Here is a 60948-nt window from a genome sequence, read left to right as displayed (position 1 = left end):
TGAATGTTGATTTAGCTGTTGAAGCTTTGACCAATGCTGTACATAGTGGTTCTATTTCATGCGGATTACTTTCTAGGGCTAGATAATCAAAACTTGCATCTGGATAAAAAATGCAAGTTTAGAGTTATTGGTGATAAGGAGATTCTTTCTAAATATTCAACATAATCGCATTGACAAAGAAGACAAGTTGTGGTCCTCTTTCCACCCAGATTTGCCAAGAAGATTGGTTTGATTATATTAAGACTGAATATTTTAAACCATACTGATATACTTGTAGACTCGGATATCATTGAGCAGATAGATTAGGTTATAAATAACCATAATGAACAATTGTGTGATTTCTGTACTGATGATGATGTAAATAATATTCTTAATGATGATATTACACAGGAAGAGATCGAATCATTCATAAGAGATCTGAAGCAGGGTAAAGCTGCAGGACCAGATAGTATTACGGCTGACATGATCCAATGCTGCAGAACTGTTTTAATTCCATATTTGTTAGTTATGTATAATAATATTTTGTCAACGGGTAATTTTCCATCAGAATGGTCTGAGAGTGTTATTGTACCACTCCATAAAAAAGGAAGCTTTGACTGTGTTAATAATTATAGAGGCATATCTTTGATGGATATTTTTGGGAAGTTATTCTGCTCTATTCTAAATGGGCGTCTTAAACGTTTTTCCGATCACTTTAACAGTATACCTGTGGCCCAGGCAGGAGTTAGGAAAGGCTATTGCACAACGGATAATAGTTTCACTTTGCAATGTCGTGTACAAAATATTTATCTAAAATTTGGGGACGTTTTTACTTTATTTATGTAAACTTCAAGAAAGCATTTGATTCTTTTAATAGGAAATTACTGTGGTATTCAATAATTAATAAAGGTATTCATCGTAAATTATTCTCTGTACTGAGAAATATGTATTCGAATATAAACTCAATTGCAAGAGTATCCAACACTTCTATTACTGATTATTTTGATAGTTTAAGTGGAGTCAGATAAGTTTGTGTTATCAGCCCGTTTTTATTTGCAATGTTGATTTCAGAATTTCAATCCATGATGGAAAATGCAGATGTAAGAGGTATATACATAGGTGTAGATTATTTGGAACTCCTGTTATTATTGTATGCTGATGATTTCTGTATTTTTGATTACAGTGTTATTGGTTTGCAAAGAAAGATTGATATTTTATGTAAATATAGTAAATCATGGGGCTTACAGATAAATATGGATAAGACAGAAATATTAGTTTTTTTTTCTAAATGGTGGTTATTTACGACATTATGAGAAGTGGTATTTTGATGGAGAGCTACTAAAGACATCAACCTATTATATTTTTTTAGGTATTATGTTTTCTACTAGGTTGACAATATGTACAAATACTCTTGTTTCAAAAGCCACTAAAGCTCAATTACAGCATAAATACCCAAATATTCCTGGAAATATGTTATTTAAGTTGTTTGATTGTAAGATAAAACCTTTTTTTGTTATAAGGGGCGGAGGTGTGGGGCTGTTAGATTGTTGTTATACACGTATGGTTTCGGATATGGATGGGTTAGTCAAGATATTTGAGATATTTCATAATTTCTGTCGATGTTCAGACAGAGATTAGAAGATTGTGGAAAACAAAACATTTTTAGTATTATCAATGATTCAAAACGACTTGCACATTATACGAATATTAAGTCATTGCTGACTGTTGAATATTATGTTACAAACATAAATGTTAGGGAATTAAGAAGATATATCTGCTTGTTGAGATTGCATGAACTGCCGTTGCGCTGTAATATCAGATGTAAAGAAGCTATAGCTGTTAACCGAATTTGTAGGATGTGTAATACTAAAAGCATTGAAGATGAACTCCATTTCATATTTGATTGCGATGCATATGTATTGTTGAGAAATTCATCAAACATCTGTCTGTCTGTCTGTCTGTCTCTCTGTCTGTCTCTCTGTCTGTCTATGGATATTGTTGTATCAACTGTGTACATGGGCTGATGGCCTTCGAAGCAGAAAATAAACTTACTTTCTGCTCAAGCCAAGAAATCACTCATCAACATCTTTAATTATCAAAAGAAATTCGGATATTTATCACATAAAGACAACTTGAAAACGTTTGACGGCATGATAGTTCCAATATTGTGTTATGGTGCTGAAATCTGGGGAACTTCATATAACAAGTAAATGGAAAGTACATAGACTGTATTCGGCAAACGATTTCCTAGATTTAATAATATTACTCTTAATAACATGTTTTTTGGAGAGTGTGGCAGACTGGCAGAGAATGTATTTACATGACAATAGATATAAAATACTGGACTATATTAATTCACCTCTACAATAATAGACTACCATATCAGATTTACATTATACTTATATCTATTGATAATGCTGGAAGACACACATGGGTTACTTCAATTATGAATATTATATTTCATCTAGGATTTGGTATAGTCTGGATTCAGCAGAACATGGGAGATGCTGAAATCTTTAAAACTAATTTAAACAAGGATCTTCAACAAATTGGCACTCATCCTTGGAAAGTTCATCAAAGTGCAAGTACTATAAACAATATACGTCACTTCACAATACTGAATCATATCTAACAATAAACATACCTCAATATATTAATTGGCATTTAGCAAAATTTAGATGAAATATTTTTGGATTATGTGTACATGTTCAGATTGGAAGACACAATAATATTCCTCATGATGAAAGATATTGCGAGTTCTGTTTGAAGAAAAATAAGAGGAGTGTAGAAGATGAATACCGTGTGATGATGATATGTGAACGCTACTCCCAGTTCAGAAAGCAATATATACAACAATATTATACAGATAATCCAGGAACTGAAACATTATCCATCTTATGAATTCTTCAGAGAGAGAGGAGCGGTGGGGTAGCCTAGTGGTTAAAGTGTTCGCTCGTCACATCGAAGACACGGGCTCCATTCCCTACATGGATACAATGTGTGAAGCTCATTTCTGGTGTCCCACGCCTTGATATTGCTGGAAAATTGTCAAAAGCGGCGAAAAAAGATACTACCTCACTCACTCTTCAGAGATAACATTTGTCTATTTTCTTAACTTAAGGTTTTACAATGAGAAATGGGAAAACAAATATTTAATATCAACAACTGTGTATGCAGGATATTGAAGCATTCGTATTATTGTATCGTATTATTGTATGTATATGAATATATATACTTTTAAAAGATACATTTAGAACACTGAACGTGCTATAGAGGAATACAGATGCACATGTAGGTTGCTCTAAACAGCAATGATTGTATTAATATTTGGCACATGAGAGCGGATAGATCGGGCATGGTTCTTACATATTTGGACAACCATGTTTGCCGAATACACAAAATCAGATTATCCCGTAATCCGCTGTCGCTGATGATAATCCGTGATAAGTTACAGTCTTGTTTTTACCACAAATCCGGGATTATATAAATGAATGGTGTTGATCTGGGCGTGTCCTCATCAATTGTAATTGTTCTAAGAGTGGTATCATTACAATGAGACAGTTGGTAATCCGCTTCTCATCACGAGTTGTTCTTGACAAGCTTTGCAGACAAGTACTGGGAGACAAATGCATTGAAATGGTCACTACGTTTTGTGTCTGGAGGATTTTCTAGTCCCTCAATGTAATGAAATAATACATATAGGATCAACATTTTAAACTAATTGTCAATCATTGATATTGCTAATAGGAACTGACAATTACATGTAATCGCAAATTTTCCACTTATTCATAAACACGAAGTCCAGTCGTACATTTTATGTGGTACATACATATCTCAATTATAATTCTAGAAAGTTTGTACTACTACTACTACTATTACTACTACTACTACTACTACTACTACTACTACTACTACTACTACTACTACTACTACTACTACTACTACTACTACTACTACTACCACTACTACTACTACTAATACTACTACTACAACTTAATAAAAATGAATTCGGAAGAGATGGTGTACTGAATATATGTTCTCAAAGTACATTTGTTTAGCGATTACAATAGCAAAACCGAATACAAAAACGTGAGTAACCTTAAAGCGAATACACTGATAAGGTTTTTGTGATGTTCAAGCTAACAGAACTACATATCTCAAGGGAAGGGTCATGTGACATATCTTATGGAGAAGTTCATAGAGATTTTGGGAGACATGAATTATTTTATTTGTATTTTCAGTCAAAAAACAAGAAACTTACATTTTCTCCCGTTTCAGTTATTATTAATATGTTACTATTATATATAATCTCAACAATGCCCTCTGATAATACCCCCTGGTGAGAAACAGTTACCAACTGCCTCGTTATTGATGTTTATACACCACACCAAGAACAATGGCGGCGATGACGCTGCTCCGGGATAATCAGCCTGCCTCCGCATAATCCAAGATGTTTAGCTCCCCCATGTAGATATGTCGGATAATACCCAGCAGGGGAGTGTGAATTCTAGGGTAATCTGTGTTGATTTAATCCAGGAATATGAGTATAAATACAAGGTCCCATCTTTGGTGTATCAGACATTCCCACTTTGTACTGGACAGAAGCAGAAACGATGAAAGTTGTGTTGTTTGTTTGTATGTTGACCGTGGTCACTGCTGGAGAGGCGGACACAGAGGTAGGTTGTGTTTTGTTTCTTCTTTTATCTTTTCTTCTCATTATCAGTATTGGTATTTATCTGGCTAGTCATGAATGTCTGTAGAAAATCAGTATATATAAGAAATGTCATGTAATTACTTACTCTGGGTTTATTGTTCTGAAACTTCTTTCTCTCATCATGTTCAAAGTAACGGGTGGCATACGGTGTTTGAGATTATCACATCTGTTTTACCCTAGACCGATTATTTAACCTATGTTTACTCATTCCCTTATAGGTTAACCACATAGATTCCGTCATTGAGCAACGTGAGTATAGTGTTTTAAAAATTATGAACCAAATCTTGACAAGCTATAGTGAAGGATTGAATAATACTATTTTAGTTTCATCTGCTTGGGCGTTACTCACGCAACTGGCATCATGTAATATGCTGAAATAATGAGATATCTGTGTTAAAGATGCCAAATTTCTACTTACTATTATGCTTAGTCCTTCAATGTAGAGACGGACCTTTGATGAAATCAATGTCACTAAATATAGTTTGAATGTTTTAATGTACGGATATTATATTTTGTGATACCAGTTGTTTGACTAAAAACTACCTTACCTTCAGTCAAGGCAATACAATCAGATCTGGTTGGAATGGATCATCAGATGAACACGAAATTCCTTGACGATGTCACTGATGAGTCATCAACGAACAGTAAGTTCACACCGGTTACATTGTTACACTTCGGGGTACACATTTGAAGAAGGGATTGTTGGAGATAATGATGTTCTCTTGAATTCTAAGATTGAGAGATAAGATGAATAAATATGTGTTTGGGTATACCCTGAAAGATGCACGTGAAATGACTTGTGTTGATATTTCCGGACATATTCAAAGACCCCGTTTAACGCCACTAAATAGAACAAAATATGGGGTGGCAAAGTATGAAAGTTTTTGTGATTGCATTCATAATCTGTAACAACCCTATTTCTCTATACTCTGAACTTATTTACCTATTAGAGGGTGCGACAAAAACTTCACCAACGACTTGGGGTGACCACCAAGGAACAGTTGATGGACAAACGCTGGACAGAGAAAACAGAATTGACATCTTGTTCAGACTCCTGCATGGTAAGAAGTCTAATTATTCAACATTAACGGCATCACTATCCATGATTTGTCTATTGGGTTAACTGACAAATCTGATCATACATATGTTTCAGAGGATTTATTGCATATGGGACATACAGATGACAAATTCCGATTATTTAAAACAAATATTTTGCTGATACGCGTTCTCAAACATCATTATCCACTATAGAACATCATCCAGTTCAGATGGTGCGACCTTTGATCAGACTTTCGAAGTTAAAGTACTCTGAAATTGTCCCATGATAGTAAGCAGTGTATTAATGCCTTTACTTTGACGTAGGTGATGACGAAGACAAGTATGTTGTTTGTACACTGGCTGACGCCGCCGAGACGTCTCAGATTTCCATAGAAGACATCAGCACATCCAAGTATCAAGACAAACACACCATCAGGTCAGTTTCGTACTAACTCTCATCTATGGACACTTCGTTTGTGGTTGAGAGTTTAATATAGTTGATACCTACACCAATTATCATTAGACTTGATAACACCATTCACTTTTACAGACGGCGCTCTATCGACTGCAGACAAGACGCCCGCTACCGGACAATGGACGGAAGTTGCAACAATGCTCGCTGGCCAACCTGGGGATCAACCAACCAACCATTCAAGAGATTTATTGATCCTGCATATGATGATGGTAAAGAACTGACTTTCTTCACATTGATATTAGAACTTAAAAATCATTATTTCATGCTTATGACCAGGGCGATTTTCATAAATAAATCAGACCGTTTGGAAGCAAGTCTTGTAAGTATTCCAATGGGGACATTTAGTTATGCCCCATCAATATTACAACTAACCATACTTTAGTGAACTTTAAAAGCAAAGGTTTGACTTTTCAGGCAAGTTCGTTCCCCGAATGAGAGGCGTTGATGGTTATCCCCTTCCCAGTCCACGCGCCATCAGTGTGGCCGTCCATCCGGGAGTTGACAGTCCTTCTGATGACCACACGGTGATGGTGATGCAGTGGGGTCAGTTTGTTGACCACGATCTCACCGGAACTCCTCTCCATGCAGGTAGGTGCCAAATGGCCAATACCCTCTGACCATCAAAGTGACCAGACGTGTGATGATGAAATCAGACAAACTGTGATATATTTGTTTTTGTGATCCATATTTTTCGAACCTATTTCAATAGTTACGATATGCATCTAAATCTTTGTATTAACTTAACAAATCCTCATATTCCTCAGGTGATGTTCAATCAAAATGTTGCGATGGTCACACACCTGGAGAGATGCATTCTGATGTACGAGCTGGGTAAGCAATTAACATTCTATATTTTCCACACTTAATCATTCTGTTTGTGTTAATGGAAATAACTGGTCGAGATATTTGAAATAAATGAATCAGAAATAATAAACTTTAAAATTACGTGACATTGTATACATGTTTAGAATTAGGATGAAAGGGATACAACCTTTTCCATGATTATAAAAGTCTACTGTACGATTCCGACTACATCATAAGCATGTGTTTGTGTATCATAACATATCATAAACATTATCATAACAATGGTTGTATTTCACTGTTCCAGTGGTCCTTGTTTCCCAATCACCATGCCAGTAAATGAAGGACATTTCCAAAAGAACTGCATGGAGTTCAAAAGATCAGCCCCAGCACCTGGAAGGAGTGAGTATATGAATACAAGGCTGTGTAGGTTACCTCATTTCAATGAAGGATTGTTCTGTCATTATTTTTATGCTCATCTTATTAAGTAACGAAAGCCATAAACAACACTGTATGATAACATCCATATTTAATTTAAAACCATGTGACTTCCAGATACTCGAGAACAGTTGAACCTACTGACGTCCTTTGTGGACGCCTCTAACGTGTACGGACTCAGTCAGGATCAGATCAATCACCTCAGGAATGGACGTAAGTCAGGCAATATTTTGTTTTAAATTATAATTCATGATCAAACAAATATTTTAAAATGTGGCAAATACCGTGGAGAGAAATTGGTATATACAAATAAATGTCGTCATTCAACTTTTCAGCCTACATGAAAACCAAGGGCGATAACCTGTTGCCAGAATCCAACCAAGGCAACTGTCGAACAAGCAATACCAACGAATGGTGTTTTGAAGCTGGTAAATACAACTTAATTATTAATGTATCCGTAGTACTATTTTCAGAATCTTTTTATATTGTACTTCACACATGACTATTTGGTACATTTCGAATGATAATTCACAACACTTTCACACCTTCTTTATAACTAACTCCATCATCAGGTGACGACCGTGTGAACGTGTTCCCTGGTCTGGCCGTGCTACACACCATGTTTGTCCGCGAACACAATCGTCTTGTCAAAGAACTTGCTGATGTCATGCCATCGACCACTCCTGATGATGTCTTGTTTGAGGAGGCCAGAAAGATCGTGTCAGCCATCATCCAACAAGTCACCTACCGCGAATGGCTGCCCATTATTGTTGGGCCCTTGGCCATGAGGAAGTACAGACTGACCCCTGGCTTCAGCTTCAGGTACAACTTCACCCAAAACCCCACCATCTACAACGTTTTCGCCACCGCCGCCTTCAGATACGGCCACTCCACCATTCCACGTTTCCTGACCCTCGGAGATCGACATGTACCCATAGAACAGCTCTTTTTCAGACCTTCTGAGGTCATCAAAGATTTGGACACCGTGCTGAAGGCTATCCTCAAGGACAGACATCAGGAGGTTAACCGATTCATCAACAGTGGGATGACTGAGCATTTGTTTGAGACGTCGGGCAATAATGGCTTTGACATCGTGTCCTTGAACATTCAGAGAGGTCGTGACCACGGCCTGCCATCATACAACAGCTTCCGCAAGGCATGTCAGCTATCGGAAGTGACTTCATTTGATGACAGTATATTTGGTAAAGCAGGAGCTGCTTTGAAAAGTGTATACAGGTTTGTCTAATTTAATTTACTCTTATATGTGTACAGAGTTATTGTAACAAATTTATTAAATAAAGATACTTTAACCCTTATTTGACATTTCTCAAGATCTCCTTACGTTTATGTATTCTTGCTTCAGATCCCCTGATGACATCGACGTCTTCACCGGTGCAGTGGCTGAACAGCACGTGCATGGCGGTGCAGTGGGCCCTCTCCTCGCTTGTCTGATTGGTCAACAGTTCCATGACCTGAAATATGGCGACTCATTCTGGTTCGAAACATCCCATCCAAGAAAGGGCTTTACATTAGGTACCGTCCAGTCTGTTCCTGTGTGCTTGTATGTTTTGTTAAACTATTTTGTTGATGTCAAACTATGTACTTATGAGATAACTTAATATGCCTTTAAGATGAGAATGTTATATCATAATATGAATTTTATTGCATTTCTAATTCAAGATGTCAAAATGTTTTAGTGTTTCACTGACAATAGTTTGGAAAAAAGATACTCTCTTGCTGTCAGAAGTAATTGTATATATAAATATTTATTGCGTTTTCTATTTAAGGACAACTGTCTGAGATCCGACGAATGCGCTTTGCCAAAATTCTTTGTAGGAATTCAGGAGTGAAGTCCATCCAAAGAGATCCTTTTACAGTGTTCTCAAAAGAAAGGTAGGCAATGAAGACATTCATCTCCTTTGTTCGTCAGTAATTAATTATCTCGCACAGACAGACCTCATATTAACATGCGACAGGGTATGTCTGGCGTACTTCATTTAGTGAACATTAATTAGAATTGTATCCTGGATCCATTTACACCTCGTGACACACTTTGAATGTAACATATTCAAGCTCATTCAGTTATATAGGATACGAATATCAAACCAGATCATATGAAATATGCTGACGGAAATGTTAATATTTTAACTGGGTGACACATTTTTGTATTTCACAGCAATCCTTTGATACCCTGCAACGATCTTCCAACAATCGATTTAACCAAATGGCGGAGATGAGAGGTTGCTTGGCCTACCCTTAAGTTCAACAAATAAACCCCGAAGATTTGAAACATAGCATTTTGGTGTTCCACCATGTATAGCCCACACTACTAGTCCTGGTTTGTAAGATGCCTAAATCACAGAATACATTACATTTTTGACATTTGTGTTCAACTGTCTTCATACTAAATATGTAATGCCAAGTACATTTAGGTATGGCATTTCACTAATAATGCTGGAATTATTAACGGAAATGTCAGTTAACATTATACCTGATTATAATGCCTACACTTTATGAGAACAAAACGAATTGGTAACCAATTAAGTTAGTAAATCCATCAGTTACACCATCAAAGCGTTTAATCAAAGCATACAAGTAGCATTATTATTGGCAGTATATGTTTATGGCATTGTATAATTTATTCGTCAAGGACATAAACATATTCTATATGTATGACTTGCACTATTTCATAGATCTATAAAGGAGGTGTTTCTTATTTTTTGTCATTGTATGATATTGTATAATATATTGTTGATGTGGTGCTTAAAGCAACTATCAATATATGTGTGATCATGTGTGAAGATTCGTATATCATCTTAGAAACAATATTGAACAATACTTGTGTTATATCATATATAACAATCAATTGTATTTGTTAATTTTTCAACCGTTTTGAAATAAACACGTTCTCTTTTGAATTTCTGATTCATTGTCTCTTAATTTGTTGGTTTGGTGTTATTCATCTACCGTTTGGTAGGCTGATTGGTACATTGATACGTTTCACATTTGTGTTAATGTTTGGTATGATGACAAAGTATCCAGGGCCTAGATACATATTGTTTCTAACAATACATGTTCCATACAATCTCATTGTTCCGAGCAGTGCTTTCACTAAGTGTATAGCTCACATTATGCCAGACAGTACTTCCCATACACGTATATCACTTCCCATTTTCGCTGCAAGTACTTCCTACACACGCAAATAGTTTACATTATTCCAGAAAGCGCTTCCTATTCATATATATACTTCCCATTGTCGCTGTCAGTGCTTTCTACAAACGCAGTGCTTGCTATTCGTGTATATAGTTATCACAGAGTGTGCCCCCTATTCCCGCATATAGTTCGCATCGTCCCAGGCAGAGTTTCCTAATATGTATATATATGTTTATTTATAATTACATATGTATAATAACCCCCATTGTCCTTAGCGTACATATAGTTCACATTATTGATTGTACGGCACCCCGTGTACAAAGCACAGGTCACAAATCAGGCGACGTTAAGCAACGTTGCTCGTGGAAAGTTGATGGAAGGGTGGCCGTGTTTGGCAGCATGGCTTGTGCGAGTTTCTAGGGCTTTGGTCAGCAGCATGGTATCGCATGGACGATGCGAACTATATGCGGGTATAGGAGGCACCCTCTGTGATAATGTGAACTATATATATGTATAGGAAGCACTGCTTTGGACCATGTGAACTCTATCCTTATACAGGAAGCAATATCAAGGACGAACAGCACTATATGCATGTATATCCACTGTGGAGGATAATGTGTACTATGAGGTACCGCGACAAAACTAGCATATGTGTAAGCGGTCAAATGAATAATCGCATGACCCTTTACAAAGTGCGAGTAGCTAGGGAAGTGAATGTGACGTTAACCCTCATTTCACTTCATCTGACCTCTCAACGAGCATATAGACATGTGCATGAATCAACAAACATTGATGTATGTAGCTTGTTTTATATTACAGATAATTACAGGGGCATATCTCTTATTTACTCACTGTGCAAAGTTCTGACATATATTCTGGATAAAATATTACAATCCTGGTGTGACATTAATAATATTATACACGAATATTAAGCCCTTAAGCTGGATTTAGATCCGGATATTTTTCTATTGATCACTTTTTGGCATTACAGGCATTTGCACAAATATCTCTCCAAAAACTAATGGTAGATTTTATAGCATCTTCGTTGATTTTTCAAAGGCATTTGATAGAATAAATCATGAAGTTTTATTGAAGTTTATTTCCACTGATCACAGTATCTTTGGTCTTCTAGAGATGCACTGCACAAAGGAAAGCATAGAGACTTTGTTCCCCGAGTACCGTGTCTACACGAACTGCAGAGGGTAAACTACCGAGAGGGCGTGTCTGTGTGTGTTCACACTTCACTATCACATGGTCTGCGCCGTGTTATTATTGACTACACAGACATGATATTTCTGTTACTTGATAAGAGTATATATAATCTCACACGTAATTTACTTGTTGGTTTTGTGCATCCTGTTAATATAGTCAACAACAAAAGTTCCTGTGACACCAATATTTTAGTGTATTTTTCAAACAAGTATTGTTTAGCATCGTGCTGACAACAACCACTCAGAAAAGCAACAAAATTACGTAACTATTCAACATTACGAAGAACAACGCCTGTCCGAAAATGAGCGTCTGCGAGTCATTGGTATGCTTGAAGCAGGATCGAGTCAACGTGATGTTGCAAGACAATTTAATGTCCACAGGACAGGTGTTTATGGCAACGTTGGCAACAGACGAATGCAGTCAGAGACCATCCTCGGAGTGGCAGGCCACGTGTAACCAATAATCGACAAGACAACTTGATTCGAACAACACACCTACGAAGTCGATTCTTGCCAGCTACAGTGACTGCAAGAAGCATCCCTGGCCTCCAAGCACGTCTACAGTGGTGCAGACAGCGTCACGCTGGACGGTCATGCACTGAGAACAAGTTCTATTCACTGACGAGTCTCGTTTTCACCTCAGCCACAGCGATGGAGGCATTCGAGTGTACCGACGTCGAGGTGAACGTTACGTCAATCATTGTGTCATGGAAGAAGATCGGTTCGGGGGCGGCAGCGTTATGGTATGGGGTGGGATTACAGCATGACAGAGGACCTGTTTGATAGTGGTAGAGATAAATCTCAATGGACAGCACTACCCCGATGAGATCATCGGCCCTGTTGTTCTACCGTTTTTGCGTCGTCATGGCCCAGGCATTACCTTTCAACATGACAACGCCCGGCCTCAAATTGCTCGACTTGTTCAGGGTTCTCTTCAACAAAACAACGTGAATGTCATTCCCTGGCCGGCTCGCTCCCCTGATCTCTCACCAATCGAGCACATGTGGGATGAGATGGAGAGACAACCTTCGACGTGTTCCACAGACACTGCAGGAACTTCGAAACATGCTCCAGCAGATATGGACAGATATCCCACAGGACTTTGTGCGACGCCTGGTCCTTTCCATGAAACGAAGATGTGTTGCTTGCCAGAGGTGGACACACACGCTACTGATTATGTTTATTTATTGATTATGTCAATTATGTAATTCGATTGGTTTGATTATTTTTGATGAAATCACGCATTTTCTGAAGTCTGTATGGGAAATTAAACCATTTGAACACTTACAGGAGTCTTTTATCCATAGCAAACCGAAATTGTTTCAGATTTGGTAAAAAGCATAACTTTGCATTAAATCTTATTCAATGTCACAGGAACTTTTGTTGTTAAGTATACATTTGTACTTAGTAATGACAGACAATAGAGTCCCTAAGGGTCTAGAGTACTTAGATAAAAGCTTGTCTGCTGTGTTATATGAACATCCAGATTGGGAAATTATTCTTCCTGGTGACTATAATGTACGCTGTGGTAATTTGATTGGTTGGTTGATTGGTTTGTCGTTTAACGCCGCACTCAGCAATATTCCAGCTAAATGACGGCGGTCTGTAAATAATACAGTCTGGACCAGACAATCCAGTGAATAATATCATGAGCATCGATCCACGCAATTGGGATCGATGACATGCATCAACCAAGTCAGCGAGCCTGACCACCCAATCCCATTAGTCGCATTTTACGACAAACTTAGTCACCTTTTACGACAAGCATTGGTTGCTGAAGACCTACATGTATTCTACCCCGGAATCTTCACGGGTCTGGTAATTTGAAAGATTTTATTATCGACGACAACAACAGATTTATTACATGTTTATAAGACATGGAGTATGTATCGGATGCATTTGACGTGCCCCGCAGTACCAGAGATGATGTGTGTAATGATTACGGGAGGGATCTGGTAGACTTCTGTAGTACGTTTTTTCTGTCCATATTGTAAATGGACGATTTGCTGGGGATCATTTACTTGTTTTAAGGAAGGTGGCGCTAGTTTGGTTGATTATGTTCTATGCTCAACTATTTTTTTTGACAAGCTATGAATCAGGTCACTTTCCTTTCCTACTTACCCTCCATGGATGTGATAGACAGGTCAATAATGTTAATGCAATGCATGTGAATAATATTCCCAGATAAACATGGAGAAATGAAATATGTGATGCCTTCAAACATACTGTTTTTGAGTCATTGTCTGCACTTCACATGGATGAGTTTATGCATTTATTGTCTTTGAATGTTGATTTAGCTGTTGAAGCTTTGACCAATGCTGTACATAGTGGTTCTATTTCATGCGGATTACTTTCTAGGGCTAGATAATCAAAACTTACATCTGGATAAAAAATGCTACGATAAAGACTGTGAGGATATGAAGACTAAAAAGTTTAATGTATTAGACAAGTTTAGAGTTATTGGTGATAAGGAGATTCTTTCTAAATATTCAACATAATCGCATTGACAAAGAAGACAAGTTGTGGTCCTCTTTCCACCCAGATTTGCCAAGAAGATTGGTTTGATTATATTAAGACTGAATATTTTAAACCATACTGATATACTTGTGGACTCGGATATCATTGAGCAGATATATTAGGTTATAAATAACTATAATGAACAATTGTGTGATTTCTGTACTGATGATGATGTAATAATATTCTTAATGATGATATTACACAGGAAGAGATCGAATCATTCATAAGAGATCTGAAGCAGGGTAAAGCTGCAGGACCAGATGGTATTACGGCTGACATGATCCAATGCTGCAGAACTGTTTTAATTCCATATTTGTTAGTTATGTATAATACTATTTTGTCAAAGGGTAATTTCCCATCAGAATGGGCTGAGAGTGTTATTGTACCACTCCATAAAAAAAGGAAGCTTCGACTGTGTTAATAATTAGAGACATATCTTTGATGGATATTTTTGGGAAGTTATTCTGCTCTATTCTAAATGGGCGTCTTAAACGTTTTTCCGATCACTTGAACAGTATACCTGAGGCCCAGGCAGGAGTTAGGAAAGGCTATTGCACAACGGATAATAGTTTCACTTTGCAATCTAAAATTTGGGGACGTTTTTACTTTATTTATGTAAACTTCAAGAAAGCATTTGATTCTTTTAATAGGAAATTACTGTGGTATTCAATAATTAATAAAGGTATTCATGGTAAATTATTCTCTGTACTGATAAATATGTATTCGAATATAAAAGCAGCTTTAAGAGTATCCAACACTACTATTACTGATTATTTTGATAGTTTAAGTGGAGTCAGACAAGTTTGTGTTATCAGCCCGTTTTTATTTGCAATGTTGATTTCAGAATTTCAATCCATGATGGAAAATGCAGATGTAAGAGGTATATACATAGGTGTAGATTATTTGGAACTCCTGTTATTATTGTATGCTGATGATTTCTGTATTTTTGATTACAGTGTTATTGGTTTGCAAAGAAAGATTGATATTTTATGTAAATATAGTAAATCATGGGGCCTACAGATAAATATGGATAAGACAGAAATATTAGTTTTTTTTTCTAAATTGTGGTTATTTACGACATTATGAGAAGTGGTATTTTGATGGAGAGCTACTAAAGACATCAACCAATTATAATTTTTTAGGTATTATGTTTTCTACTAGGTTGACAGTATGTACAAATACTCTTGTTTCAAAAGCCACTAAAGCTCAATTACAGCATAAATACCCAAATATTCCTGGAAATATGTTATTTAAGTTGTTTGATTGTAAGATAAAACCTTTTTTGTTATCATCCTTGGAAAGTTCATCAAAGTGCAACTACTATAAACAATATACATCACTTCACAATACTGAATACTATCTAACAATAAACATAACTAAATATATTAATTGGCATTAAGCAAAATTTAGATGTAATATTTTTGGATTATGTGTTCAGATTGGAAGACACAATAATATTCCTCATGATGAAAGATATTGCGAATTATGTTTGAAGAAAAATAAGAGGAGTGTAGAAGATGAATACCGTGTGATAAGGATATGTGAACGCTACTCCCAGCTCAAAAAGCAATATATACAACAATATTATACAGATAATCCAGGAACTGAAACATTATCGCCCTTATGAATTCTTCAGAGAGAGGATCGGTGTGGTAACCTAGTGGTTAAATTGTTCGCTCGTCACACCGAAGACACGGGCTCGATTCCCCACATGGATACAATGTGTGAAGCTCATTTCTGGTGTCCCACGCCTTGATATTGCTCGAAAATTGTCAAAAGCGGCGTAAAAAGATACTCCCTCACTCACCCTTCAGAGATAACATTTGTCTATTTTCTTAACTGAAGGTTTTACATTGAGAAATGGGAAAACAAGTATTTAATATTAACACCTGTGTATACAGGATATTAAAATATTCGTATTATTGTATCGTATTATTGTATGTATATGAATATATATACTTTTAAAAGATACATTAAAAGCACTGAACGTGCTATAGAGGAATGCAGATGCACATGTAGGTTGCTCTAAAAAGCAATGATTGTATTGATATTTGGCATATGAGAGCGGATAGATCGGGCATTGTTCTTACATATTTCGACAACCATGTTTGCCGAATACACAAAAACAGATTATCCCGTAATCTGCTGTCGCTGATGATAATCCATGATAAGTTTCCATCTTGTTAATCCGGGATTATATTAATGAATGGTGTTGATCTGGGCATGTCCTCATCAACTGTGATTGTTCTAAGAGTGGTATAATAACAATGAGACAGTTGGTAATCCGCTTCTCATCACGAGTTGTTCTTGACAAGCTTTGTAGACAAGTACTGGGAGACAAATGCATTGAAGTGGTCACTACGTTTTGTGTCTGGAGGATTTTCTAGTCCCTCAATGTAATGAAATAATACATATAGGATCAACATTTTAAACTAATTGTCAATCATTGATATTGCTAATAGGAACTAATTTTCCACTTATTCATAAACACGAAGTCAAGTCGTACATTTTATGTGGTACATACATATCTCAATTATAATTCTAGAAAGTTAGTACTGGTTGTCAACGTTGATATATGCAACAGTCAGTATGTATGTTTCATCGAGTATGGAAATGAGAAACTTTTGCAGATGACATGAGCACGTGACACTTGCGACACACATTCCATACCACTACTGCAACAGTGTTACTTAAACAACAAACTACTGCTACTACTACTACTACTACTACTACTACTACTACTACTACTACTACTACTACTACTACTACTACTACTACTACTACTACTACTACTACTTCTACTACTACTACTACTTGCCCGTGAAGATTCCGGGGTAGAACTGGTCTTCAGCAACCCATACTTGTCGTAAAAGGCGACTATGCTTGTAAAATGCGACTAACGGGATCGGGTGGTCCGGCTCACTGACTTGGTTGATACATGTCATCGATCCTAATACTGCTACTACTACTACTACTACTACAACAACTACTACTACTACTACTACTCCTTCTACTACTACTACTACTACTACTACTACTACTACTACAACTTAACTGCGAATGAAAATGAATTCGGGAGAGATGGTGTACTGAATATATGTTCTCAAAGTACATTAGTAGAGCGATTACAACAGCAAGACCGAATACACAAACAAAAGTAACCCTAAAGCGAATACACTGATAAGGTCCTTGTGATGTTCAAGCTAAAAGAACTACATATCTCAAGGGAACGGTCACGTGACATATCTTATGGAGAAGTTCATAGTGATTGTGGGAGACATGAATTATTTTATTACTATTTTTAGTCAATTAACAAGAAACTTACATTTTCTCCGGTTTCAGTTATTATTAATATGTTACTATTATATATAATCTCAAAAATGCACTCTGTTAATACCCCCTGGTGAGAAACAGTTACCAACTGCCTCGTTATTGATGTTTATACACCACACCAAGAACAATGACGGTGATGACCCTGCTCCGGGATAATCAGCCTGCCTCCGCATAATCCAAGATGTTTAGCTCCCCCATGTAGATATGTCGGATAATACCCAGCAGGGGAGTGTGAATTCTGGGGTAATCTGTGTTGATTTAATCCAGGAATATGAGTATAAATACAAGGTCCCATCTTTGGTGTATCAGACATTCCCACTTTGTACTGGACAGAAGCAGAAACGATGAAAGTTGTGTTGTTTGTTTGTATGTTGACCGTGGTCACTGCTGGAGAGGCGGACACAGAGGTAGGTTGTGTTTTGTTTCTTCTCTTATCTTTTCTTCTCATTATCAGTATTGGTATTTATCTGGCTAGTCATGAATGTCTGTAGAAAATCAGTATATATAAGAAATGTCATGTAATTACTTACTCTGGGTTTATTGTTCTGAAACTTCTTTCTCTCATCATGTTCAAAGTAACGGGTGGCATACGGTGTTTGAGATTATCACATCTGTTTTACCCTAGACCGATTATTTAACCTATGTTTACTCATTCCCTTATAGGTTAACCACATAGATTCCGTCATTGAGCAACGTGAGTATAGTGTTTTAAAAATTATGAACCAAATCTTGACAAGCTATAGTGAAGGATTGAATAATACTATTTTAGTTTCATCTGCTTGGGCGTTACTCACGCAACTGGCATCATGTAATATGCAAGAGATAAGATGAATAAATATGTGTTTGGGTATACCCTGAACGATGCACATGCAATGACTTGTGTTGATATTTCCAGACGGATTCAAAAACCCGGTTTAACGCCACTCGATAGAACAAAATATGGGGTGGCGAAGTATGAAAGTTTTTGTGATTGCATTCATAATCTGTGACAGCCCTATTTCTCTATACTCTGTACTTATTTACCTATTAGATGTTGCTGGTGCGTTACAAACTTCACCAACGACTTCGGGTGACCACCAAGGAATAGTTGATGGACAAACGCTGGACAGAGAAAACAGAATAATGGACATCTTGTTCAGACTCCTGCATGGTAAGAAGTCTCATTATTCCACATTAACGGCATCACTATCCATGATTTGTCTATTGGGTTAACTGACAAATCTGATCATACTTAAACTTATATGTTTCAGGGGATTTATTGCATATGGGACATACAGATGACAAATTCCGATTATTTAAAACAAATATTATGCTGATACGCGTTCTCAAACATCATTTTCAATAGAGACCATCATCCAGTTCAGATGGTGCGACCTTTGATCAGACTTTCGAAGTTAAAGTACTCTGAAATTGTCCCATGATAGCAGGCAGTGTATTAATGCCTTTACTTTGAAGTAGGTGATGAGGAAGACAAGTATGTTGTTTGTACACTGGCTGACGCCGCCGAGACGTCTCAGATCTCCTTAGAAGACATCAGCACATCCAAGTATCAAGACAAACACACCATCAGGTCAGTTTCGTACTAATTCTCATATATGGACACTTCGTTTGTGGTTGAGAGTTTAATGTAGTTGATACCTACACCAATTATCATTGGACTTGATAACACCATTCACTTTTACAGACGGCGCTCTATCGACTGCAGACAAGACGCCCGCTACCGGACAATGGACGGAAGTTGCAACAATGTTCGCTTGTCAACCTGGGGTTCAACCAACCAACCATTCAAGAGATTTATTGATCCTGCATATGATGATGGTAAAGAACAGATTTTCTTCACATTGATATTAGAACTTAAAAATCATTATTTCATGCTTATAACCAAGGCGATTTTCATAAATAAATCAGACCGTTTGGAAGCAAGTCTTGTAAGTATTCCAATGGGGACATTTAGTTATGCCCCATCAATATCACAACTAACCATACTTTAGTGAACTTTAAAAGCAAAGGTTTGACTTTTCAGGCAAGTTCGTTCCCCGAATGAGAGGCGTTGATGGTTATCCCCTTCCCAGTCCACGCGCCATCAGTGTGGCCGTCCATCCGGGAGTTGACAGTCCTTCTGACGACCACACGGTGATGGTGATGCAGTGGGGGCAATTTGTGGACCACGATCTCACCGGAACTCCTCTTCATGAAGGTACGTGCCAAATGGCCAATACCCTCTGACCATCAAAGTGACCAGACGTGTGATGATGAAATCAGACAAACTGTGATATATTTGTTTCTTGTGATCCATATTTTTCGAACCTATTTCAATAATTACGATATGCATCTAAATCTTTGTATTAACTTAACAAATCCTTATATTCCTTCAAGGTGATGTTCAATCTAAATGTTGCGATGGTCACACACCTGGAGAGATGCATTCTGATGTACGAGCTGGGTAAGCAATTAACATTCTATATTTTCCACACTTAATCATTCTGTTTGTGTTAATGGACATAACTAGTCGTGATATTTTAAATGAATGAATCAGAAATAATATACTTTAAAATTACGTGATATTGTATACATGATTATAATAAGGATGAAAGGGAGACTACCTTTTCCATGATTATAAAAGTCTACTATAAGATTCCGACTACATCATAAGCATGTGTTTGTGTATCATAACATATCATAAACATTATGATAACAATGGTTGATTTGAAATAGGAAACGTGTTAATTCTTTTGGTATTTCACTGTTCCAGCGGTCCTTGTTTCCCAATCACCATGCCAGTAAATGAAGGACATTTCCAAAAGAACTGCATGGAGTTCAAAAGATCAGCCCCAGCACCTGGAAGGAGTGAGTATATGAATACAAGGCTGTGAAGGTAGCCTCATCTCAACGTAGGATTGTTCTGTCATTATTTTTATGCTCATCTTATTAAGTAACGAAAGCCATAAACAACACTGTATGATAACATCCATATTTAATTAAAAACCATGTGACTTCCAGATACTCGAGAACAGTTGAACCTACTGACGTCCTTTGTGGACGCCTCTAACGTGTACGGACTCAGTCAGGATCAGATCAATCACCTCAGGAATGGACGTAAGTCAGGCAATATTTTGTTTTAAATTATAATTCATGATCAAACAAATATTTTAAAATTTGACAAAATACCCCAGAGAGTAATTGGTATATACAAATTAATGTCGTCATTCAACTTTTCAGCCTACATGAAAATCAAGGGAGATAACCTGTTGCCAGAATCCAACCAAGGAAACTGTCGAACAAGCAATACCAACGAATGGTGTTTTAAAGCTGGTAAATACAACTTATTAATGTATCCGTAGTACTTTTTTCAGAATCTGTTCATATTGTACTTCACACATGACCATTTGGTAATTTTCGAATGATATGGTTAATTTACAACACTGTCACAACTTCTTTATAACTAACTCCATCATCAGGTGACGACCGTGTGAACGTGTTCCCTGGTCTGGCCGTGCTACACACCATGTTTGTCCGCGAACACAATCGTCTTGTCAAAGAACTTGCTGATGTCATGCCATCGACCATTCCTGATAAAGTCTTGTTTGAAGAGGCCAGAAAGATCGTGTCAGCCATCATCCAACAAGTCACCTACCGCGAATGGCTGCCCATTATTGTTGGGCCCTTGGCCATGAGGAAGTACAGACTGACCCCTGGCTTCAGCTTCAGGTACAACTTCACCCAAAACCCCACCATCTACAACGTTTTCGCCACCGCCGCCTTCAGATACGGCCACTCCACCATTCCACGTTTCCTGACCCTCGGAGATCGACGTGTACCCATAGAACAGCTCTTCTTCAGGCCTTCTGAGGTCATCAAAGATCTGGACACCGTGCTGAAGGCTATCCTCAAGGACAGACATCAGGAGGTTAACCGATTCATCAACAGTGGGATGACTGAGCATTTGTTTGAGACGTCGGGCAATAATGGCTTTGACATCGTGTCCTTGAACATTCAGAGAGGTCGTGACCACGGCCTGCCATCATACAACAGCTTTCGCAAGGCATGTCAGCTATCGGAAGTGACTTCATTTGATGACAGTATATTTGGTAAAGCAGGAGCTGCTTTGAAAAGTGTATACAGGTTTGTCTAATTTAATTTACTCTTATATGTGTACAGAGTTATTGTAACAAATTTATTTAATAAAGATACTTTAACCCTTATTTGACATTTCTCAAGATCTCCTTACGTTTATGTATTCTTGCTTCAGATCCCCTGATGACATCGACGTCTTCACCGGTGCAGTAGCTGAACAGCACGTGCATGGCGGTGCAGTGGGCCCTCTCCTCGCTTGTCTGATTGGTCAACAGTTCCATGACCTGAAATATGGCGACTCATTCTGGTTCGAAACATCCCATCCAAGAAAGGGCTTTACATTAGGTACCGTCCAGTCTGTTCCTGTGTGCTTGTATGTTTTGTTAAACTATTTTGTTGATGTCAAACTATGTACTTATGAGATAACTTAATATGCCTTTAAGATGAGAATGTTATATCATATTATGAATTTTATTGCATTTCTAGTTCAAGATGTCAAAATGTTTTAGTGTTTCACTGACAATAGTTTGGAAAAAAGATACTCTCTTGCTGTCAAAAGTAATTGTATATATAAATATTTATTGCGTTTTCTATTTCAGGACAACTGTCTGAGATCCGACGAATGCGCTTTGCCAAAATTCTTTGTAGGAATTCAGGAGTGAAGTCTATCCAAAGAGATCCTTTTACAGTGTACTCAAAAGAAAGGTAGGCAATGAAGACATTCATCTCCTTTGTTCGTCAGTAATTAATTATCTCGCACAGACAGACCTCATATCAACATGCGACAGGGTATATCTGGCGTACTTCATTTAGTGAACATTGATCAGAATTGTATCCTGGATCCATTTACACCTCGTGACACACTTTGAATGTAACATATTCAAGCTCATTCAGTTATATAGGATACGAATATCAAACCAGATCATATGAAATATGCTGACGGAAATGTTAATATTTTAACTGGGTGACACATTTTTGTATTTCACAGCAATCCTTTGATACCCTGCAACGATCTTCCAACAATCGATTTAACCAAATGGCGGAGATGAGAGGTTGCTTGGCCTACCCTTAAGTTCAACAAATAAACCCCGAAGACTTGAAACATAACATTTTGGTGTTCCACCGTGTATAGCCCACACTACTAGTCCTGGTTTGTAAGATGCCTAAATCACAGAATACATTACATTTTTGACATTTGTGTTCAACTGTCTTCATACTACATATGTAATGCCAAGTACATTTAGGTATGGCATTTCACTAATAATGCTGGAATTATTAACGGAAATGTCAGTTAACATTATACCTGATTATAATGCCTACACTTTATGAGAACAAAACGAATTGGTAACCAATTAAGTTAGTAAATACATCAGTTACACCATCAAAGCGTTTAATCAAAGCATACAAGTAGCATTATTATTGGCAGTATATGTTTATGGCATTGTATAATTTATTCGTCAAGGACATAAACATATTCTATATGTATGACTTGCACTATTTCATAGATCTATAAAGGAGGTGTTTTGTATTTTTTGTCATTGTATGATATTGTATAATATATTATTGATGTGGTGCTTAAAGCAACTATCAATATATGTGTGATCATGTGTGAAGATTCGTATATCATATTGAACAATACTTATGTTATATCATATATAACAATCAATTGTATTTGTTAATTTTTCAACCGTTTTGAAATAAACACGTTCTCTTTTGAATTTCTGATTCATTGTCTCTTAATTTGTTGGTTTGGTGTTATTCATCTACCGTTTGGTAGGCTGATTGGCACATTGATACGTTTCACATTTGTGTTAATGTTTGGTATGATGACATAGTATCCAGGGCCTAGATACATATTGTTTCTAACAATACATGTTCCATACAATCTCATTGTTCCGAGCAGTGCTTTCACTAAGTGTATAGCTCACATTATGCCAGACAGTACTTCCCATACACGTATATCACTTCCCATTTTCGCTGCAAGTACTTCCTACACACGCAAATAGTTTACATTATTCCAGAAAGCGCTTCCTATTCATGTATATACTTCCCATTGTCGCTGTCAGTGCTTTCTACAAACGCAGTGCTTGCTATTCGTGTATATAGTTATCACAGAGTGTGCCCCCTATTCCCGCATATAGTTCGCATCGTCCCAGGCAGAGTTTCCTAATATGTATATATATGTTTATTTATAATTACATATGTATAATAACCCCCATTGTCCTTAGCGTACATATAGTTCACATTATTGATTGTACGGCACCCCGTGTACAAAGCACAGGTCACAAATCAGGCGACGTTAAGCAACGTTGCTCGTGGAAAGTTGATGGAAGGGTGACCGTGTTTGGCAGCATGGCTTGTGCGAGTTTCTAGGGCTTTGGTCAGCAGCATGGTATCGCATGGACGATGCGAACTATATGCGGGTATAGGAGGCACCCTCTGTGATAATGTGAACTATATATATGTATAGGAAGCACTGCTTTGGACCATGTGAACTCTATCCTTATACAGGAAGCAATATCAAGGACGAATAGAACTATATGCATGTATATCAACTGTGGAGGATAATGTGTACTATGAGGTACCGCGACAAAACTAGCATATGTGTAAGCGGTCAAATGAATAATCGCATGACCCTTTACAAAGTGCGAGTAGCTAGGGAAGTGAATGTGACGTTAACCCTCATTTCACTTCATCTGACCTCTCAACGAGCATGTAGACATGTGCATGAATCAACAAACATTGATGTATGTAGCTTGTTTTATATTACAGATAATTACAGGGGCATATCTCTTATTTACTCACTGTGCAAAGTTCTGACATATATTCTGGATGAAATATTACAATCCTGGTGTGACATTAATAATATTATACACGAATATTAAGCCCTTAAGCTGGATTTAGATCCGGATATTTTTCTATTGATCACTTTTTGGCATTACAGGCATTTGCACAAATATCTCTCCAAAAACTAATGGTAGATTTTATAGCATCTTCGTTGATTTTTCAAAGGCATTTGATAGAATAAATCATGAAGTTTTATTGAAGTTTATTTCCACTGATCACAGTATCTTTGGTCTTCTAGAGATACACTGCACAAAGGAAAGCATAGAGACTATGTTCCCCGAGTACCGTGTCTACACGAACTGCAGAGGGTAAACTACCGAGAGGGCGTGTCTGTGTGTGTTCACACTTCACTATCACATGGTCTGCGCCGTGTTATTATTGACTACACAGACATGATATTTCTGTTACTTGATAGGAGTATATATAATCTCACACGTAATTTACTTGTTGGTTTTGTGCATCCTGTTAATAAACTCAACAACAAAAGTTCCTGTGACACCAATATTTTAGTGTATGTTTCAAACAAGTAAAGTCTGGTTTTCAATATTGTAGTACATGCAAGGAAATCAAGTCACAAAAACCCAAACTGCTACAGAAAAGCATGTATTCCATGCAAAAGATGACTTTTATGCAAGTTCCATGCATTTCACAACCCAAGCATGGGTATGAAAACATGTGCGTTAACGGGATTCCATATGCATTGTTTAGCATCGTGCTGACAACCACTCAGAAAAACAACAAAATTACGTAACTATTCAACATTACGAAAAACAACGCCTGTCCGAAAATGAGCGTGTGCGAGTCATTGGTATGCTTGAAGCAGGATCGAGTCAACGTGATGTTGCAAGACAATTTAATGTCCACAGGAAAGGTGTTTATGGCAACGTTGGCAACAGACGAATGCAGTCAGAGACCATCCTCGGAGTGGCAGGCCACGTGTAACCAATAATCGACAAGACAACTTGATTCGAACAACATACCTACGAAGTCGATTCCAGCCAGCAACAGTGACTGCAAGAAGCATCCCTGGCCTTCAAGCACGTCTACAGTGGTGCAGACAACGTCTACGCTGGACGGTCATGCACTGAGAACAAGTTCTATTCACTGACGAGTCTCGTTTTCACCTCAGCCACAGCGATGGACGGATTCGCGTGTACCGACGTCGAGGTGAACGTTACGTCAATCATTGTGTCATGGAAGAAGATCGGTTCGGGGGCGGCAGCGTTATGGTATGGGGTGGGATTACAGCAAGACAGAGGACCTGTTTGATAGTGGTAGAGATAAATCTCAATGGACAGCGCTACCGCGACGAGATCATCAACCCTGTTGTTCTACCGTTTTTGCGTCGTCATGGCCCAGGCATTACCTTTCAACATGACAACGCCCGGCCTCAAATTGCTCGACTTGTTCAGGATTTTCTTCAACAAAACAATGTGAATGTCATTCCCTGGCCGGCTCGCTCCCCTGATCTCTCACCAATCGAGCACATGTGGGATGAGATGGAGAGACAACCTTCGACGTGTTCCACAGACACTGCAGGAACTTCGAAACATGCTCCAGCAGATATGGACAGATATCCCACAGGACTTTGTGCAACGCCTGGTCTATTCCATGAAACGAAGATGTGTTGCTTGCCAGAGGTGGACACACACGCTACTGATTATGTTTATTTATTGATTATGTCAATTATGTAATTTGATTGGTTTGATTTTTTTTTATGAAATCACGCTTTTTCTGAAGTCTGTATGGGAAATTAACCATTTGAACAGTCTTTTATCCATAGCAAACCGAAATTGTTTCGGATTTTGTAAAAAGCATAACTTTGCATTAAATCTTATTCAATGTCACAGGAACTTTTGTTGTTCAGTATACATTTGTACTTAGTAATGACAGACAATAGAGTCCCTAAGGGTCTAGAGTACTTAGATAAAAGCTTGTCTGCTGTGTTACATGAACACCCAGATTGGGAAATTATTCTTCCTGGTGACTATAATGTACGCTGTGGTAATTTGATTGGTTGGTTGATTGGTTTGTCGTTTAACGCCGCGCTCAGCAATATTCCAGCTATATGACGGCGGTCTGTAAATAATACAGTCTGGACCAGACAATCCAGTGAATAATATCATGAGCATCGATCCACGCAATTGGGATCGATGACATGCATCAACCAAATCAGCGAGCCTGACCACCCAATGCCGATAGTCGCATTTTACGACAAACTTAGTCACCTTTTACGACAAGCATTGGTTGCTGAAGACCTACATGTATTCTACCCCGGAATCTTCACGGGTCTGGTAATTTGAAAGATTTTATTATCGACGACAACAACAGATTTATTACATGTTTATAAGAAGTATGTATCGGATGCATTTGACGTGCCCCGCAGTACCAGAGATGATGTGTGTAATGATTACGGGAGGGATCTGGTAGACTTTTGTTGTACGTTTTCTGTCCATATTGTAAATGGACGATTTGCTGGGGATCATTTACTTGTTTTAAGGAAGGTGGCGCTAGTTTGGTTGATTATGTACTATGCTCAACTATTTTTTTTGACAAGCTATGAATCAGGTCACTTTCCTTTCCTACTTACCCTCCATGGATGTGATAGACAGGTCAATAATGTTAATGCAATGCATGTGAATAATATTCCCAGATATACATGGAGAAATGAAATATGTGATGCCTTCAAACATACTGTTTTTGAGTCATTGTCTGCACTTCACATGGATGAGTTTATGCATTTATTGTCTTTGAATGTTGATTTAGCTGTTGAAGCTTTGACCAATGCTGTACATAGTGGTTCTATTTCATGCGGATTACTTTCTAGGGCTAGATAATCAAAACTTACATCTGGATAAAAAATGCTACGATAAAGACTGTGAGGATATGAAGACTAAAAAGTTTAATGTATTAGACAAGTTATTGGTGATAAGGAGATTCTTTCTAAATATTCAACATAATCGCATTGACAAAGAAGACAAGTTGTGGTCCTCTTTCCACCCAGATTTGCCAAGAAGATTGGTTTGATTATATTAAGACTGAATATTTTAAACCATACTGATATACTTGTGGACTCGGATATCATTGAGCAGATAGATTAGGTTATAAATAACTATAATGAACAATTGTGTGATTTCTGTACTGATGATGATATAATAATATTCTTAATGATGATATTACACAGGAAGAGATCGAATCATTCATAAGAGATCTGAAGCAGGGTAAAGCTGCAGGACCAGATGGTATTACGGCTGACATGATCCAATGCTGCAGAACTGTTTTAATTCCATATTTGTTAGTTATGTATAATACTATTTTGTCAACGGGTAATTTTCCATCAGAATGGGCTGAGAGTGTTATTGTACCACTCCATAAAAAAGGAAGCTTCGACTGTGTTAATAATTAGAGGCATATCTTTGATGGATATTTTTGGGAAGTTATTCTGCTCTATTCTAAATGGGCGTCTTAAACGTTTTTCCGATCACTTTAACATTATACCTGAGGCCCAGGCAGGTGTTAGGAAAGGCTATTGCACAACGGATAATAGTTTCACTTTGCAATGTCGTGTACAAAAGTATTTATCTAAAATTTGGGGACGTTTTTACTGTATTTATGTAAACTTCAAGAAAGCATTTGATTCTTTTAATAGGAAATTACTGTGGTATTCAATAATTAATAAAGGTATTCATCGTAAATTATTCTCTGTACTGAGAAATATGTATTCGAATATAAAAGCAGCTTTAAGAGTATCCAACACTACTATTACTGATTATTTTGATAGTTTAAGTAGAGTCAGACAAGTTTGTGTTATCAGCCCGTTTTTATTTGCAATGTTGATTTCAGAATTTCCATCATTGATGGAAAATGCAGATGTAAGAGGTATATACATAGGTGTAGATTATTTGGAACTCCTGTTATTATTGTATGCTGATGATTTCTGTATTTTTGATTACAGTGTTATTGGTTTGCAAAGAAAGATTGATATTTTATGTAAATATAGTAAATCATGGGGCTTACAGATAAATATGGATAAGACAGAAATATTAGTTTTTTTCTAAATGGTGGTTATTTACGACATTATGAGAAGTGGTATTTTGATGGAGAGCTACTAAAGACATCAACCTATTATAATTTTTTAGGTATTATGTTTTCTACTAGGTTGACAGTATGTACAAATACTCTTGTTTCAAAAGCCACTAAAGCTAAATTACAGCATAAACACCCAAATATTCCTGGAAATATGTTATTTAAGTTGTTTGATTGTAAGATAAAACCTTTTTTGTTATATGGGGCGGAGGTGTGGGGCTGTAAGATTGTTGTTATACACGTATGGTTTCGGATATGGATGGGTTAGTCAAGATATTGGAGATTTTTCATATTTTCTGTCGGTGTTCAGACAGAGATTAGAAGATTGTGGAAAACAAAACATATTTAGTATTATCAATGATTCAAAACGACTTGCACATGATACGAATATTAAGTCATTGCTGACTGTTGAATATGATGTTACAAACATCAATGTTAGGGAATTAAGAAGATATATCTGCTTGTTGAGATTGCATGAACTGCCGTTGCGCTGTAATATCAGATGTAAAGAAGCTATAACTGTTAACCGAATTTGTAGGATGTGTAATACTAAAAGCATTGAAGATGAACTCCATTTCATATTTGATTGCGCGGCATATGTATTGTTGAGAAATTCATCAAACATCTGTCTGTCTGTCTGTCTGTCTGACTGTCTGTCTCTCTGTCTTTCTGTCTCTCTGTCTGTCTATGGATATTGTTGTATCAACTGTGTACATGGGCCGACGGCCTTCGAAGCAGAAAATAAACTTACTTTCTGCTCAAGCCAAGAAATCACTCATCAACATCTTTAATTATCAAAAGAAATTCGGATATTTATCACATGAAGACAACTTGAAAACGTTTGACGGCATGATAGTTCCAATATTGTGTTATGGTGCTGAAATCTGGGGAACTTCATATAACAAGTAAATGGAAAGTACATAGACTGTATTCGGCAAACGATTCCCTAGATTTAATAATATTACTCTTAATAACATGGTTCTTGGAGAGTGTGGCAGCCTGGCAGAGAATGTATTTACATGACAATAGATATAAAATACTGGACTATATTAATTCACCTCTACAATAATAGACTACCATATCAGATTTACATTATACATATATCTATTGATAATGCTGGAAGACAAACATGGATTACTTCAATTAGGAATATTGTATTTCACCAAGGATTTGGTATAGTCTGGATTCAGCAGAACATGGGAGATGCTGAAATCTTTAAAACGAATTTAAACAAAGCTCTCCAACAAATTGGCACTCATCCTTGGAAAGTTGATCAAAGTGCAACTACTATAAACAATATACATCACTTCACAATACTGAATAATATCTAACAATAAACATACCTCAATATATTAATTGGCATTAAGCAAAATTTAGATGTAATATTTTTGGATTATGTGTTCAGATTGGAAGACACAATAATATTCCTCATGATGAAAGATATTGCGAATTATGTTTGAAGAAAAATAAGAGGAGTGTAGAAGATGAATACCGTGTGATAAGGATATGTGAACGCTACTCCCAGCTCAAAAAGCAATATATACAACAATATTATACAGATAATCCAGGAACTGAAACATTATCGCCCTTATGAATTCTTCAGAGAGAGGATCGGTGTGGTAACCTAGTGGTTAAATTGTTCGCTCGTCACACCGAAGACACGGGCTCGATTCCCCACATGGATACAATGTGTGAAGCTCATTTCTGGTGTCCGACGCCTTGATATTGCTCGAAAATTGTCAAAAGCGGCGTAAAAAGATACTCCCTCACTCACCCTTCAGAGATAACATTTGTCTATTTTCTTAACTGAAGGTTTTACAATGAGAAATGGGAAAACAAGTATTTAATATTAACACCTGTGTATACAGGATATTTAAATATTCGTATTATTGTATCGTATTATTGTATGTATATGAATATATATACTTTTAAAAGATACATTAAAAGCACTGAACGTGCTATAGAGGAATGCAGATGCACATGTAGGTTGCTCTAAAAAGCAATGATTGTATTAACATTTGGCATATGAGAGCGGATAGATCGAGCATTGTTCTTACATATTTGGACAACCATGTTTGCCGAATACACAAAAACAGATTATCCCGTAATCCGCTGTCGCTGATGATAATCCGTGATAAGTTTCCATCTTGTTTTTATCACAAATCCGGGATTATATTAATGAATGGTGTTGATCTGGGCGTGTCGTCATCAACTGTAATTGTTCTAAGAGTGGTATCATTACAATGAGACAGTTGGTAATCCGCTTCTCATCACGAGTTGTTCTTGACAAGCTTTGTAGACAAGTACTGGGAGACAAATGCATTGAAGTGGTCACTACGTTTTGTGTCTGGAGGATTTTCTAGTCCCTCAATGTAATGAAATAATACATATAGGATCAACATTTTAAACTAATTGTCAATCATTGATATTGCTAATAGGAACTAATTTTCCACTTATTCATAAACACGAAGTCAAGTCGTACATTTTATATGGTACATACATATCTCAATTATAATTCTAGAAAGTTAGTACTGGTTGTCAACGTTGATATATGCAACAGTCAGTATGTATGTTTCATCGAGTATGGAAATGAGAAACTTTTGCAGATGACATGAGCACGTGACACTTGCGACACACATTGCATACCACTACTGCAACAGTGTTACTTAAACAACAAACTACTGCTACTACTACTACTACTACTACTACTACTACTACTGCTACTACTACTACTACTACTACTACTACTACTACTACTACTACTACTGCCCCATGAAGATTCCGGGGTAGAATTGGTCTTCAGCAACCCATACTTGTCGTAAAAGGCGACTATGCTTGTAAAATGCGACTAACGGGATCGGGTGGTCCGGCTCACTGACTTGGTTGATACATGTCATCGATCCTAATACTGCTACTACTACTACTACTACTACAACTACTACTACTACTGCTACTACTACTACTACTACTACTACTACTACTACTACTACTACTACTACTACTACAACTTAACTGCGAATGAAAATGAATTCGGGAGAGATGGTGTACTGAATATATGTTCTCAAAGTACATTAGTAGAGCGATTACAACAGCAAGACCGAATACACAAACAAGAGTAACCCTAAAGCGAATACACTGATAAGGTCCTTGTGATGTTCAAGCTAAAAGAACTACATATCTCAAGGGAAGGGTCACGTGACATATCTTATGGAGAAGTTCATAGTGATTGTGGGAGACATGAATTATTTTATTACTATTTTTAGTCAATTAACAAGAAACTTACATTTTCTCCGGTTTCAGTTATTATTAATATGTTACTATTATATATAATCTCAAAAATGCACTCTGTTAATACCCCCTGGTGAGAAACAGTTACCAACTGCCTCGTTATTGATGTTTATACACCACACCAAGAACAATGACGGTGATGACGCTGCTCCGGGATAATCAGCCTGCCTCCGCATAATCCAAGATGTTTAGCTCCCCCATGTAGATATGTCGGATAATACCCAGCAGGGGAGTGTGAATTCTGGGGTAATCTGTGTTGATTTAATCCAGGAATATGAGTATAAATACAAGGTCCCATCTTTGGTGTATCAGACATTCCCACTTTGTACTGGACAGAAGCAGAAACGATGAAAGTTGTGTTGTTTGTTTGTATGTTGACCGTGGTCACTGCTGGAGAGGCGGACACAGAGGTAGGTTGTGTTTTTTTTCTTCTCATTATCAGTATTGGTATTTATCTGGCTAGTCATGAATGTCTGTAGAAAATCAGTATATATAAGAAATGTCATGTAATTACTTACTCTGGGTTTATTGTTCTGAAACTTCTTTCTCTCATCATGTTCAAAGTAACGGGTGGCATACGGTGTTTGAGATTATCACATCTGTTTTACCCTAGACCGATTATTTAACCTATGTTTACTCATTCCCTTATAGGTTAACCACATAGATTCCGTCATTGAGCAACGTGAGTATAGTGTTTTAAAAATTATGAACCAAATCTTGACAAGCTATAGTGAAGGATTGAATAATACTATTTTAGTTTCATCTGCTTGGGCGTTACTCACGCAACTGGCATCATGTAATATGCTGAAATAATGAGATATCTGTGTTAAAGATGCCAACTTTCTACTTACTATTATGCTTGGTCCTTCAATGTAGTGACGAACATTTGATGAAATCAATCTTACTAAATATAGTTTGAATGTTTTAATGTACGGATATTATATTTTGTGATACCAGTTGTTTGAGTAAACTACCTTTCCTTCAGTCAAGGCTATACAATCAGATCTGGTTGGAATGGATCATGAGATGAACACGAAATTCCTTGACGATGTCACTGATGAGTCATCAACGAACAGTAAGTTCACACCGGTTACATTGTAACACTTCGGGGTACACATTTGAAGAAACGATTGTTGGAGATAATGATATTCTCTTGAATTCTAAGATTGAGAGATAAGATGAATAAATATGTGTTTGGGTATTCCCTGAAAGATGCACATGCAATGACTTGTGTTGATATTTCCAGACGGATTCAAAAACCCGGTTTAATGCCACTCGATAGAACAAAATATGGGGTGGCGAAGGATGAAAGTTTTGTGATAGGATTCATAATCTGTGACAGCCCTATTTCTCTATACTGTGTACTTATTTACCTATTAGATGTTGCTGGTGCGACACAAACTTCACCAACGACTTCGGGTGACCACCAAGGACTAGTTGATGGACAAACGCTGGACAGAGAAAACAGAATAATGGACATCTTTTTCAGACTCCTGCATGGTAAGAAGTCTCATTATTCCACATTAACGGCATCACTATCCATGATTTGTCTATTGGGTTAACTGACAAATCTGATCATACTTAAACTTATATGTTTCAGGGGATTTATTGCATATGGGACATACAGATGACAAATTCCGATTATTTAAAACAAATATTATGCTGATACGCGTTCTCAAACATCATTTTCAATATAGAACATCATCCAGTTCAGATGGTGCGACCTTTGATCAGACTTTCGAAGTTAAAGGACTCTGAAATTGTCCCATGATAGCCGGCAGTGTATTAATGCCTTTACTTTGAAGTAGGTGATGAGGAAGACAGGTACGTTGTTTGTACACTGGCTGACGCCGCCGAGACGTCTCAGATCTCCTTAGAAGACATCAGCACATCCAAGTATCAAGACAAACACACCATCAGGTCAGTTTCGTACTAATTCTCATATATGGACACTTCGTTTGTGGTTGAAAGTTTAATGTAGTTGATACATACACCAATTATCATTGGACTTGATAACACCATTCACTTTTACAGACGGCGCTCTATCGACTGCAGACAAGACGCCCGCTACCGGACAATGGACGGAAGTTGCAACAATGTTCGCTGGCCAACCTGGGGTTCAACCAACCAACAATTCAAGAGATTTATTGATCCTGCATATGATGATGGTAAAGAACAGATTTTCTTCACATTGATATTAGAACTTAAAAATCATTATTTCATGCTTATAACCAAGGCGATTTTCATAAATAAATCAGACCGTTTGGAAGCAAGTCTTGTAAGTATTCCAATGGGGACATTTAGTTATGCCCCATCAATATCACAACTAACCATACTTTAGTGAACTTTAAAAGCAAAGGTTTGACTTTTCAGGCAAGTTCGTTCCCCGAATGAGAGGCGTTGATGGTTTTCCCCTTCCCAGTCCACGCGCCATCAGTGTGGCCGTCCATCCGGGAGTTGACAGTCCTTCTGACGACCACACGGTGATGGTGATGCAGTGGGGGCAATTTGTGGACCACGATCTCACCGGAACTCCTCTTCATGCAGGTACGTGCCAAATTGCCAATACCCTCTGACCATCAAAATGACCTGACGTGTGATGATGAAATCAGACAAACTGTGATATATTTGTTTTTGTGATCCATATTTTTCGAACCTATTTCAATAATTACGATATGCATCTAAATCTTTGTATTAATTTAACAAATCCTCATATTCCTTCAAGGTGATGTTCAATCTAAATGTTGCGATGGTCACACACCTGGAGAGATGCATTCTGATGTACGAGCTGGGTAAGCAATTAACATTCTATATTTTCCACACTTAATCATTGTGTTAACTGAAATAACTAGTCGTGATATTTTAAATAAATGAATCAGAAATAATATACTTTAAAATTACATGACATTGTATACATGATTTTAAGAAGCATGAAAGGGAGACTATATTTTCCATGATTATAAAAGTCTACTATAAGATTCCGACTACATCATAAGCATGTGTTTGTGTATCATAACATATCATAAACATTATGATAACAATGGTTGATTTGAAATAGGAAACGTGTTAATTCTTTTGGTATTTCACTGTTCCAGCGGTCCTTGTTTCCCAATCACCATGCCAGTAAATGAAGGACATTTCCAAAAGAACTGCATGGAGTTCAAAAGATCAGCCCCAGCACCTGGAAGGAGTGAGTATATGAATACAAGGCTGTGAAAGTAGCCTCATCTCAACGTAGGATTGTTCTGTCATTATTTTTATGCTCATCTTATTAAGTAACGAAAGCCATAAACAAACAGCCATGATAACATCCATATTTAATTAAAAACCATGTCACTTCCAGATACTCGAGAACAGTTGAACCTACTGACGTCCTTTGTGGACGCCTCTAACGTGTACGGACTCAGTCAGGATCAGATCAATCACCTCAGGAATGGACGTAAGTCAGGCAATATTTTGTTTTAAATAATAATTCATGATCAAACAAATATTTTAAAATTTGACAAAATACCCCAGAGAGTAATTGGTATATACAAATTAATGTCGTCATTCAACTTTTCAGCCTACATGAAAACCAAGGGAGATAACCTGTTGCCAGAATCCAACCAAGGCAACTGTCGAACAAGCAATACGAACGAATGGTGTTTTGAAGCTGGTAAATACAACTTATTAATGTATCCGTAGTACTATTTTCAGAATCTTTTTATATTGCACTTCACCCATGACTATTTGGTAAATTTCGAATGATCTGGTTAATTTACAACACTGTCACAACTTCTTTATAACTAACTCCATCATCAGGTGACGACCGTGTGAACGTGTTCCCTGGTCTGGCAGTGCTACACACCGTGTTTGTCCGCGAACACAATCGTCTTGTCAAAGAACTTGCTGATGTCATGCCATCGACGACTCCTGATGATGTCTTGTTTGAAGAGGCCAGAAAGATCGTGTCAGCCATCATCCAACAAGTCACCTACCGCGAATGGCTGCCCATTATTGTTGGGCCCTTGGCCATGAGAAAGTACAGACTGACACCTGGCTTCAGCTTCAGGTACAACTTCACCCAAAACCCCACCATCTACAACGTTTTCGCCACCGCCGCCTTCAGATACGGCCACTCCACCATTCCACGTTTCCTGACCCTCGGAGATAGACGTGTACCCATAGAACAGCTCTTCTTCAGACCTTCTGAAGTCATCAAAGATCTGGACACCGTGCTGAAGGCTATCCTCAAGGACAGACATCAGGAGGTTAACCGATTCATCAACAGTGGGATGACTGAGCATTTGTTTGAGACGTCGGGCAATAATGGCTTTGACATCGTGTCCTTGAACATTCAGAGAGGTCGTGACCACGGCCTGCCATCATACAACAGCTTCCGCAAGGCATGTCAGCTATCGGAAGTGACTTCATTTGATGACAGTATATTTGGTAAAGCAGGAGCTGCTTTGAAAAGTGTATACAGGTTTGTCTAATTTAATTTACTCTTATATGTGTACAGAGTTATTGTAACAAATTTATTAAATAAAGATACTTTAACCCTTATTTGACATTTCTCAAGATCTCCTTACGTTTATGTATTCTTGCTTCAGATCCCCTGATGACATCGACGTCTTCACCGGTGCAGTAGCTGAACAGCACGTGCATGGCGGTGCAGTGGGCCCTCTCCTCGCTTGTCTGATTGGTCAACAGTTCCATGACCTGAAATATGGCGACTCATTCTGGTTCGAAACATCCCATCCAAGAAAGGGCTTTACATTAGGTACCGTCCAGTCTGTTCCTGTGTGCTTGTATGTTTTGTTAAACTATTTTGTTGATGTCAAACTATGTACTTATTAGATAACTTAATATGCCTTTAAGATGAGAATGTTATATCATATTATGAATTTTATTGCATTTCTAGTTCAAGATGTCAAAATGTTTTAGTGTTTCACTGACAATAGTTTGGAAAAAAGATACTCTCTTGCTGTCAAAAGTAATTGTATATATAAATATTTATTGCGTTTTCTATTTCAGGACAACTGTCTGAGATCCGACGAATGCGCTTTGCCAAAATTCTTTGTAGGAATTCAGGAGTGAAGTCCATCCAAAGAGATCCTTTTACAGTGTACTCAAAAGAAAGGTAGGCAATGAAGACATTCATCTCCTTTGTTCGTCAGTAATTAATTATCTCGCACAGACAGACCTCATATTAACATGCGACAGGGTATATCTGGCGTACTTCATTTAGTGAACATTGATCAAAACTGTATCCTGGATCCATTTACACCTCGTGACACACTTTGAATGTAACATATTCAAGCTCATTCAGTTATATAGGATACGAATATCAAACCAGATCATATGAAATATGCTGACGGAAATGTTAATATTTTAACTGGGTGACACATTTTTGTATTTCACAGCAATCCTTTGATACCCTGCAACGATCTTCCAACAATCGATTTAACCGAATGGCGGAGATGAGAGGTTGCTTGGCCTACCCTTTAGTTCAACAAATAAACCCCGAAGACTTGAAACATAACATTTTGGTGTTCCACCATGTATAGCCCACACTACTAGTCCTGGTTTATAAGATGCCTAAATCACAGAATACATTACATTTTTGACATTTGTGTTCAACTGTCTTCATACTAAATATGTAATGCCAAGTACATTTAGGTATGGCATTTCACTAATAATGCTGGAATTATTAACGGAAATGTCAGTTAACATTATACCTGATTATAATGCCTACACTTTATGAGAACTAAACGAATTGGTAACCAATTAAGTTAGTAAATCCATCAGTTACACCATCAAAGCGTTTAATCAAAGAATACAAGTAGCATTATTATTGGCAGTATATGTTTTTGGCATTGTATAATTTATTCGTCAAGGACATAAACATATTCTATATGTATGACTTGCACTATTTCATAGATCTATAAAGGAGGTGTTTTTTATGTTTTGTCATTGTATGATAGTGTATAATATATTGTTGATGTGGTGCTTAAAGCAACTATCAATATATGTGTGATCATGTGTGAAGATTCGTATATCATCTTTAATAGAAACAATATTGAACAATACTTGTGTTATATCATATATAACAATCAATTGTATTTGTTAATTTTTCAACCGTTTTGAAATAAACACGTTCTCTTTTGAATTTCTGATTTATTGTCTCTTAATTTGTTGGTTTGGTGTTATTCATCTACCGTTTGGGAGGCTGATTGGTACATTGATACGTTTCACATTTGTGTTAATGTTTGGTATGATGACATAGTATCCAGGGCCTAGATACATATTGTTTCTAACATTAAATGTTCAAAACAATCTCATTGTTCCGAGCAGTGCTTTCAGTAAGTGTATAGCTCACATTGTGCCAGACAGTACTTCCCATACACGTATATCACTTCCCATTTTCGCTGCAAGTACTTCCTACACACGCAAATAGTTTACATTATTCCAGAAAGCGCTTCCTATTCATGTATATACTTCCCATTGTCGCTGTCAGTGCTTTCTACAAACGCAGTGCTTGCTATTCGTGTATATAGTTATCACAGAGTGTGCCCCCTATTCCCGCATATAGTTCGCATCGTCCCAGGCAGAGTTTCCTAATATGTATATATATGTTAATTTATAATTACATATGTATAATAACCCCCATTGTCCTTAGCGTACATATAGTTCACATTATTGATTGTACGGCACCCCGTGTACAAAGCACAGGTCACAAATCAGGCGACGTTAAGCAACGTTGCTCGTGGAAAGTTGATGGAAGGGTGACCGTGTTTGGCAGCATGGCTTGTGCGAGTTTCTAGGGCTTTGGTCAGCAGCATGGTATCGCATGGACGATGCGAACTATATGCGGGTATAGGAGGCACCCTCTGTGATAATGTGAACTATATATATGTATAGGAAGCACTGCTTTGGACCATGTGAACTCTATCCTTATACAGGAAGCAATATCAAGGACGAACAGCACTATATGCATGTATATCCACTGTGGAGGATAATGTGTACTATGAGGTACCGCGACAAAACTAGCATATGTGTAAGCGGTCAAATGAATAATCGCATGACCCTTTACAAAGTGCGAGTAGCTAGGGAAGTGAATGTGACGTTAGCCCTCATTTCACTTCATCTGACCTCTCAACGAGCATGTAGACATGTGCATGAATCAACAAACATTGATGTATGTAGCTTGTTTTATATTACAGATAATTACAGGGGCATATCTCTTATTTACTCACTGTGCAAAGTTCTGACATATATTCTGGATAAAATATTACAATCCTGGTGTGACATTAATAATATTATACACGAATATTAAGCTCTTAAGCTGGATTTTGATCCGGATATTTTTCTATTGATCACTTTTTGGCATTACAGGCATTTGCACAAATATCTCTCCAAAAACTAATGGTAGATTTTATAGCATCTTCGTTGATTTTTCAAAGGCATTTGATAGAATAAATCATAAAGTTTTATTGAAGTTTATTTGCACTGATTACAGTATCTTTGGTCTTCTAGAGATACACTGCACAAAGGAAAGCATAGAGACTTTGTTCCCCGAGTACCGTGTCTACACGAACTGCAGAGGGTAAACTACCGAGAGGGCGTGTCTGTGTGTGTTCACACTTCACTATCACATGGTCTGCGCCGTGTTATTATTGACTACAGAGACATGATATTTCTGTTACTTGATAAGAGTATATATAATCTCACACGTAATTTACTTGTTGGTTTTGTGCATCCTGTTAATATACTCAACAACAAAAGTTCCTGTGACACCAATATTTTAGTGTATTTTTCAAACAAGTAAAGTCTGGTTTTCAATATTGTAGTACATGCAAGGAAATCAAGTCACAAAAAACCCAACTGCAACAGAAAAGCATGCATTCCATGCAAAAGATGACTTTTATGCAAGTCCCATGCATTTCACTACCCAAGCATGGGTATGAAAACATGTGCGTTAACGGGATTCCATATGCATTGTTTAGCATCGTGCTGACAACAGCCACTCAGAAAAACAACAAAATTAAGCAACTATTCAACATTACGAAAAACAACGCCTGTCCGAAAATGAGCGTGTGCGAGTCATTGGTATGCTTGAAGCAGGATCGAGTCAACGTGATGTTGCAAGACAATTTAACGTCCACAGTAACACCATTTGATGTTTATGACAACGTTGGCAACAGACGAATGCAGTCAGAGACCATCCTCGGAGTGGCAGGCCACGTGTAACCAATAATCGACAAGACAACTGGATTCGAACAACACACCTACGAAGTCGATTCCAGCCAGCAATAGTGACTGCAAGAAGCATCCCTGGCCTTCAAGCACGTCTACAGTGGTGCAGACAGCGTCTACGCTGGAATGTCATGCACTGAGGACAAGTTCTATTCACTGACGAGTCTCGTTTTCACCTCAGCCACAGCGATGGACGGATTCGAGTGTACCGACGTCGAGGTGAACGTTACGTCAATCATTGTGTCATGGAAGAAGATCGGTTCGGGGGCGGCAGCGTTATGGTATGGGGTGGGATTACAGCAAGACAGAGGACCTGTTTGATAGTGGTAGAGATAAATCTCAATAGACGGCGCTACCGCGATGAGATCATCGGCCCTGTTGTTCTACCGTTTTTGCGTCGTCATGGTCCATGCATTACCTTTCAAGATGACAACGCCCGGCCTCAAATTGCTCGACTTGTTCAGGATTCTCTTCAACAAAACAACGTGAATGTCATTCCCTGGCCGGCTCGCTCCCCTGATCTCTCACCAATCGAGCACATGTGGGATGAGATGGAGAGACAACCTTCGACGTGTTCCACAGACACTGCAGGTACTTCGAAACATGCTCCAGCAGATATGGACAGATATCCCACAGGACTTTGTGCAACGCCTGGTCCATTCCATGAGACGAAGATGTGTTGCTTGCCAGAGGTGGACACACACGCTACTGATTATGTTTATTTATTGATTATGTCAATTATGTAATTTGATTGGTTTGATTTTTTTTATGAAATCACGCATTTTCTGAAGTCTGTATGGGAAATTAAACCATTTGAACACTTACAGGAGTCTTTTATCCATAGCAAACCGAAATTGTTTCGGATTTGGTAAAAAGCATAACTTTGCATTAAATCTTATTCAATGTCACAGGAACTTTTGTTGTTCAGTATACATTTGTACTTAGTAATGACAGACAATAGAGTCCCTAAGGGTCTAGAGTACTTAGATAAAAGCTTGTCTGCTGTGTTACATGAACACCCAGATTGGGAAATTATTCTTCCTGGTGACTATAATGTATGCTGTGGTAATTTGATTGGTTGGTTGATTGGTTTGTCGTTTAACGCCGCGCTCAGCAATATTCCAGCTATATGACGGCGGTCTGTAAATAATACAGTCTGGACCAGACAATCCAGTGAATAATATGATAAGTATTGGGATCGATGACATGCATCAACCAAGTCAGCGAGCCTGACCACCCAATCCCGTTAGTCGCCTTTTACGACAAACATAGTCACCTTTTACGACAAGCATGGGTTGCTGAAGACCTACATGTATTCTACCCCGGAATCTTCACGGGTCTGGTAATTTGAAAGATTTGATTATCGACGACAACAACAGATTTATTACATGTTTATAAGACATGAAGTATGTATCGGATGCATTTGACGTGCCCGCAGTACCAGAGATGATGTGTGTGTCATTGAGCAGATAGATTAGGTTATAAATAACTATAATGAACAATTGTGTGATTTCTGTACTGATGATGATATAATAATATTCTTAATGATGATATTACACAGGAAGAGATCGAATCATTCATAAGAGATCTGAAGCAGGGTAAAGCTGTAGGACCAGATGGTATTATGGCCGACATGATCCAATGCTGCAGAACTGTTTTAATTCCATATTTGTTAGTTATGTATAATACTATTTTGTCAACGGGTAATTTTCCATCAGAATGGGCTGAGAGTGTTATTGTACCACTCCATAAAAAAGGAAGCTTCGACTGTGTTAATAATTATAGAGACATGACTTTGATGGATATTTTTGGGAAGTTATTCTGCTCTATTCTAAATGGGCGTCTTAAACGTTTTTCCGATCACTTTAACATTATACCTGAGGCCCAGGCAGGAGTTAGGAAAGGCTATTGCACAACGGATAATAGTTTCACTTTGCAATGTCTTGTACAAAAGTATTTATCTAAAATTTGGGGACGTTTTTACTGTATTTATGTAAACTTCAAGAAAGCATTTGATTCTTTTAATAGAAATTACTGTGGCATTCTATAATTAATAAAGGTATTCATCGTAAATTATTCTCTGTACTGAGAAATATGTATTCGAATATAAAAGCAGCTGTAAGAGTATCCAACACTACTATTACTGATTATTTTGTTAGTTTAAGTGGAGTCAGACAAGTTTGTGTTATCAGCCCGTTTTTATTTGCAATGTTGATTTCAGAATTTCCATCCATGATGGAAAATGCAGATGTAAGAGGTATATACATAGGTGTAGATTATTTGGAACTCCTGTTATTATTGTATGCTGATGATTTCTGTATTTTTTATGACAGTGTTATTGGTTTGCAAAGAAAGATTGATATTTTATGTAAATATTGTAAATCATGGGGCTTACAGATAAATATGGATAAGACAGAAATATTAGTTTTTTTCTAAATGGTGGTAATTTACGACATTATGAGAAGTGGTATTTTGATGGAGAGCTACTAAAGACATCAACCTATTATAATTTTTTAGGTATTATGTTTTCTACTAGGTTGACAGTATGTACAAATACTCTTGTTTCAAAAGCCACTAAAGCTCAATTACAGCATAAATACCCAAATATTCCTGGAAATATGTAATTTATGTTGTTTGATTGTAAGATAAAACCTTTTTTGTTATATGGGGCGGAGGTGTGGGGCTGAAAGATTGTTGTTATACACGTATGGTTTCGGATATGGATGGGTTAGTCAAGATATTGGAGATTTTTCATATTTTCTGTCGATGTTCAGACAGAGATTAGAAGATTGTGGAAAACAAAACATTTTTAGTATTATCAATGATTCAAAACGACTTGCACATTATACGAATATTAAGTCACTGCTGACTGTTGAATATGATATTACAAACATCAATGTTAGGGAATTAAGAAGATATATCTGCTTGTTGAGATTGCATGAACTGCCGTTGCGCTGTAATATCAGATGTAAAGAAGCTATAACTGTTAACCGAATTTGTAGGATGTGTAATACTAAAAGCATTGAAGATGAACTCCATTTCATATTTGATTGCGAGGCATATGTATTGTTGAGAAACTCATCAAACATCTGTCTGTCTGTCTGTCTGTCTGTCTCTCTGTCTCTCTGTCTGTCTATGGATATTGTTGTATCAACTGTGTACATGGGCCGACGGCCTTCGAAGCAGAAAATAAACTTACTTTCTGCTCAAGGCGAGAAATCACTCATCAACATCTTTAATTATCAAAAGAAATTCGGATATTTATCACATAAAGACAACTTGAAAACGTTTGACGGCATGATAGTTCCAATATTGTGTTATGGTGCTGAAATCTGGGGAACTTCATGTAACAAGTAAATGGAAAGTACATAGACTGTATTCGGCAAACGATTCCCTAGATTTAATAATATTACTCTTAATAACATGGTTCTTGGAGAGTGTGGCAGCCTGGCAGAGAATGTATTTACATGACAATAGATATAAAATACTGGACTATATTAATTCACCTCTACAATAATAGACTACCATATCAGATTTACATTATACTTATATCTATTGATAATGCTGGAAGACAAACATGGATTACTTCAATTAGGAATATTGTATTTCACCTAGGATTTGGTATAGTCTGGATTCAGCAGAACATGGGAGATGCTGAAATCTTTAAAACGAATTTAAACAAGGATCTTCAACAAATTGGCACTCATCCTTGGAAAGTTTATCAAAGTGCAAGTACTATAAACCATATACATCACTTCACAATACTGAATAATATCTAACAATAAACATACCTCAATATATTAATTGGCATTTAGCAAAATTTAGATGAAATATTTTTGGATTATGTGTTCAGATTGGAAGACACAATAATATTCCTCATGATGAAAGATATTGCGAATTATGTTTGAAGAAAAATAAGAGGAGTGTAGAAGATGAATACCGTGTGATGATGATATGTGAACGCTACTCCCAGCTCAGAAAGCAATATATACAACAATATTATACAGATAATCCAGGAACTGAAACATTATCCATCTTATGAATTCTTCAGAGAGAGGATCGGTGTGGTAGCCTAGTGGTTAAAGTGTTCGCTCGTTACACCGAAGACACGGGCTCGATTCCCTACATGGATACAATGTGTAAAGCTCATTTCTGGTGTCCCACGCCTTGATATTGCTCGAAAATTGTCAAAAGCGGCGTAAAAAGATACTACCTCACTCACTCTTCAGAGATAAGATTTGTCTATTTTCTTAACTGAAGGTTTTACAATGAGAAATGGGAAAACAAATATTTAATATCAACAACTGTGTATGCAGGATATTTAAGCATTCGTGTTATTGTATCGTATTATTGTATGTATATGAATATATATACTTATAAAAGATACATTTAAAACACTGAACGTGCTATAGAGGAATACAGATGCACATGTAGGTTACTCAACGAAGCAATGATTGTATTAATAGTTGACACATGAGAGCGGATAGATCGGGCATGGTTCTTACATATTTGGACAACCATGTTTGCCGAATACACAAAATCAGATTATCCCGTAATCCGCTGTCGCTGATCATAATCCGTGATAAGGTACAGTCTTGTTTTTATCACAAATCCGGGATTATATCAATGAATGGTGTTGATCTGGGCGTGTCGTCATCAACTGTAATTGTTCTAAGAGTGGTATCATTACAATGAGACAGTTGGTAATCCGCTTCTCATCACGAGTTGTTCTTGACAAGCTTTGTAGACAAGTACTGGGAGACAAATGCATTGAAATGGTCACTACGTTTTGTGTTTGGAAGATTTTCTAGTCCCTCAATGTAATGAAATAATACATATAGGATCAACATTTTAAACTAATTGTCAATCATTGATATTGCTAATAGGAACTGACAATTACATGTAATCGCAAATTTTCCACTTATTCATAAACACGAAGTCCAGTCGTACATTTTATGTGGTACATACATATCTCAATTATAATTCTAGAAAGTTTGTACTACTACTACTACTACTACTACTACTACTACTACTACTACTACTACTACTACTACTACTACTACTACTACTACTTCTACTACTACTACTACTACTACTACTACTACTACTACTACTACTTAACTGCGAATAAAAATGAATTCGGAAGAGATGGTGTACTGAATATATGTTCTCAAAGTACATTAGTTTAGCGATTACAATAGCAAAACCGAATACAAAAAACATGAGTAACCTTAAAGCGAATACACTGATAAGGTTCTTGTGATATTCAAGCTAAAAGAACTACATATCTCAAGGGAAGGGTCACGTGACATATCTTATAGAGAAGTTCATAGAGATTGTGGGAGACATGAATTATGTATTTTCAGTCAAAAAACAAGAAACTTACATTTTCTCCGGTTTCAGTTATTATTAATATGTTACTATTATATATAATCTCAAAAATGCCCTCTGATAATACCCCCTGGTGAGAAACAGTTACCAACTGCCTCGTTATTGATGTTTATACACCACACCAAGAACAATGGCGGTGATGACGCTGCTCCGGGATAATCAGCCTGCCTCCACATAATCCAAGATGTTAAGCTCCCCCATGTAGATATGTCGGATAATACCCAGCAGGGGAGTGTGAATTCTAGGGTAATCTGTGTTGATTTAATCCAGGAATATGAGTATAAATACAAGGTCCCATCTTTGGTGTATCAGACATTCCCACTTTGTACTGGACAGAAGCAGAAACGATGAAAGTTGTGTTGTTTGTTTGTATGTTGACCGTGGTCACTGCTGGAGAGGCGGACACAGAGGTAGGTTGTGTTTTGTTTCTTCTTTTATCTTTTCTTCTCATTATCAGTATTGGTATTTTATCTGGCTAGTCATAAATGTCTGTAGAAAATCAGTATATATAAGAAATGTCATGTAATTACTTACTCTGGGTTTATTGTTCTGAAACTTCTTTCTCTCATCATGTTCAAAGTAACGGGTGGCATACGGTGTTTGAGATTATCACATCTGTTTTACCCTAGACCGATTATTTAACCTATGTTTACTCATTCCCTTATAGGTTAACCACATAGATTCCGTCATTGAGCAACGTGAGTATAGTGTTTTAAAAATTATGAACCAAATCTTGACAAGCTATAGTGAAGGATTGAATAATACTATTTTAGTTTCATCTGCTTGGGCGTTACTCACGCAACTGGCATCATGTAATATGCTGAAATAATGAGATATCTGTGTTAAAGATGCCAAATGTCTACTTACAATTATGCTTAGTCCTTCAATGTAGCGACGAACCTTTGATGAAATCAATGTCACTAAATATAGTTTGAATGTTTTAATGTACGGATACCAGTTGTTTGACTAAACTACCTTTCCTTCAGTCAAGGCAATACAATCAGATCTGGTTGGAATGGATCATGAGATGAACACGAAATTCCTTGACGATGTCACTGATGAGTCATCAACGAACAGTAAGTTCACACCGGTTACATTGTTACATTTCGGGGTACACATTTGAAGAAGGGATTGTTGGAGATAATGATGTTCTCTTGAATTCTAAGATTGAGAGATAAGATGAATAAATATGTGTTTGGGTATTCCCTGAAAGATGCACGTGATATGACTTGTGTTGATATTTCCAGACATATTCAAAGACCCGGTTTAACGCCACTAAATAGAACAAAATATGGGGTGGCAAAGTATGAAAGGTTTTGTGATTGCATTTATAATCTGTAACAACCCTATTTCTCTATACTCTGTACTTATTTACCTATTAGATGGTGAGACACAAACTTCACCAACGACTTGGGGTGACCACCAAGGAACAGTTGATGGACAAACGCTGGACAGAGAAAACAGAATTGACATCTTGTTCAGACTCCTGCATTGTAAGAAGTCTAATTATTCAACATTAACGGCATCACTATCCATGATTTGTCTATTGGGTTAACTGACAAATCTGATCATACATATGTTTCAGAGGATTTATTGCATATTGGACATACAGATGACAAATTCCGATTATTTAAAACAAATATTTTGCTGATACTTGTTTTTAAACATCATTATCCACTATAGAACATCATCCAGTTCAGATGGTGCGACCTTTGATCAGACTTTCGAAGTTAAAGTACTCTGAAATTGTCCCATGATAGTAAGCAGTGTATTAATGTCTTTACTTTGAAGTAGGTGATGACGAAGACAAGTATGTTGTTTGTACACTGGCTGACGCCGCCGAGACGTCTCAGATTTCCATAGAAGACATCAGCACATCCAAGTATCAAGACAAACACACCATCAGGTCAGTTTCGTACTAACTCTCATCTATGGACACCTTCGTTTATGGTTGAGAGTTTAATATAGTTGATACCTACACAAATTATCATTAGACTTGATAACACCATTCACTTTTACAGACGGCGCTCTATCGACTGCAGACAAGACGCCCGCTACCGGACAAAGGACGGAAGTTGCAACAATGCTCGCTGGCCAACCTGGGGATCAACCAACCAACCATTCAAGAGATTTATTGATTCTGGATATGATGATGGTAAAGAACAGACTTTCTTCACATTGATATTAGAACTTAAAAATCATTATTTCATGCTTATGACCAGGACGATTTTCATAAATAAATCAGACCGTTTGGAAGCAAGTCTTGTAAGTATTCCAATGGGGACATTTAGTTATGCCCCATCAATATCACAACTAACCATACTTTAGTGAACTTTAAAAGCAAAGGTTTGGCTTTTCAGGCAAGTTCGTTCCCCGAATGAGAGGCGTTGATGGTTATCCCCTTCCCAGTCCACGCGCCATCAGTGTGGCCGTCCATCCGGGAGTTGACAGTCCTTCTGACGACCACACGGTGATGGTGATGCAGTGGGGGCAATTTGTGGACCACGATCTCACCGGAACTCCTCTCCATGCAGGTACGTGCCAAATGGCTAATACTCTCTGACCATCAAAGTGACCAGACGTGTGATGATGAAATCAGACAAACTGTGATATATTTGTTTTTGTGATCCATATTTTTCGAACCTATTTCAATAATTACGATATGCATCTAAATCTTTGTATTAACTTAACAAATCCTCATATTCCTTCAAGGTGATGTTCAATCTAAATGTTGCAATGGTCACACACCTGGAGAGATGCATTCTGATGTACGAGCTGGGTAAGCAATTAACATTCTATATTTTCCATCATTCTGTTTTTGTTAATGGAAATAACTGGTCGAGATATGTGAAATAAATGAATCTGAAATAATTAACTTTAAAATTACGTGACATTGTATACATGCTTATAATAAGGATGAAAGGGATACAACCTTTTCCATGATTATAAAAGTCTACTATAAGATTCCGACTACATCATAAGCATGTGTTTGTGTATCATAACATATCATAAACATTATCATAACAATGTTTGATTGGAACTGGGAAACGTGTTAATTCCTTTTGTATTTCACTGTTCCAGCGGTCCTTGTTTCCCAATCACCATGCCAGTAAATGAAGGACATTTCCAAAAGAACTGCATGGAGTTCAAAAGATCAGCCCCAGTACCTGGAAGGAGTGAGTATATGAATACAAGGCTGTGAAGGTTACCTCATTTCAATGTAGGATTGTTCTGTCATTATTTTTATGCTCATCTTATTAAGTAACGAAAGCCATAAACAACACTGTATGATAACATCCATATTTAATTTAAAACCATGTCACTTCCAGATACTCGAGAACAGTTGAACCAACGAATGATGTTTTGAAGCTGGTCACCTACCGCGAGTGGCTGCCCATTGTTGTTGGGCCCTTGGCCATGAGAAAGTACAGACTGACACCTGGCTTCAGCTTCAGGTACAACATCACCCAAAACCCCACCATCTACAACGTTTTCGCCACCGCCGCCTTCAGATACGGCCACTCCACCATTCCACGTTTCCTGACCCTCGGAGATCGACGTGTACCCATAGAACAGCTCTTCAACAGACCTTCTGAGGTCATCAAAGATCTGGACACCGTGCTGAAGGCTATCCTCAAGGACAGACATCAGGAGGTTAACCGATTCATCAACAGTGGGATGACTGAGCATTTGTTTGAGACGTCGGGCAATAATGGCTTTGACATCGTGTCCTTGAACATTCAGAGAGGTCGTGACCATGGCCTGCCATCATTCAATATCTTCCGCAAGGCATGTCAGCTATTGGAAGTGACTTCATTTGATGACAGTGTATTTGGTAAAGCAGGAGCTGCTTTGAAAAGTGTATACAGGTTTGTCTAATTTAATTTACTCTTATATGTGTACAGAGTTATTGTAAAAAAAATTATGAAATCAAAATACTTTAACCCTTATTTGACATTTCTCAAGATCTCCTTACGTTTATGTATTCTTGCTTCATATCCCCTGATGACATCGACGTCTTCACCGGTGCAGTAGCTGAACACCATGTGCATGGCGGCGCAGTGGGCCCTCTCCTCGCTTGTCTGATTGGTCAACAGTTCCATGACCTGAAATATGGCGACTCATTCTGGTTCGAAACATCCCATCCAAGAAAGGGCTTTACATCAGGTACCGTCCAGTCTGTTCCTGTGTGCTTGTATGTTTGTTAAACTATTTAGTTGATGTCAAACTATGTACTTATTAGATAACTTAATATGCCCTTAAGATGAGAATGCCAATTATATTATGAATTTTATTGCATTTCTAGTTCAAGATGTCAAAATGTTTTAGTGTTTCACTGACAAAAAAAGAAAGACACTCTCTTGTTTTCAGAAGTAGTTGTACATATAAATATTTATTGCGTTTTCTATTTCAGGACAACTGTCTGAGATCCGACGAATGCGCTTTGCAAAGATTCTTTGTAGGAATTCAGGAGTGAAGTCCATCCAAAGAGATCCTTTTACAGTGTACTCAAGAGAAAGGTAGGCAATGAAGACATTCATCTTCTTTGTTCGTCTGTACGTAATTATCTCGCACAGACAGAACTCATATTAACATGCGACAGGGTATATATGGCGTACTTCATTCAGTGAACATTGATCAGAATTGTATCCTGGATCCTTTTACAGTTCGTGACACGCTTTGAATGTAACATATTCAAGCTCATTCAGTTATATAGGGTACATACATGTATGTCAAACCAGATCATATGAAGTATGCTGCCGGAAATGTTAATATTTTGACGGGGTGACACATGTTTGTATTTTACAGCAATCCTATGATACCCTGCAACGATCTTCCAACAATCGATTTAACCAAATGGCGGAGATGAGAGGTTGCTTGGCCTACCCTTAGATTCAACAAAAAAACCCGAAGACTTGAAACATAGCATTTTGGTGTTCCACCATGTATAGCCCACACTACTCGTCATGGTTTGTAAGATGCCTAAATCACAGAATACATTACATTTTTGACATTTTTGTTCAACTGTCTTCATACTAAAGTACATTTAGGTATGGCATTTCACTAATAATGCTGGAATTATTAACGGAAATGTCAGTTAACATTATACTTGAATATAATGCCTACACTTTATGAGAACAAAACGAATTGGTAACCAATTAAGTTAGTGAATCCACCAGTTACACTGTCAAAGCGTTTAATCAAAGCACAAAGTAGCATTATTTTGGCAGTATATGTTTATGGCATTGTATAATTTATTCGTCAAGGGCAAAAACATAATCTATATGTATGACTTGCATTATTTCATAGATCTATAAAGGAGGTGTTTTTTTTATTTTTTGTCATTATATGATATTGTATAATATATTGTTGATGTGGTGCTCAAAGCAACTATCAATATATGTGTGATCATGTATGAAGATTCATATATCATGTTTAATAGAAACAATATTGAACAATTATACTTGTGTTATATCATATATAACATTTAATTGTATTTGTTATTTTTTCAACTGTTTTGTAATAAACACGTTCTCTTTTGTGTTTTTGATTCATTGTCTCTTAATGTTGTTGATTTGGTGATATTCATCTACCGTTTGTTAGGCTGATTGGCACATTGATATCTTTTACATTTGTGTTAATGTTTGGTATGATGACATAGTATCCAGGGCCTAGATACATATTGTTTCTAACAATACATGTTCCATACAATCTCATTGTTCCGAGCAGTGCTTTCACTAAGTGTACAGCTCACATTGTGCCAGACAGTACTTCCCATACATGTATCACACGTCCCATTTTCGCTGCAAGTGCTTCCTACACACGCAAATAGTTCACATAGCAGACAGTGCTTGATAATCGTGTATATGGTTTACATTGTCACAGAAAGTGTTTCCTTATGTATGCTTATTCTTCATATTGTCCGAGATCATGTTTCCTATACGCGTATGATAATACACATTATCCTCGACAGTGCTTCCTATACGTGCATATAGTTCTATTCGTCCTTGATAGTGCTTACTGTACATGGATAACAATGGAGTTCACATTGCCCAAAAGCAGTGCTTCCTATGTATATGTATAATTCACATTATCACAGAGGGTGCCTCCTATACCCGCATATAGTTCGCATCGTCCCAGGCAGAGTTTCCTAATATGTATATATATGTTTATTTATTACATACATGTATGTATAATAACCCACATTGTCCTTCGCGTACATATAGTTCACATTATTGATAATACGGCACCCCGTGTACAAAGCACAGGTCACAAATCAGGCGACGTTAAGCAACGTTGCTCGTGGAAAGTTGATGGAAGGGTGACCGTGTTTGGCAGCATGGCTTGTGCGAGTTTCTAGGGCTTTGGTCAGCAGCATGGTATCGCATGGACGATGCGAACTATATGCGGGTATAGGAGGCACCCTCTGTGATAATGTGAACTATATATATGTATAGGAAGCACTGCTTTGGACCATGTGAACTCTATCCTTATACAGGAAGCAATATCAAGGACGAATAGAACTATATGCATGTATATCCACTGTCGAGGATAATGTGTACTCTGAGGTACCGCGACAAAGCTAGCATATGTGTAAGCGGTCAAATGAATAATCGCATGACCCTTTACAAAGTGCGAGTAGCTGTGGAAGTGAATGTGACGTTAAACCTCATTTCACTTCATCTGACCTCTCAACGAGCATGTAGACATGTGCATGAATCAACAAACATTGATGTTTGTAGCTTGTTTTATATTACAGATAATTACAGGGGCATATCTCTTATTTACTCACTGTGCAAAGTTCTGACATATATTCTGGATAAAATATTACAATCCTGGTGTGACATTAATAATATTATACACGAATATTAAGCTCTTAAGCTGGATTTAGATCCGGATATTTTTCTATTGATCTCTTTTGGGCATTACAGGCATTTGCACAAATATCTCTCAAAAACTAATGGTAGATTTTATAGCATATTCGTTGATTTTTCAAAGGCATTTGATAGAATAAATTATGAAGTTTTATTGAAGAAAAGTTGCACTGATCACAGTATCTTTGGTCTTCTAGAGATACACTGCTCCAAGGAAAGCATAGAAACTACGTTCCTCGAGTACCGTGTCTACACGAACTGCAGAGGGTAAACTACCGAGAGGGTGTGTCTGTGTGTGTTGACACTTCACTATCACATGGTCTGCACCGTGTTATTATTGACTACAGAGACATGATATTTCTGTTACTTGATAAGAGTGTATATAATCTCACACGTAATTTACTTGTTGGTTTTGTGCATCCTGTTAATATACTCAACAACAAAAGTTCCTTTGACACCAATATTTTAGTGTATTTTTCAAACAAGTAAAGTTTGGTTTTCAATATTGTAGTACATGCAAGGAAATCAAGTCACAAAAAACCCAACTGCTACAGAAAAGCATGCATTCCATGCAAAAGTTGACTTTTATGCAAGCTCCATGCATTTCACTACCCAAGCATGGGTATAAAAACATGTGCGTTAACGGGATTCCATATGCATTGTTTAGCATCGTGCTGACAACAACCACTCAGAAAAACAACAAAATTAAGCAACTATTCAACATTACGAAATACAACGCCTGTCCTAAAATGAGCGTCTGCGAGTCATTGGTATGCTTGAAGCAGGATCGAATCAACGTGATGTTGCAAGACAATTTAACGTCCACAGAAACACCATCTGGTGTTTATGACAACGTTGGCAACAGTAGAATGCAATCAGAGACCATCCTTGGAGTGGCAGGCCACGCGTAACCAATATTCGACAAGACAACTGGATTCGAACAACACACCTACGAAATCGATTCCAGCCAGCAACAGTGACTGCAAGAAGCATCCCTGGCCTTCGACGAATATCTTCACAAACCGTACGTCGTCGCCTCAGATGTTCAGAAGACCCGCTAGACGTCCCATTTTGACAGGAAACCGCCGTCAAGCACGTCTACAGTGGTGCAGACAGCGTCTACGCTGGACGGTCATGCACTGAGGACAAGTTATATTCACTGACGAGTCTCGTTTTCACCTCATCCACAGCGATGGAGGGATTCGAGTGTACCGACGTCGAGGTAAACGTTACGTCAATCATTGTGTCATGGAAGAAGATCGGTTCGGGGGCGGCAGCGTTATGGTATGGGATGGGATTACAGCAAGACAGAGGACCTGTTTGATAGTGGTAGAGATAAATCTCAATGGACAGCACTACCCCGATGAGATCATCGGCCCTGTTGTTCTACCGTTGTGGACACACACGCTACTGATTTGTAAATTGACATTTTGGCATGTTCATGTTTTTTTTAAATATGAAATCACGCATTTTCTGAAGTCAGTATGGCAAATTAAACCATTTGAACACTTTCAGGAGTCTTTTATCCATAGTAATACGAAATTGTTTCAGATTTGGTAAAAAACATAACTTTGCATTAAATCTTATTCAATGTCACAGGAACATTTGTTGTTCAGTATACATTTGTACTTAGTAATGACAGACAATAGAATCCCCAAGGGTATAGAGTACTTAGATAAAAGCTTGTCTGCTGTGTTATATGAACATCCAGATTGGGAAATTATTCTTTCTTGTGACTATAATGTACGGTGTGGTAATTTGATTGGTTGGTTGGTTGGTTTGTTGTTTAACGCCGCACTCAGCAATATTTCAGCTATATGAAGGCAGTCTGTAAAATAATCGAGTCTGGACCAGACAAGCCAGTGATTAATATCATGAGCATCGATCAACGCAATTGGGATCGATGACATGCATTAACCAAGTCAGCGAGCCTGAACACCCAATCCCGTTAGTCGCCTTTTACGACAAGCATTGGTTGCTGAAGACCTACATGTATTCTACCCCGGAATCTTCACGGGTCTGGTAATTTGAAAGATTTTATTATCGACGACAACAACAGATTTATTACATGTTTATAAGACATGGAGTATGTATCGGATGTATTTGACGTGCCCCGCAGTACCAGAGATGGTGTGTGTAATGAATACGGGAGGGATCTGGTAGATTTTTGTTGTACGTTTTCTGTCGATATTGTAAATGGATAATTTACTTGTTTTAAGGAAGGTGGCGCTAGTTTGGTTGATTATGTACTATGCTCAACTATTTCTTTTGACAAGCTGGTAATCAGGTCACTTTCCTTTCCTACTTACCCTCCATGGATGTGATAGACAGGTCAATAATGTTAATGAAATGCATGTGAATAATATTCCATGATATAGCCTGCAACCTCGGGGTATCGCGGTGCTTGTCATGTACGCTAAGCGGAACAAAATGCACTCACTAACCTTTATGATTATTCGTGATCTGTATATCAGATATCATTCATGTTATCTAACAATGCATATTTTACTGATAAAAGTTCATTATTTACATTAGTAGCTCCGAGTAAAAGACGGGCCTCGCGCTCTGTTTGACAAAGGAGAGAACTCCATCGTATCGCGGTACAGAGAAAAGTTGTGTATGGAGGTCCGAATTGGACAAAAAGAGGACATAATTCTACCAACCACTTGGTATGATCATGCCAGACATAAGTGATTTGTCCAGACAAGTGCAAAGACAGCACAAGTAAAATTCTAAATGTGTTATCAGCAATAGGTATTCAATGCATTTTTACCGAAAAGTAAGAGAAAAATATTTTTATAAGTCAACAACAAAATATCAGAAATTATATTTTAAGATTGTCTAAAATAAAATGGATGACAATAATTTGTCACAAAATGGAATTTTTTTAAAAGTCAACAATAAATATATTAAAAGCACTCCTAGTATGCCCAAAGTATGTATTTATCTTTTGATTACTAGTGAAGAACGTATTTCTAAGTTTGGCATTATGGCCCTTATGATCTCCCAATAGATTCAGGGCACTGAGCGGGAAAAAATGTGCGGACTACGTAACTTCCGTTACCTCATTAGTCGCCATGAATATGCAGATGATCTAGTTCAGGTCGATAGAGAAAGTTTACTTGGAGAACTGCGGGTTATATCGTTGGCCATTGATAGATGGGGGTAAGGCAATATTACAACAGATGCCAGAAATATGTATCAACGGATTAATAACTCCTTACTTACAGCAGACGGAACATTCTGAGGAAATTGAAATTGTTTACGAAGTGTGCAGTTCCTGGTTACTGATTTGCATTAATAGACAGCCGCTAAGAGGCGTGTCCCGCGTGAACTATCGGAAATCACAAATGCCGCGATACGATGAATGCCGCGGTACCATGGGGTCCGAGTATGCATGGAGAAATGAAATATGTGATGCCTTCAAACATAATGTTTTTGAGTCATTGTCTGCACTTCACATGGATGAGTTTATGCATTTATTGTCTTTGAATGTTGATTTAGCTGTTGAAACGTTGACCAATGCTGTACATAGTGGTTCTATGTCATGCGGATTACTTTCTAGAGCTAGATAATCAAAACTTACATCTGGATAAAAAATGCTACGATAAAGACTGTGAGGATATGAAGACTAAAAAGTTTAATGTATTAGACAAGTTTAGAGTTACTGGTGATAAGGAGATTCTTTCTAAATGTTCAACATTAAGGTATAGTTACAGGTCTTTATACAGGAAAAAGAGTTTAGAATACGAAGAGACTTGTGTTCGTGAACTTGAAGACAGTAGTGGAGATAGTAAATCATTCTGGAAAAAGATAATCGCATTGACAAAGAAGAGAAGTTGTAGTCCTCTTTCCACCAAGATTTGCCAAGAAGATTGGTTTGATTATTTTAAGAATATTTTAAACCATACTGATATACTTCTGGACTCGGATATCATTGAGCAGGTAAATTATGTTATAAATAACCATAATGAACAATTGTGTGATTTCTGTACTGATGATGATGTAAATAATATTCTTAATGGTAATATTACACAGGAAGAGATCGAATCATTCATAAGAGATCTGAAGCAGGGTAAAGCTGCAGGGCCAGATGATATTACGGCTGACATGATCCAATGCTGCAGAACTGTTTTAATTCCATATTTGTTAGTTATGTATAACACTATTTTGTCAACGGGTAATTTTCCATCCGAATGGGCTGAGAGTGTTATTGTACCACTCCATAAAAAAGGAAGCTTTGACTGTGTTAATAATTATAGAGGCATATCTTTGATGGATATTTTTGGGAAGTTATCCTGCTTTATTCTAAATGCGCGTCTCAAACGTTTTTCTGATCACTTTAACAGTATACCTGTGGCCCTGGCAGGATTTAGGAAAGGCTATTGCACAACGGATAATAGTTTCACTTTGCAATGTCTTGTACAAAAGTATTTATCTAAAATTTGGGGACGTTTTTACTTTATTTATGTAAACTTCAAGAAAGCATTTGATTTTTTTAATAGGAAATTACTGTGGTATTCAAAAATTAATAAAGGTATTCATGGTAAATTATTCTCTGTACTGAGAAATATGTATTCGATTATAAAAGCAGCTTTAAGAGTATCCAACACTACTATTACTGATTATTTTGATAGTTTAAGTGGAGTCATACAAGGTTGTGTTCTCAGCCCGTTTTTGCAATGTTGATTTCAGTATTTCAATCCATGATGGTAAATACAGATGTAAGAGGTATGTACATCGGTGTAGATTATTTGGAACTACTGTTATTATTGTATGCTGATGATTTCTGTATTTTTTATGACAGTGTTATTGGTTTGCAAAGAGAGATTGACATTTTATGTAAATATTGTACATCATGGGGCTTACAGATAAATATGGATAAGACAGAAATATTAGTTTTTTCTAAATGGCGGTTATTTACGACATTATGAGAAGTGGTACTTTGATGGAGAGCTACTTAAGACATCAACCTATAACAATTATTTAGGTATTATGTTTTCTACTAGGTTGACAGTGTGTTCAAATACTCTTGTTTCAAAAGCCACTTAAGCTCAATAACAGAACAAATACCCAAGTATTCCTGTAAATATGTCATTTAAATGTTTGATTGTAAGATAAAACCTATTTTGTAATATGGGGCGGAGGTGTGGGGCTGTAAGATTGTTGTTATACACGTATGGTTTCGGATATACATGGGTTAGTCAATATATTGGAGATATTTCATATTTTCTGTCGATGTTCAGACAGAGATTAGAAGATTGTGGAAAAGAAAACATTTTTAGTATTAATAAAGGTTGAGAACGACTTGCACATCATACGAATATTAAGTCATTGCTGGGATTGGAGGGGGGGGGGGGGGGGGGGGGGGGGGATTGTACACCAGAAATGGGTTTCACACATTGTACCCATGTCGGGAATCGAACGCGGGTCTTCGGCGTGACGAGCGAACGCTTTAACCGCTAGGCTACCCGACCGCCTCCAAGGGAATTAAGAAAAGAAGATGGTTCTTTGAGAGTGTGGCAGACTGGCAGAGAATGTATTTACATGACAACAGATATAAAATACTGGACTATATTAATTCACCTCTACAATAATAGACTACCATATCACACTTACATTGTGCTTATATCTATTGATGATGCTGGAAGACACGCATGGGTTACTTCAATTAGGAATATTGTATTTCACCTAGGATTTGGTATAGTCTGGATTCAGTGGAACATGGGAGATGCTGATATCTTTTAATTCGAATTTTAACAAGGCTCTCCAACAAATTGGCACTCATCCTTGGAAAGTTCATAAAAGTGCAACTACTATAAACAATATACGTCACTTCACAATACTGAATAATATCTAACGATAAACATACCTCAATATATTAATTGGCATTTAGCAAAATTTAGGTGTTATATGTTTGGATTATGTGTTCAGATTGGAAAACACAATACTATTCCTCATGATGAAAGATATTGCGAGTTCTGTTTGAAGAAAAATAAGAGGAGTGTAGAAGATGAATACCGTGTGATAAGGATATGTGAACGCTACTCCTAGCTCAGAAAGCAATATATACAACAATATTATACAGATAATCCAAGCACTAAAACATTATCCACCTTATGAATTCTTCAGAGAGAGGAGCCGTGGGGTAGCCTAGTGGTTAAAGTGTTCGCTCGTCACGGGCTCGATTCCCCACATGGGTACAATGTGTTAAGCTCATTTCTGGTGTCCCTCAGAAATAACATGTGTATATTCTCTGAACGTAAGCTTTTACAGTGTGAAATGTGAAAACACTTAATTTATATTAATACCTTTGTATGTAGGATATTTAAATATTCGTATTATTGTATCGTGGGCAAATGGCCTTTATTACTGAATACATGTGTCTGTCCTTCTGTTATATATAGGTAGCATAATTCCTTGTCATCAAATAATCAATATACGGTTTGTGAAAGAAAATAACTAACTTTGACATAATTATTCCACACAGGACATTACATGATTTGTCTGTATTATTCATTATTGTCATAGTTGTCAATGAACACGATGCTCAGTGCTCTTCCGTTGATCTGATTCTTTCATGTGATAAGAATATTGTTTATGTTTTGTCATACGACATACCGACATACCGTAATCAATTATTATTACCGTTGCATATAGTAGTGAGTGAGTGAGTGAGTTGGATTTAATGCCGCTTTTAACAATATTCCAGTTATATCGCGGCGTGTCAGCTTAATGTGGTAGTAAAGCCCGAAGTGATGCAGGTCTCAGACGTTTACCACGACTAAATATAGTTTGAATGTTTTAATGTACGGATATTATATTTTGTGATACCAGCTGTTTGACTAGACTACCTTTCCTTCAGTCAAGGCAATAGAATCAGATCTGGTTGGAATGGACCATGAGACGAACATGAAGTTCCTTGACGATGTCAGTGATTTGTCATCAACGAACAGTAAGTTCACGCAGGGTACATTGTTACACTTCGGGGTACACATTTGAAGAAGGGATTGTTGGAGATAATAATGTTCTCTTGAATTCTGAGATTGAGAGATACGACGAATAAATATGCTTTTGGATTTACCCTGAACGATGCACATGAAATGACTTGTGTTGATATTTCCAGACAGATTCAAAGACCCGGTTTAACTCCACAAAATAGAACAAAATATGGGGTGGCGAAGTATGAATGTTTTTGTGATTGCATTCGTAATTTGCAACAACCCTATTTCTCTATACTCTATACTTACTTACCTTTTAGATTATGTTGCTGGTGCGACACAAACTTCTCCAACGACTTGGAGTGACCACCAAGGAACAGTTGGTGGACAAACGCTGGACAGAGAAAACAGAATAATGGACATCTTGTTCAGACTCCTGCATGGTAAGAAGTCTCATTATTCCACATTAACGGCATCACTATCCATGATTTGTCTAGCGGGTTAACTGAAAAATCTGATCATACTTATACTTATATGTTTCGGAGGATTTATTGCATATGGAACATACCGATGACAAATTCCGATTATTTAAAACACATATTTTGCTGATACGCGTTCTTAAACATCATTATAAAATATAGACCATCAACCAGTTCAGATGGTGCGATATTTGATAAGAATTCCTAAGTTAAAGGACACTGACATTTTCCCATGATAGTAAGCAGTGTGTTGATGTCTTTACTTTGACGTAGATAATGACGAAGACAAGTATGTTGTTTGTACACTGGCTGACGCCGCCGAGACGTCTCAGATCTCCATAGAAGACATCAGCACATCCAAGTATCAAGACAAACACACTATCAGGTCAGTTACGTACTAATTCTCATATTTGGACACCTTCGTTTGAAGGGGAGTGTATTATGTATTTGATACTTACACCAATCACCATTTGGTTTGATAACAGCATTCACGTTTACAGACGGCGCTCTACCGACTGCCAACCACAAGCCAGCTACCGGACAATGGACGGAAGTTGCAACAATGCTCGCTGGCCAACCTGGGGTTCAACCAACCAACCACTCAAGAGATTTATTGATCCTGCATATGATGATGGTAAAGAACGGGTTTATATGATATAACGAGGGCAAGTAATTAACAAACCAGACCATTTGGAAGCAAGGCTTGCAATTATTCCAATGGGACATTTTGTCATAACGTTTACAGTATCACAACTAACCATACGTTAGTGATGTCTAAAAACTGAAGTCTGGTTTTGCAGGTACGTTTGTTCCACGACTGAGGGGCCTTGACGGTAATCCACTTCCCAGTCCACGCGCCATCAGTGTGGCTGTACATCCGGGTGTTGACAGTCCTTCTGACGACAACACGATCATGGTGATGCAGTGGGGGCAGTTTGTGGACCACGACCTCACCGGAACTCCCCTCCATGCAGGTAGGTGCCAAATGGCCAATACTCTCTGACCATCAAAAAGACTAGAAGTGTGATGTTGAAATCAGACAAACTGAGATGTTTCGCTTTTGTAATCCA

The 60948-nt window shown here is 37.4% G+C and overlaps 3 protein-coding genes and 4 long non-coding RNA genes across 7 annotated transcripts; all 7 read left to right on the top strand.

Moving 5' to 3' along the window:
- Positions 1-4415: 4415 nt before the first annotated feature.
- Positions 4416-5676, top strand: LOC125378347. Its single transcript, XR_007220212.1, has 4 exons — positions 4416-4655; positions 4912-4942; positions 5248-5337; positions 5644-5676. It is a non-coding gene; the product is annotated as an uncharacterized LOC125378347 (long non-coding RNA).
- A 648-nt stretch (positions 5677-6324) lies between these two features.
- Positions 6325-8383, top strand: LOC125378386 (myeloperoxidase-like). Its single transcript, XM_048393850.1, has 7 exons — positions 6325-6415; positions 6621-6794; positions 6971-7037; positions 7315-7409; positions 7563-7658; positions 8018-8214; positions 8366-8383. Exons 1-7 carry the CDS (start codon positions 6325-6327, stop codon positions 8381-8383), a joined length of 738 nt encoding a protein of 245 aa, XP_048249807.1.
- A 462-nt stretch (positions 8384-8845) lies between these two features.
- On the top strand, positions 8846-9734 carry LOC125378343. Its single transcript, XR_007220210.1, has 3 exons — positions 8846-8978; positions 9233-9338; positions 9622-9734. It is a non-coding gene; the product is annotated as an uncharacterized LOC125378343 (long non-coding RNA).
- An 8983-nt stretch (positions 9735-18717) lies between these two features.
- Positions 18718-19394, top strand: LOC125378407. The gene is made up of 3 exons (XR_007220239.1): positions 18718-18809; positions 19118-19229; positions 19344-19394. It is a non-coding gene; the product is annotated as an uncharacterized LOC125378407 (long non-coding RNA).
- A 660-nt stretch (positions 19395-20054) lies between these two features.
- Positions 20055-20755, top strand: LOC125378408. Its single transcript, XR_007220240.1, has 3 exons — positions 20055-20102; positions 20412-20506; positions 20660-20755. It is a non-coding gene; the product is annotated as an uncharacterized LOC125378408 (long non-coding RNA).
- A 409-nt stretch (positions 20756-21164) lies between these two features.
- On the top strand, positions 21165-22961 carry LOC124141306 (peroxidase-like protein 3). Its single transcript, XM_046509278.2, has 4 exons — positions 21165-21781; positions 21909-22078; positions 22333-22438; positions 22722-22961. The coding sequence occupies exons 1-4, from the start codon at positions 21165-21167 to the stop codon at positions 22780-22782; spliced, it is 954 nt and encodes a 317-aa protein (XP_046365234.2). The 3' UTR covers positions 22783-22961.
- Positions 22962-32301: 9340 nt separating this feature from the next.
- On the top strand, positions 32302-37420 carry LOC124141289 (myeloperoxidase-like). The gene is made up of 15 exons (XM_046509262.2): positions 32302-32364; positions 32606-32636; positions 32940-33029; positions 33335-33454; positions 33763-33874; positions 33989-34122; positions 34328-34501; positions 34680-34746; positions 35050-35144; positions 35298-35393; positions 35517-35609; positions 35756-36419; positions 36547-36716; positions 36971-37076; positions 37360-37420. The coding sequence occupies exons 1-15, from the start codon at positions 32302-32304 to the stop codon at positions 37418-37420; spliced, it is 2076 nt and encodes a 691-aa protein (XP_046365218.2).
- The last annotated feature ends 23528 nt before the right edge of the window (positions 37421-60948 follow it).

Source organism: Haliotis rufescens, unplaced genomic scaffold (genome assembly GCF_023055435.1).
Source record: "Haliotis rufescens isolate VD_foot unplaced genomic scaffold, xgHalRufe1.0.p SCAF_12, whole genome shotgun sequence".
NCBI lineage: Eukaryota > Metazoa > Mollusca > Gastropoda > Lepetellida > Haliotidae > Haliotis > Haliotis rufescens.
The sequence above is the reverse complement of the archived record's forward strand: the minus strand, read 5'-3'. Positions and strand labels throughout refer to the sequence as shown.

Bases quoted from the DNA above. Each gene is read 5' to 3' on its own strand.
- LOC124141306 (XM_046509278.2), top strand. From the start codon at position 21,165: ATGTTTGTCCGCGAACACAATCGTCTTGTCAAAGAACTTGCTGATGTC. The intron at 21,782-21,908 runs GTTTGTCTAATT...TTCTTGCTTCAG, and splicing joins GCTTTGAAAAGTGTATACAG to ATCCCCTGATGACATCGACG. The intron at 22,439-22,721 runs GTAGGCAATGAA...TGTATTTCACAG, and splicing joins ACAGTGTACTCAAAAGAAAG to CAATCCTTTGATACCCTGCA.
- LOC125378386 (XM_048393850.1), top strand. From the start codon at position 6,325: ATGGACGGAAGTTGCAACAATGCTCGCTGGCCAACCTGGGGATCAACC. The intron at 6,416-6,620 runs GTAAAGAACTGA...TTGACTTTTCAG, and splicing joins TGATCCTGCATATGATGATG to GCAAGTTCGTTCCCCGAATG. The intron at 7,410-7,562 runs GTGAGTATATGA...TGTGACTTCCAG, and splicing joins AGCCCCAGCACCTGGAAGGA to ATACTCGAGAACAGTTGAAC.
- LOC124141289 (XM_046509262.2), top strand. From the start codon at position 32,302: ATGAAAGTTGTGTTGTTTGTTTGTATGTTGACCGTGGTCACTGCTGGA. The intron at 36,420-36,546 runs GTTTGTCTAATT...TTCTTGCTTCAG, and splicing joins GCTTTGAAAAGTGTATACAG to ATCCCCTGATGACATCGACG. The intron at 37,077-37,359 runs GTAGGCAATGAA...TGTATTTCACAG, and splicing joins ACAGTGTACTCAAAAGAAAG to CAATCCTTTGATACCCTGCA.